Raw genomic sequence first — 70158 nt, 5'->3', positions numbered from 1 at the left:
GAATTATTATCATGAACTCAATATCTTATTCGTGTGTTTTTAGGAATGCGGCTCCTGGTTGATAATGTTGGTTTGTCAGTCCACCACTTTGGTCCAGACTGAAACATCTTAACAATCAATGGTTGGATTGCCATGACGTTTCAGTCGATCTCTGAATTGTAGTAACTTTGGTGGTTAAAATATCAGTTTGTCCAGTGTTTTGGTTTATGATCAAATACCTGCAAAACTAATGACCTTGTCCTCAGCTATACTTTTTTGTTTAGTGCAAATCAGGATATCTAGGTTCTACAGTGTTAGTAAATTCCTGTAGCACCTATGGCCATTTGTTCCTTCGGAAGTCATAAATCTTTAAAAACAGGTCACAAAGATAAAGATTTCCAAGTCCAGGTTTACTGAGGGTACTGCTAAAACTATAACTTTATTACTGAAGTAAAGGATAAATAGTTCTTCAACCACAGAGGACAGGGGGATTTTCTGAAATAATGAGGTTAAAGCAAAATGAATAAGACCTACCCTGTATTTGCCCAGAACCTCTTTGGTGAAACCATATCTGGAGAAAACAAAATAAGCAGGTTAGTTTATTCATCAGCTGTAGGTTGAATATAAACAGAATGCTATGTGTATAAAGTTGTATGAAGCAATACTCGGGTTAGGGTGAGGACACTTAATCCAAAATCAAACCCTCACTATACAAAACTATTATTGCAAAAGCAACAGGCAGAATAAATATGATTAAGAATATGAAAGCAAACTGAGAGTCATGTCCTCTGTACCTCATGTTAACAATGTGGTCCTCGTGGTTCCCTCTGTTCAGGTGCACGTCATTGGGGTAGACCAGCAGGAACCCAAACAGGATGAGCAGGATCTCCAAGGAGTTCTTGCCCCGATCCACAAAGTCTCCGTTGAAGACATACGGTTTCTCGGAGGACGGCAAACCATTCTGGACGGATCAAGTTCGAGGTCTTTATAAATGTGAACATCGCACACTGACAACGTGGTGATTTGCATGCTGTGAATACCTTGTAGAATATCAACAGCAGGTCCTCAAGGTGCCCGTGCAAGTCTCCTGGGGAGGAATGATAAAGTGTTGATGATCAAAAGAATGTATGAGAAAATACAGGGGCAAAGTGTGTCCGTGGAAGGTCTGCTGCTCTGTACCGCATATGGTAATCTCCTTTGTGTGGCAGGTGGAGACATGATTGATGTTGGTAAGAATTCTCAGAAGCCTCCAGGTCTCTCCGAGAAGCTGCAGAACATAGCGAGCATGGAGCAGCTACTGGGGGGGAAAGAATCAAGTATGAATAAACAGTGCCACAGAGAGGGGCAGATACGTTTCTGTTTCTGGTTTCAAAGCTGCCACGAGTGAGCTTTCTGTGCCCGTGTGCCTACTTGTTTGTGCTTGAAGGCCTCCACCAGCTTCGACACCCCACAGAAGGTCATGGGGAAGGTCAGGTGGGGGCCGTCGTAGCTGTCGGGCACCTCGACGCTCTCGCAGCAGAAATACCTCTCCCACTCTGCGTGGTGGCAGATTTCATTCTCGCGAAATATGTGCGATATGAGGTTTCCTGCGTTGAAAAAAGCCCGAGAGGGGAGAGAGAGGGCAGGTGGGTTCAGTTGCGGCGAGGGAAAGCCACTTTACGGTCCTGAGCAGCGGAGGGCTGACTGTCAGTAATCTGATGAAATGTCATTGAATTAGAACAGGAGCTGAGATCTTCATTGTCTTACTCTCACTGCTGGCTGGGGTGAAGTGGTGCATCAGGAAGCCAAAGAAATTGTAGAGCTGCAGGAGGAGATGAGAGAAAATGAAACAATGAAAACAAATTTCAGGGGTCAAAAGCTTCACGGACAGCAGCTGTGTGAGGCTGTGTACTTAAGGCTAAATGATCAAATTAGGGTCAGGGTTAGGATGTAATTAGCATGTAAAAATGTGCTATTGTGCATGTCCCGGAGGAAACTTTTCTTTTTCTTTTTCTCATGACAAATAAATCATCTTTTTATTTGCAGATTCTTAACCCTGATCTGTTTCTCCTATTTAAGCCAGTTTATTAGTAGATGAATTTAAAAACTTGACATGCTGGTGCTTTCAGATAAAGAGTCAGGTGATCACCGAAGTGATTTATCCACCATGGACTCTGAATATCTGCAGAGTTTCATGGCAGTCTGTCAAACATTTCACCATGACCCACACCTGTCAGCTTTATGCTTGTGCTAGATGGAAGGTTAAGGGATCACCACACACATTATCATCAATCCTCTGGAGACCATGAATGAATCATGGCACTCCATCCAGTAGTTGTACAGATATTTTGCAAAGTGGTGAACGGACATCATTTTCCATCCACTTTCATCCACCATGACGCTAGCATGGTTCAAATGAAAGCTAGTGGAAAGGTCACATTAAGGATCAGTTCATATTTCTTATGTGCAAACCTTAATCTGGTCCTGCTCTCCTGCGTATTCAATGGATTGGAAGATGTTCCACGTGCACCTGCGTCTCACCTCCAGCCGGGCCACGTACTGACGGTACCAGCGCTGGATCAACAGAGCCGCCCTGATTGCTGGGAAAGAGAAGAGGAGAGTCAACACTGCTCTTCCTCTGTCATGTTGCAATGCTTTAATTTACTGTGTCAGACTCACCAGTGGCAGCTTCGCAGAGCGTAGTCAAATGAATAGAGATTGCAGATGTTATATGAGTTAACTCAAATAATGCATTAGGTTTAAACACAGGTGTAAAGACATGTTGGAATAAAACTGATGTTTACCTGGAACTGAGATGGTCACTGAAAAAGGTAACGACAGACGATTATTTCAATGTTCAGGACATTTCAATGTAAACCTTGTTTGACTATTCAACAAAATGTTTGTGGATAAAGGGAGCACCTCTGTCACATTTCTTCAGCCGTAGTTCCGATTTTCCCATGCCACATCCCATGACCCTTTGCTGTTTTCACTGTCAGAGACAAAGATACTTTTATGGGAGATATCTGACCTTGAGTTTTGCAACCTGTGAATAATGCAGTAATGGAACAGTGGAACCAATTTTTCCGTCATTTTGTCAATTTCATTTCAGATTTTGATGTTGTTAAGAATGTCTATTTTGAATAATTATAATAAATCTAATTGTTATTACTTATAATTACTGGATTTGTTTTCTTACAGCATCATTGCATAAGTATGAATAGAAGAACATCCTTACCTGCCCTCGCTACATTTTTTCCATCCCTTCCTCAGACACCTTGTTTATTTTCTCCTGCAGATTTTCCAGCCACACATCATCTCTGGGACTTTTCCGCTTCCCACAGACAGCCGCACGTGTCCCAGTGTCTGTAAATCTATTGCATGTCCCGTCCCTGCAGCCACACACTCACAAAAGTCACAAACACACGCGCACACTGGTGAAAATGCGCTGCTGGGAGAAGTGTCTCGGACAAACCCCGTGATCACTTCAAACAAAACAAGATGCAAAGTGGATTAGGATTAAAACCTTACTACGCCTGGCATCTACGCTGAATAAACAGATGAGCGCTCTGATAAAGGGCAGCAGCTGCTTTGAAAGCAGGTTGTGTTGGCCTGTGTCATCAATGTGAATAATATGACAGCTGCTACTGCCAATCTACTTTCCCTATCTCCATGACCAGTAAACACTGGTTAGACTGATCCTTCTATTCCCAATAAATCCATTCATATAGGTAACAGAATACATTTTATTTGAAAACATATCACGTGCAATCATTGTTTATTTCACTCGTCCATTCTGAACACAGCAGAATATCTAGCTTCAGATGCTTCAGCTGCAGATGCTGATGGCCGTGTTCTGGTTCTGCTTGACCTTGATGGTTAACTGTGAGTTTTTGAGGGTTGTTGACACGTCTAAACAGATGGTGGGCATAAGTGTCTGTCCACAAAAACAGCCGGGGGAACAAGTGGATCAGTGATGATGCTCAGAAAGAAGAAGGGAAGCAGTTGACCACAAAAACTAAGAGAATTCATAGAAACGAATGCAGATAAGTTTAAGGTTCACCAAGCTTGAATTGACAAAGTCTCACTGTTCACCTTTTTAACAATACATGGCTGATACATATGGGAACAAACACATCAGGAACTAGAGCACAGACATTCGCCAAGGTCCAGGAGTCCTCTCATGAAACCACATTTAAATTCAATAGATCCACATTTCTATTTCGGATCTGCACCGAATTGCACACACTCATAAATATTCCCTAAACGCGCCTGGTTTTTCTCATCAAGATCCACTAATAATTTTGTGAGAAACCAAGGAAAATGTCAAAACTGTTTTTTAAAAAATCCCCGATCCACCCCCTGATTCAGATCTGCACCAAAGGTTAATGGGTTCTTCCCTAACGCATACAACATCCTTTCACCCATTTTTGTGGCAATGTCCTGTAGTTTTTGTACAACCTTGCTAACTATAATATTTCAATATCATGTGAAATATCCAATATTACTACTCCTTTTATCGTCACTACCTAACTGCCACTTTTGCTTAGTTTCACTGTCTCATGTAACTTGTTCATTTTATTCTCGTATCTATTCTTATTTCTTTAGGCACTGGATCTGCATTACTCTGTATACACTATGTTTTTATTTCATTTAAAATACACTTTATATTCTTATTTTTATTTTTCACTTATATTTTCCGAATTAAAACTTTTTTTGTTTTACTCACTCTTCTCTATTATATTATATATTGTTGATACTGTCATGTTGGAGCAGAACAGATGAACACACTATAGTGAAAACCTCACTAGGATTATTTTATATTTAATTTCTGCCAATAGATCCCTTTCACCTAAATCTTACACACTGAACCTTTAACTAGTAGATGAACAAACAAACATATTCAGACAAAACTTCCTGGAGGGTGTCGAAATAAGATATTCATGGAAATAACTAATAATTAACTAATCCCTGATGCAATATTGAACTCTGTTGAAAGCAGTCTATGAAATGTCATAGAGCCTTTTTACAAAATGACATGAACAATCTGCAATATAGGGTAAACTAACACTACATTACTTCATCAAAACATTATGCCCTTCACAAAGTTTTTATTACAGGACATTTTAGCTATAGGTTTTATTTGCATCTTTGGTTTAATTTAGTTAGATAATTCTAACTCTGCTTTTCATTCACCCGGTTCCTGTCTGTTAGTGTCGTTTCATTCATTTATTAATTTGTGCGTAATTATTTATTCCACAATAAATAACTTTTATTGTAACTTAAAACATCAGGTTTTATGTTTCTTCCCTTTACTCCCCATGAGCTGATTTGTACCAGTATTATATTGAATTACATTGTAGTAGCTGTTCCTGTTATTTTGTCCCCCTGCTGCACTAATAAAATTCATATCTGGTTGTTCTGAAATGCATTTCAAAATGTATCTCTATAGCAAAATGTTCTGTTGTTGTGCTCTGTCCTGCTACATTAAACCCAGCTTTATTTATTTTTTAATAAATCCATATTAGATTGAACATCCATGAAAAGTAGCAATCTTCCAAAAACACCCTGTGAATCTCTCCGGTTGTGTGCCATCTCTGTAGTCTGCATCGTGCATCCTCCACAGTCCTTCAACTGTGCATAAAGGCTCTTTGTGATCCCGCCATGCAGGAGCAGCTGCCGTGTGCTTTGACTCCCCCAGTGTCACCACACCGAGGAAGTCGTGGGAGAGCTGTGGTACTCAAGGCCTGAGCTCGTTCATGTGTGTGTTCATAAACAATATGGCTGAGGATACTGTATATTGTTATAAGAGTCGACAAAACCCATAAAAAAAAGGTTTATAAAGATTTATAATACATTTCTAGTATCTTTCTGAGGCATTTCTCTTGTATTATTCTTTCACATAAAGAAGTGTAAATTGTGGGGGGTAAATAGGCTACGTGAAATAATTCCAAGGGACACACGTGAGGGGGGTCCCCAGCATATGTTTCTATCTTTGCAGGGGTCCTTGACCTCTGCACTAAAACATCTGGACACATTCGTTTTTAGGAAATATACACAAATATAAATAATAAATATATTTGTTGAGGACTATTTTAAGTTGTGGATGACTACACATTGGGTGCATTGGTGACTATTTAGCAGCAGGACAGTACATTAAAAATAACTACAGTGCCCATGTTCTTCATAATGAAAGAACATGCTGAGTAAATAAGTATATTAATTAATTAAGTACTGTCAAGTGAGCAGTAAAATGATTGGTTGGTTAGTTGGTTTGTTGATTTAATTAGCAAAAAAAAAATCACAATAAATGTGTTGCACTGTTTTTAGAGAACTAAAATGCAAATCTTGGTAAAAGGGACTCGAGGGAGCATTTGTTCCAGCACAGAGAAGCTGAGCTGATTAAAGAGCTGTGGTGGAGAGGCTCACAATGTTGTTCAGACCTGTCAGACATCTTGGGCAAGATCTCGACACGTATTTGTGATACGATGCCCAGATTCTTTTACTGAGGTCACAAAGTGCTTTTGGGTTATGAAAGATTTGACTGTGGAAAAAGAAATCAGTTCTTTGTTTATGGAAAAATCCAAATGCAACAATCCAAACCTCCAAACGTCAACCTTTCCCAGCTTTATTAGATTCTGATAATGTTAATACTGTAGAGCTGGTTGAGATGGAGCCAGTTTAAACTCCTTCATATGCAGTCAGGTAGTTTAATCCTGTGGTCTGTGGGTGGGTAAGGGGTTGCGAGGTAAATACGAGCATGTGACAGATGAACAAGTTCTGCTACCTAAATGTGTATTCATTGTTTGGTCTTCAGACTATTCAGACTGTTCATTTGTTGATTGATGATTAAATAAGATCATATGAGCGGTTTAGAGGAGGTATGTCTCCTCTATAGGATTGCTTACAACAGACATCTGAAACAAGACGAGGGGCCTGCAACCAGACACTGTTGTTAAATACAGTCCATGTTTGAAACCAGTAAGATTGGCAACCAAATATATGCATTTGATGCAATATTAATCTGGAAAATAATTAGTGACTATGACTATCAGATAAATGTAGTGGGGTTAATAGCACAAAATTAGCTCAATTCAACTGAGATGTAGATATTTAGAACATTCTTGTTTTCTTATTTAAGCTTTACATAAAAAGTTTGTTGGTTGGCTGTTGGTTGGTTGGGTGGTTGGTTGGCTGTTGGTTAGCTGTTGGTTTGTTTGGTGGCTGGTTGGTTGGTTGGTTGGTTTGCTGTTGGTTGGCTGTTGGTTGGTTGGATGGATGGTTGGTTAGTTGTTGGTTTGTTGGTTTGTTTGTTGGTTGGTTGGTTGGTTGGTTGGCTGTTGGTTAGCTGTTGGTTTGTTTGGTGGTTGGTTGGGTGGTTGGTTGGTTGGTTGTGGGTTGGTTGGCTGTTGGTTGGCTATTCATTGATTGGTTGGTTGTTGCTAGCGAGATTATGCAAATAAACTTGGTGGAGGGACAGGGCATATAGGCCTGGAAAGAATCCTCTAAATTTGAATACTGATCTGGTCCGAGGAGTGGAGCCAAGACTTGTTTTAGTTTTTTTACTACTACTATTCTTTAGCTATTTTGAATGACAAATAAATAATTGAGGTTATCAGACCACTTCCTTTTTTTCTTTTATCTGTCTAATATAAGAACTAGAGGATTGTTCCGTCTTGGCGGAAGCATGCACCCTAACATCAGGGTATGATAGAGAGAGAGCTTGGACAATAAAGTGAAGACACTGCCTGGATGTGCTACAAAAGACAACTTTGCAAGTCTTGTATCAGCTCAAACCAAGCATTCCTTTGGCACTGTTAGCTATCATAGCTGAATATCCAGTGCAGCATTCAAACTGCGTATTATGGGCTGCAAGGAAAAGTTTCCGTCTAACCCATTTTTAGGCCTCTCTGAGGAGAAGAGAGAGCAACTCAGGACTTGAAGTAATCATTCCTCGCATTTCTCATGGTCCACACTGGCTCACATAACTGTCAATGCTGCCAGGCCTTTTTCTTTTTTCCCTCTGACTTTCACATATTAGAATCACCTGCAGCGGTCATTACTTTATGTTGTACATTTTTTTCGTCTGGGTCCCGTCCTTGAATAACAACTGTAGAGGAATAATATTGTTAATATATTTATCAAGGGAGATTTCTGCCTTTAATATCAGGCCAAAAAAAGGGAGTTGTGATAGACACTGATAACTGCCCATGTGCAGAAATGAATGGACAGCTTGTGTTTCATTGTTTTGAGACCTTCTCGTGGAAACGTGTAAAAATAGGCTGTCTTTGTTGACTTTGTGGGGTTCTCTGGATTTATTTCCCGTCTTTCAGCCAAGATTTCAGATGTGTTTGTGGCCTGTGCTCTCTCTAAATGTAGATTTGGGTCCATTTGAAGGGTCAGACATTGTTCAAACCCACACAGCTTTATTCAAAATTCAAAGATAACAAATATATCAGAATGACAAGACATCTAGAATTATCTTGTAGTGCAGCAGTTTAGCATATTTAGCATGTTTCGGTTTGGAACACATACTGCTTTAATGCAGAGCATTTAAGTCAAGTCACATATAATATATTATAGGCTCTATTATACTGATATTGATAAATTAGATGATTTTAACAACCTTAAAGCCTCAGTGCAGAAAGTAAATCAGAATGGTAAAACTGTATGTTACAAGGAATATGGTAAACCATATTTGAAATGTCCTCATGTGGTTTGCCATATATCTTCTTTTTTTTCTTCTCACCCCTCATCGCTGAGTGTATTAACGTCTCTTTCTCTCCTGGGTCGTCCTCCTCTTCTCTTTCACACAGAACAGGGGGACAAGAAGACAACAATGTTAAGTATCTCAAGGCCAAGCTGGGCTACAGGAAGATAAAAACCCAGGTTCCCAGGCCTTGACAAACAATACGTTGCGCAGCATCCTCATCTCGTCACTCCTATCTCCAGCCTCCGACCAGACGGACAGAACCAACAGCAAGCGGCCTCTTTTGCCTGACTCGAAAAGCTGTTCCACCCAGCTCGTCCGCCATGTCCTTTGCGTTCACCATCTCGATAATGCTTCTGGGCTCTTCGGCCGTGATTGCGTTTGTCTTGCAGCCATCCAATGAAGAACCTGCAACCTCTGCCATCTCTGCCATCAGGTCAATATCACATTTGTTTACACACACGCCTGTATGCAATGATTTATTGTATATTGTCGGGCTTTTTATTTTGTGCGGGGAACATTGAAAACATTCTTACTCAATATGATCCCCAAAAAAAGTATGAAACATTTTGTCAGGTCAGAGAAGTCATTTCAAACAGCTGCAGTGCTCTAGACTTGCCTATCAGATGACATTGATCTGTGCTGATGCATGTATGATGAGGCGTTCACATGCATTCTGTAAAATACAATATTCTTTGTGTAATTCAGGGCCGCCATGACCGTCCGGTTGTCTGAGGACAAAGTTAAATCTATGTGTTTCTGTGTAATCTATTTTAATACTATTTATATATTTAATATTTAATATTTAAATGTGATGTTCAGTTGCCATGGCGAGTCATTGGAGTCCATCAGGAAGAGTATCCTTAGGGCTCTCAACCTGGAGGCCGAGCCTCGGCTTCCTGCTGGCGGGCTGCACGCTATCAGAGAGCAATGGCAGCGCGCCATTTCTCACAGAGCCAAAGTTGCTGCAGGTGAGTGGAATCATGCATTCATGATGGCCACAAACAACATCGCACTTTTCCAACTTGAGCCTCATCCCTTGTGGCATTTTTTGATGTTGTTGCAGCTGCAGCAGCCCCTGACTCACATGATGGAGAAAACAGTCTGAGGTGCTGCTCCGTGGCCTCTGAGATCTTCATGAAAGGTACGAATTCAATGTGTGTGGATGTTTGAGTGTCGTAACTGACATATAACTTAAATATGAAAAATATAATAATAATAATGTCAATTCTTGTGTTTGGTATAGAGCTGGGCTGGGACAACTGGGTGATCCATCCCTCCAGCCTCACCATTGTTCAGTGTGCACTCTGCAACCCTGAGATGAACACCGTGCAATGTCCATCATCCCACACCAATGGCCAGGAGGCCAACTCACAGGTATATTTCTCTCAGGTGTTAAAATAGTGAAATAAAACTGCAAACCCTGGTGTGTATAAGAAGTAAACATATATTGTAAACATTGAAGTATATATATATCAATTCACATGTAATACACTTAATTATTCTCTTTTAAAGTTAAAATAAATGTCTATTATTTCATTAATTGTCTTCAAAAAACTGAACTTTGCCTCAGTTCAGTCTATTTGGACAGTTTCTTCACTCTAAATATCAAACCGTGTCACAATGCCTGACTCCTCCTCCTCTCTTTGTTTGTTCTGCAGGTCCAGGTGCCATGTTGTCAGCCCAGCTCCCAGGAAATGGTGCCCATCGTCTATGTGGACGAGTCCAGCACTGTCGTCATTTCCTCTGTGCAGCTGACCCGCAGCTGCGGCTGTGGACCCGGAGCCAACAAAGCGTAAAGTTGGTTTCCTGTGACATCTGTTAGCCACTTGGCACGTAAACAAAAAATACAGACATTTAGAAGTAGATAATACCTCTAGGTGCAGGCCTATCTTCACTTATGTTGCTTTTTCAACTCTGAGCGTGGGAACCTAAGTTTTGCATTCCTGTTTCTCTGCTGTAGCCAGAAAAAAAGAGATACAAGGGGGTAGGACAGATTTGTCGAGTCACTCGACCACAAAACTGATTTACAATTATATGCTCTTTTAATAGTGGTGGTGAGAGAAGGGGATTATTGAGCTCGATCACACATGACTGTTCTCAAATTACAATTTATTTCATGTGATACTGTTTTTAATAAAGAGTTACCAGTTCGATTTTGCAGGTTAATAAAAAAGAGAATTTCTGCAGATGAATCCAAGTATTCCTCTTGCAACAAGTTATAAAAAAGTGATGTGAAATGCAGCTGACACCAGTTTATCTTTTAAACAGGTCATGAGTCCACAGCTTTATTTATAACTAACAGTAATCTAGTGTCCCCTCCAAAAATCTGAGATGGTCCGAAGCCAATCCTCCCTCTGATCTGTTTTCATCTCATGGAAAACAGTTCCATTTCATCCCGACAGGCCAAATTGCATCATATTAAAAACAGACTTAAAAGCGATAAATGAAATACAGGCTCGTAATTTTGATGCTTCAAATCAAACTCCCTGCACCTAAAAGTCTGTGTAAATGAATAACATCTGTTTTGTACTTTTCCACAAACTTCCATTTGCCATGTTCCATCTTCATGTTTCTCCAAGCAGAATTTTTTTTTAAAAAAGGACAATGCTGCCCCCCTCCAAAAACAACTGTGACAATTAAACAATTATTATTAGTTATATGAAATATACATTTTTTGCAACAAAACAAAGTTGCTTTGTATCATGTTGTGGGCAAAGAAAAATCTGAATTTAATCATTATAATTTCAACCAAGTGTAAACATTTCTATATTTCACATTGTATTGCATTGTATTCACATTGTAGTGATCTGTAATTTTGGCAAGAACAAAAAGTCAATAATTATTAATCATAAAGTTTTTGTCCTGGCACACAAAAGTGTAATTTAAATTAAATGGTGCTTAAATTGTGATTAAAAATAATAATACAAAAAAATTAAAGGTTTATAAAAATTTAAATCCTGGCACCCAAAAGTGGAATTCAAATTAAATGGGGTTTGTGATTTAAATGAATTAGAATTTTTTTTATTGAGGTTTATTACTCTTGGTGTCAGTGCTATTATTTCTTCAGTTAACTCATGTATTAATCCAAAGCATATTTTCCAATGTATACAATTTTATATACATTTTTTAACAGCTCACTTCTCATGATATTTTATAGTTCTCAGTTGTTTGCTTGTATTCTCCCACTCACTTCACCAAGTTACCTCACCATTCACTTTTCAAGTATTGTTTGTATTTTTTAGGAGTGGGCTGTTACGTCACCTGAAATTAATCAATAGACTTAGATCGCATGAAAAATGATTTATTGTGCATATACCGCTGATTTAGCATCTTAATCATTTGTACAAAGTCAGTGATTTCTCTCTGGCATTTTTTGAATAAAGATAATTGACATCAACAGACTGTTTTTGCTTGGTTTTCACTTTTATTTTATATTTTTGTGAAATCATTTCCTTGTGACAGTAATTTGGGATTTCATGACTGGCTGATGGTTACATGCCAAGTCCAGAGGGAGGGAAATAGAAAATGTTGGCACTGAAAACCAGGCGTTGTTCAGGGGAAGAGAAACATGTTGCGCACTTTTGACAAGCCTTCAATATATTCAGTTGCTGTGTGTGCGTTTGCACTCTGAGCTTTTATAAATCTCCCCCTGGCTGCAGTGGAGACTTAACTAATGATTCTCAAGTCGTGCAAGCAAGAAATTGATCCCAGATTACGGAAAAACAACAGATCTACGAGAGGACAACAGGATTTGGACCTGCAGCTCAGCATTGCCAGCACACAAAATGTCAAAATATCTCATTGTGTGGATGTGTGTCGGTGTACTGTCCACGCTTCTGCCAGCTTTGGGGGCCATCGAATGTTCAGAGAAGGAAACACAGCTGAGACTGAGACCCAGAGTGGGGCCACAGCTGACCAACTGCTTATTGGAGTGCACCCGGATGACATACTACAAAAAACTGCAACTTCAGGACAATAACAACATACGGCTTGAAGACTCCACAGAAGGTAAGCAGCCTTGGAGACATTGTCATTGAGGGTTGGCTGCAAAATAAAATCTTTTGAGAAGAGCTTGTTCTAAAAATAACCAGCGCTCTGTGTTGAGACTATCAAGTTCATTTTCCTATGTGAGCGACTGACATTGGCCTGTGTTTTGTTAGTCTGTATATGTAACGATCTGCTGTGTGAAGGCCTTCATATATCATCTCTTCCCAGGGGACCTCGGGGAATACTGCTGGTCTAAGGAGCTCAAGTGTACCCTTGGGGAGAGCTTTCTGCGTGCCTATGTGGTGTTGCCCGTGGATATATCTGCTGCTGGACACGAGCAGCTGGAAGTTAAAGCCACTGCCCCCGTTGTCACCAAACTGCACCTACACGCCAGCCCCACCACAGTCGCAGAGAGCTGCGGCCTGCGTTACGATGTCACAGAGCACTTCAGCACAGGGGAGTCAGAGACGTCGTTCTGCGTCAAGCTCGGCACCCAGGAAGAACGCCTGGGGGACAGCGTTCTCAAATGTCCTCCCTATCTGGTCACCTTCTGGCAGAGAAGTCCAAACCAGTCCAACCAACAAGGTGATGGATAAAACATCAGCAATGGAATAAGTTCTCAGAACTTTTACCTTAGAAAAAAAGCACTACTGCATTAAATTGTTACTTAAGTACACATATGTAAGTACACGTATGTAAGTACGATCTAGAACCCAAAAGTAAGTCTTTTTTGATTATTCTTATTAATGAATTAAGGTTTAAGCAGCATTTTACAGTTGTAGTTTGTTGAGGTTAAGTTGATTTATAATAATTGGATATAAGGTTGCAACTAATAATGATAGTCATTATGTATTAATCTCCTTGTTTTTTTCCTAATTGATTAATTGTCTTTTCCAAGTTAGAAAACAACACAAATACCACAATACCATTTTCCAAATCAAAAAGTAATTCTAAACATTATTAAACATAAAAGCAGCAAATTCTCACATCTGCAAAAATTTTTACATAATGTTACTTATTTAACCTATAATAAAGCATCGTATTTCATAAAAAGCCATGCTTATATGCAAAACTCTACATTTGTTAAATATCTATAGTTATTAGATACAATCAAAACAAAACATTCCTTATCAATATAATAATATAAAGTATTATTAAGACAAAATACAGTATTTAAGCACAAATACTTTCAATTTGTACTTGAGCACAGTACTTGGGTAAAAGAGATTATAGTTACATTCCACAGCTGTTAAGTACAAGGTTAACTGAATACTGGCTGGCGGTGGGGTTGATTCAACATGGCATATATAAGCTATTAACTTAATAAGAACTGCATCTAAATATGTTAAAGTTCTACTTATATTATAACCACGACAAACAACACACACAGTTATTGGTAAATCGATGCAGGATCAGAATGTAATTTATTGAAATGCTACTAAGATATTGATTGTGGGCCCTTTTGAGGTTTGTTTTTTATATAGGTTCAATTTGAACTTTTCCTCTTTACATTGTTCTGTGTGACGGATTTTTGTTGACAAAGGATGCTTTTTTTATATTTACTTTATGTACGTGATGCAGTAATATTCATCATTTTGCATTTTTTTAAATTTTATTGTCAACATTAAGTTTCTTTGGATGTGGTTCTCTGATGTTTTGGACGCGCAGCAAATGATATTTTTGTCTTTCAGTTTCCTTTATGTGATGTTTAAAGAATGTTCTCGTTGTGAAAGTCCTTTTTTCCGATTCCTATTACAATTAACTGCAAAACAGATACTTTTGGACAAATTGTGTTGGAATCTTCTGAGATATATAGTATTATTATATTTGAAATACTACTAGTACAAACTATCTGTGTGTATCCTGTATGTGTTTGTCTGATTACTGTTCAAGTAAGTCTCCATCATCCTGCCACTGATCATGTGGACAAAATGGAAGCATGAAACAAGAACGCATGGAGTACCACCTACTGGCTTTTATGTAAAATAACAGAAATACAGAAATATTGTGCTCGACACTCTCCGACCACTGGATGGCAAACTAGTCATAGGGCAATATTGTGTGTGTGTGTGTGTGTGTGTGTGCAACCAGTATTGTGTATCAAACACTAGAAGGGTCCAGTTTTCTTAAGTTTTTATGCAGTGGATAATCACAACTTATGATGTCGTCATTAAAGCCAAATTTGTTAAGGAACTAATTTTATTTCCAATATAACTTTATCTCCAGGATATGAGCAAAACCTTAATAAGAATAAAAACCAGGATATGAATGTGCATGTAAAAATACTCCCTTTTACATATATTTGACTCTATAACAACTTTTAAACAGTCACAGAAATCATGTCTTATATAATCGTACACTTTCAGGCGAGTACACTTACATTGGCACATGTCTATAATATAACAGTATCATATTCAGCTGTCCGGAGACTCGGCTCAGGTCTAAATGAAGGAAGATGGTGTTGGTATGTTCTGTTGGCACACGCTCAGGAGCTGTGTAACATAACCACTCATGGTGAGTGTCCAGTAACTGACCCTTCTCCACAGCCTGAGCTGCAAGAACAGCTACACGAGGACATGCAAGCTAAGTGATTTTTTTAACCCCAGGTCAAACTATTTTCTAAAGTTGTATTGTTGAAAAGCTTTAAATGATTTCTAGGTTGTCTGCTGCAGGCCAAGAGTAGAGCAGGTCATCAGGACTGGTACCACAGCGTTACGGTGCGTCAGGAAATGTGAGGCCTGCCTCGATATGTTTGGTCAGGAGAGTGAATCCCTGCTGGTTTCATCAGACCTGTGAATATGTGTGACACTGCACTGACAACCTGTACAAATGTTGGGACACATGTTTTGTAAATGCTAAATTAAAGCATTTTTGTGACCAAGTTTTTGTTCGTTTTTCACTCATTTTGGAGGTAACAATTCATATAATGGTGTCATAAAATACATACATAGTTCATCTATTCACTTGGGCCATCCCATAAACCTTATGTGCAATGCTTTCGATTCACATATTGACATGGACAAAATAACCCAAAATTAATAAATAAGCAGATCATTTAAATGATTCATATACACATATACTCAGGATATGACCCAGAATAAATTAAAGCATTGATATTTGTTTTATTATATTTGGTGTCATTATTTAAATCAAAATCACCTTGGTTACATATTTCTTGATACAGTCAAATTTAAATATGATTCCAGTTTTACATGGCACATGAGCTGAGAAAAAATATTGACATATTGAATTCATATCCATTATGATAATATCACAGCAGGTGGTGCATCTACCATTTACACTGGAGGCCAACTGGGAGCCAACTTTTTTTTAAAGCATACCATGCATGACAGATATTCTCATATTAAAGCTATTTTTTTAGTTTTTAGTAGTTATACTTTCCCCCCCATTGGATTAAAATTATTTTCTCAAGCACTTGTGTAAACAATAAGAAAATACATTGGTTTTACCTGAAGGTCAAAGTGTCTGGTATCAGAATCAACTACTAACTTAAAATATGCTTTGAATTAAGTTCAGTCTCAATCAGCGGAAAATTTGATTGCTTTTTTGCAATTATATATATATATATTATACAGCCAGACCTATACAGATTTTTGGAGGCAGATGCTGATGCCGATATTAGGAGTGGGTAGCATTTTTTAGAAACTGATATATCAGTCCATATGTATATATATATATATATATATTTTTTTGCCAATCATTCTTAAGAGGAAATGTGATTGAGACTTGCTATTTAACAGTTTAACTACAAACTTAACTTCAAACAAAAAAGAAAACACAAATACAAACAAACATATAGAACTTGAAATGAGAACAGAAATATGGTATTGTTACATAAAGTATAAATCTAAATGCACATTTTTCCTGCATTGTTTATCTGTTAAATAAAACTTAAAACATAAACACTAATATCAATATATCTGTGAGGACTCATATCAGCTGATCGGCCAATTGATATGTTGATTTTATATCAATCTATATATGGATACTTTTATAGCTTTTTAGGCTCATTGTCTATTGGCAGTGTGTGTGTGTAAGGACCTGAATGAACAATAGCAGAAATTTACTAAACAAGTAAAACACAAATACAACCAAACGTACTTGAAATAAGAGAATAAATATTTTTTTTGTTTTTGTAAATAAAACATAAAGATAAATGCACAGTTTCCTACATTTTCTCTGTATAATACAAGTTTTAATATTAGTGCATATCTGCAAACAGGGCCACTGATATCAATATGTCTGTGAAGGCTCATACTGGTCAATATTAGTAGGCTATATATACATACTATAAATATACTTTCTTAGGCTGGTTGCAGTAAGAACCTGAATGATCCACACCAGGAATTAAGTAAAAAAGAAATCTGCCACTCTATCACATTTTCTTTCAAGGTTTGTATCATTTTTATTTTTGTGATGTTCAGACTGAGACAGTGATGGGTTGAGACTGAGACAGACACTGAGACACTGATGGGGACAGACTGAGAAAGTGATGGGGACAGACTGAGACAGTGATGTGTTTAAACCATAGACTAAAGGTTTGAAACTGAGACAGTGATGGGTTCAGGGACAGACCGAGACAGTGATGGGTTCAGGGACAGACCGAGACAGTGATGGGTTTGAACCATAGACTATAGGTTCAGACTGAGACAGTGATGGGCACAGACGGGGACAGACTGAACCAGTGCTGGTTGAATGAGGACTGCTGTCACCTCAGGTAAACATACAGTATGTAATGACTGTACCATGTCTGGCACGCAGGGGTCATGGTGGAAACTCTGGCCAAACTGTGGCAGTAAAGCAGAAACTGTGAATAATAAAGATCTTAACGGGAGGATTCGTCGAGCTCATAACACATTTAAAGGGTTTGTGGTGAAATGAGCGCTTCGGGGGGGTCTGGTGACATGTGTGTGCAGCATTGAGTGTATAAATCCCAGCCTGGTCCCCGGGTGGCTGAATAGAGTAGAACAATCCAGCAGCAGCAGCGGCAGCAGCGACAGGATCGACCCGGACACAGCTTCGCTGTTAGCAGACAACTCTCGCACCCTGGCGGCCTGACAGTCGCTTTAAATGGACGGAGCCTCCCCAGCGCTGGACGATGTGAGCGGCTGAGAGCAGCGGCTCGGTGAGGACTGTCACAAACACATGACAGCCAACTTCAGCTGCGGGGAGAGGCGCGCCATGGCATCCCAGCCGAGGTAGGCACACACACACAGCGGCGGCTGCTAGCTGCTAGCTGCGGGACGTTAGCCTCCCCAGCCCAGACTGGTAGTAATTAGCCAGGGAGCGTTAGCCGCACGCACACATACACACACACACACGCGCGCACACACACACACACAGCGAGTGTAGCTGGGCTTGACACCGCGTCAAAAGTGGAGTTTTATGTAGTTCGAAAGTCAGTCAAAGTGTGAGGAGTTGTTATTGTGCTTTAGCTCGTTCGTCAGTCCGGGCGAGGAGCTGGAATCTGCTGTGATTTACACCAGCTGCTCTGTTTACACCGCACGATCTAAGCAAATTCACGGTTAAAGTTCACGTCACGGATCCTTACACGCTAGTCTCCCCCCTCACCCCCCCACCGTGTTGGACTAACTTAGATTCAGTTGGAAAACAGCGGAGCTCAGGGTTGAACACGGTGGTTAGTGACGGATAGTTTCATTTAACAACGATCTAAGCACGATCTGGTCAAAATACCAAGACAGCAACATGGGACGATATCGATAATAATCACGATGTCGCGGTGTCATGTTACAGTGTTGACTTTAAAGAGACTCAAGCTTTGAAACTCTTCTTCATGAGCAGAGAACGATGAACTGCAAATCATTTTCAAATCAGCCAAGTGTTCTACCTCCTCACTGTGCTTACACAATGCATTCATATATCCATATTTACTGAACCTTTTGATATATTGCGATTGATTACTATTCAAGATTCAAGTCTATTGTTGTTGATATTGTTTGGAGTGAAACAGTGACCGCCCACTTTTAAAAACAGTTCTGCTTCCAGAAGTAAATTTCCCATGCATTTTCTCCCTTGACGTTTCAGAAAATCCGTAAAATATTGATTTACAATTGAATTTCAACACTTATTGACATTGTTCGATCGCCACTCCAGAACGCCTCTGGTTCCCGCATTAAATTCCTTCTCATTTTTTTCCATCGACATGTCAGAATATCTTGCAGAAATTGATTATTTCTTCTGATAAAAGTTGAATTACGACAATTATTTCCCACTTTTAGGATGGCTCTGATTCCAGAATAAATTTTCCCTAACCTTTCAGTTTCTCCTCTGACATTACAGAAAATCCTTATGAAAATAAATTTTTGACATTGACTAAAATGAAAGTATAATGATTATTTGAAATGTTTGAAAGAGACGAGCAAAGACTGCCCACTTTTACAACAGCTCTGGTTCCGACAGTAAATTTCACATCCCTAACCCTAACGCTGCTCCCCTGAAATTTCAGAAAATCCTTTAATATGGATAATGCCAATAATATATGACCGCAGTGACCGCCCACTTTTTGAACAGCTCTGGCTCTATAAGTATATTTCTAATTCTTTTTCTCCATTTATGCTTCAGAAAATCCTTATGAAAACTCATAATTGCTCTTCAATAAAATATCAAAAATTATTGCTATTGTTTGATAGAGTGTAACAGTCACTTTTAGAAGCCCAGAAGGAAATTTCCCATTTATTTTCTCCTGACGTTTTAGTTTGGGTTTGACTGTTTCAGTTTAACTGTGTCTTGCATGTGCTTTATTCTGGTCGTTATTTCACCTTTTATTCTACAATCAATCAGCTTTTGGTGTTTTCTGTAATAGGCAAACTGGTATCCTCTGGGTTCTGTCATTCACCATGGCAGTCAGGGTATCTGCAGGTAGTTCCCTCAATAAGGCCTTAGATGGTATGGAAAAATCATACATTTCATGCAGCTGTTTTGAATTTTTTCGCTGTCCTACACAGAAACTTTATTCATGTTTTTTTGTATCTGCTTGAAGACAGTCTAAATAAAAAAGTAGGTTTGCTGTGATGGTGGATTATACAGCTGGAGGTGGTTTAATCCTGTTATGTGGAGTTTCAGTCAGTGCCATCAGATGTGCAGCAGACATTGTTGCTATTGCTAGCCACAGTAGCTGGGAAGCTCCATAAAATCATAATCATTTAATGAATTAATTGTAGGCCTTTATTGACCCTACTGGTTTTCTGAGCATGGGAAATATAATATATTACATTTTATGCAGCAAAACTCAAACTCTTGATTCAATTAAAATGGTTATTAATTCAGCAAATGATAACTTGTTTTAAAGGAATATGATTTTTCTGCTGATCCTTACAGTGGTACGGGGTAAGCTTTGTGCTCTCTTGTTAAAATACTTTTTTTTGCAGATTAAATTATTATAGGTTGCTCATTGTCAAGATTTAATCTTGCATGCTAATTCTGGACAGTTTTTATACCGAGCTAATAAAAAACTCAAACATATATACCCTCAGGCGCAGTTTCTAATATATATCCAATATATATAGACATACTGCTTATGCAATGTGTAAGCACAGTGAGGAGGCATAGCACATCTGTCTCATATTTTAAAAATGTTTTGCTGTAGAGTTTAAAAGAAGAGTTTCCCTCAGCTTCCCTCAGGAGCAAAAACTCTGTCTTTTTAACTTATTGGGATAATAATTATCAAGATTGACTGGTATGGACATTTTTATTGGAATATTTGGCCATATCGCCCAGTCCCATCATCAGCACTGACAGTCGTCAACAAAACCTATGTTTGTTTTTATGACTAGACAGTGTCTGTAATACAGACCCGGTACTTCCCCCCTGGGTCTGTGTGACTTGGCAATGCCACTTTGTGATGTCCTTGTAGTTGGTCCAGTCTCTCTGCTACTATAATGAGTGAGTGCTCATCTGTTTGGCTCAGTCTCAAATCTGCATTGCCAGACTTGTTGCCATGGAAGCGTCCCACTGGGAGGGTGATCAACACTTTATTTTTGGCAGGAAAATCACAACATTTCGAACTGTAGATTCAAGTGTTCAGTTCACTTCAGCATATTTAAAGCATTAAACAGGGGGCTGGCGGCTGTTCCACAGTATAATTTACAAAGAGTAAACTATTTCTTTTTACCTTTGGCATCCTATCAAGAACAGTATTCGTTATTATCCATTTGATGCATGTACTGTATGGGCAGCGTGCCATCTTTGGGGACTAGAGAGAACAGATGTGTATGTTGTGGTGAATCCTCATGGCATCTGTGAGTCTAATTACACTTGTCTAGATATGATGGGCACTGTCTGCTCTCCCCTTAGACGCCGCTGCCATGCCCCTCAGGTAGATAAGTCTGTGATAAAGACGCCATTTATTTGCAGTCTCTAAATGTTATGGTGTCATCAGACGAAAAGTCCTTATTCTGAGGTTTATAAGTGTTTGAAGTCGTTATACAAAATCTAAAATCCAGATGTAAGGAACAGGCGGTTTTCCCATCAGCCACAGAGAGTAAGAGCATGTCATTCATGTTTGTGTGATGGTTGGATTTCCATTCTAAAATGTAATGTATCCCCACCTCTGGCATTTAAAAGGATAATTGTATTTATTTAGTGTCATAGTGGAAATGATGTTCTCACAAATGCTTCTTTCAGTGTATACAACGAAGAAAGGCACCTTCTTCGTCTCCGAGCATGGAAACTGAGGAACCAAGAAGCCAGCCAAGCCAAAGAACTCAACCCTGAGAATGTGCCTCTCTTTGGGGAACCATACAAGGTAAAAGGAACTGATGTTGTAACAGTTCAATACCACAACAGTACTGTGTGCATTTCTACTACAATGTGTGAGGAACAGTTAAACGCTGCCGCAGCCTCATGATTGTTGGTCCAGTACGTTAAACATATGTACTGCCCAGTGATAAATGATCAGGTAGAATGCAGTAAATATGCTAAAGGTTTACTTCAAAAATTGTTATTAATGGAGAAACAATGAGAAACAAAATGGAAAATGTATGGTTTGGTTTCAGAGGTCAGTCAAAGAGAAGGATATTTGCTGCATGTAATCAAATTCATATTTTACTAGCAAATGGGAAATTAATGATAGTTAAAAATTAAATGTTATGTAATGTTATGCCCTTCACTGCTCTACCCCTGAGTATTGGCCAAATCTAGAGTTTTTGCAAAAAGAATATCAACTTTAAAGTTAGAATAGATGGATATTTTTACTTGCAGAGGAGGTGGCTGGATTTTTTCCCCCAATCTTGAGTTATGACTATACTCTTCTTCTAGAGCTGCAGATGAACTCACTAGTCTACATAAAGAGCAGCAAAACCCAGGGCCAAAAAAAAGAGAGCAGCAAATCAGTAGCTGACTGCAGGTGCACAATAATATTTGAAGGAGTCTCAGATGAGCTTATCAATGTTTTTTTCAACTTCCTCCATTCAATCATCTGGACTTAGGCAGTCGGACACAATCTGTATAGAGATATGTTAGTAAGAAAAAATCCACATGAAACTGTAAAAGTGAAGGGAACAACAAATTTATTTTTGAAAAATAAAGAGAACATTTTGGTCTCATACCAAGAACCACACGGTTGTTAAATGATAACATTTAAATCTTTGCGTTGAAAATCTTTTCCTGTAACAAGTATCAGTTGAGAATATAAGAAAGTGCAGTCAGACAGGGAAACAGTTTTCAGAGACTTCAGAAACACTGACGAAGAAATTCAGAGAAAACATCAATGAGGACTTTATGCTTGCTGTCATGTGAAAATGTACTCTTATCACCAGGGTGTTCCACTGATTTCTTACAACCAAGGGCTAAATATGTTGTAATCATGTTTTAAAAAATCAACTTTTTCTGAACTGAGATACGTTGTTCATGTTTACCACAGCTTAATGTTTGTCCCCTCTCATTGTAGACAAACAAAGGGGACGAGCTTTCCAATCGGATCCAGAGGATGCTGGGCAGTTACGAAGATGTGAACAATCCATGTCCCCTCACCATCGAGCCTTCATCCATTCCTAGTTATGTAACCGTCTCGCAGTCAGATCAGGGTCAGACAAACACCGATAAATCAACCAAAGGTCCATTCCACAACCAAATCCATTACATGTCAACCTTAAACCAGAAATGCCCCTCTAGTAGCAGTTACTCCTCCCAGCCTATGACGATGTCCGCATCGTCTTCTCCACACGGACATGGACATTCATCCACTGTCTTAAAGACTTCCTCGAACCACAGTCATCCTGGAAACTCGGGGCATCAACAGAAGAAGAGTGAAGTCTTCTCAGATGTCAGGGTACATGTCAGCCTTCCCCAGGAAATGTCTGCTTTGTCTCCTGATGTTAAGCCGCAAGCGTTCCTACATTCCAGTAACGACAACAACACTGACACTGACACTAAGGATACCTTCGATAGACATCAGCATCAGGAGTTCTCAGATCACCCATCTGAGTCCACCAGCACCATGGACTTTACCACGCTGAACATTAAGCTGTCCCCTAAAGATGTAGCTCTGACTCAAGCCACCAAAACAAACGCACTACCCTCCCAGACCTTCCCCCCACTCCTGTCGTGTAAGCAGCCCAGCGTAGTCATGACCCAGAAGCCAACAGCCTATGTGCGGCCCATGGATGGTCAGGACCAGGTGCTCAGTGATTCGCCTGAGCTGAAACCTTCGCCAGAGCCATATGCACCATTGTTAATCAGCAAGTCCAACCCGGGGAAAATAATGATACTGCCACAGTTCTTGGAGGTGAGTGTATTATCCTAGATCTAATAACTGTGACATGATATCTTATTGTTTAAAATGTAATATTGGTTGTAAAACAGGGCATCAGTTGTTATGATGAGAAGATCAACAGCACAGTTAAATCTGTACGGTAAATATAAAGCTACAATCTATAGGCAGTTAGCTTAGCTTGGCATAGCTTGGAAATGGAGCAAAGTGTGTTTATTAATTAGTTTTAGGAAAATGGTAGGTGGATATATTTGAACAGACCCAGGTTTTTCTGATGCCTCCTGTTTCCAGTCTTAAAGATTAGCTAAGCTATCCAGCTGCTGGCTGTAACTTCATGTTTAGTACACAAACATGAGCAAGCCATTCAATGGAATTTTCCAAAGTGTTGAAATGTCCCTTTTAATAAAATAGCAAGAGGTTCATAATGAAAACCAAAGCCTATCTCTGAACTAGTGGAGACTTTAAAACTCCAATTGTGTTCCTTTTTAAAGGTGGCTTAAACTGTATAACAACTACAATGGCAGTCAGTGGAGCGCATACTGTACCTCCGCCAAGGGTAAACAGTCACCTTAAATTCAATCATGCTGCACCCAATTTCACACACTGAAAGAAATCAGTTCCCTAAATATGCCATATTTTTTTCCCCATCAAGTGGGAATTATTCCCTGTGAAAATGTTGAAAAACTCCACAACTTGCAATGTCTTTCATACCTACACATATGTACATATACATAATGTTGAACCCTCCTGCTGAGGTCGTAGGTTTGGTTGCAACCCGGCCCTGCTATGCACACTATTGTGACAATAAAGGTAAAGTGCCCAAAAAACATTTAAACATAAATTACAAATTGAGTAAAATGTACACAACCAAAGTTACAGCTAGCTTAGCTAGATTTGAATGGGATCTTTGAATAATATTTCTTTAATTTAGTTATAATCTGAAAGTTTAGTTTAACTGTGGCTTATACTTCAACTACACAATTCAGTATAAAGTAAAGACCTGTAGTAGAGTATGTAGGATTTACTGCACTCCATAATATGTGAATGATTCCTGCTATTTGAAGAAAGTGGTTTCACTTTTGAATGACTAAACTTACTTGTTCAATAATGGATGCTGTGACGTACTGCACATGATTGTGATGTTTCTTGAAGCACTTGTGTGGTGCTTCCAGGAACTGTGGGGGAGGTGGTTTAACAAGGATAGTCCTCCTGATAACTTCTCTGCACTCATGTCTGGGCTTTGAATATACTGTGCATTAGTCTACGGCGTTTTGTGTCTGCTGATTTCAGGATGGTCTCTGAAGTCTCCTCGTAGTTTGGCTGTTTCTGCTTGACTGTTCAGGCGTTTAAAAAAGGCCTTGGACTCTATTGTTTTGGAGTATTTGGCTGAACTCCAGTTCAACTCTATTCATCCCTTCCCTGTCACACGTAAACACACACACACACACACACACACAGCCCTTGCACCTGCAGCTCTCTGCACCTCCCCCTTAACCCTCCTGCAGCAGCAGAGCAGTGTTGAATGTGCTGCTGTTTTCAAGGCTGGGACTAATCCAGTGCAGGATAGTTGAGCAGTGACTCATTCCCCTTTTTGCTCACCAAGCCTCCTGAGTTCACATCTGGACTCTGTCGTGCAGTTTCTGTCTGAGGATGAGTTCGGGCAACAATACATAACAGGGAGAAGTAATGTGTTTAGCAGTTGTGCTTTTTACCAAACTGGATCAATGTAGCTGTCATGGGTCAGAGAGCAGACTTCCTTGTTCAAACAGTGTCGAGACAATGTCAATCAGGCATCTAGTTTACAGTCAGACTGGTGTGACCAGTGAAAATGTGTGATAGTGATACTGAGCAGATTATGTTTGCAGAAGCATGAAAATAATCACATTCCTGCATGGTTCTGGAGTGCATAAGACATTTTGTGAAGCAGATCAACAAAACAGAAAAAAAAAATTCCCTTCTTGATACCTGGATTTTGCATATCATCAAATACCGACTTCAGAGCAGATACCAGTGCAATATAAAAAAAAAACTTTAACAGTTGTATATATTTACCCTGTAGGGAAGAGATGAATGCTATTGTTGTTGAATGGCCTGACTAAGGTTAAACCCTTTGAACAACAAATACAAGGAGAGAGTGAATGCCATAGAACTTATTTTATCATCCAGATTGACAATAATAACTGAAAATGAACACAAATGAATTAATCTAAGAATGTACAACAATTGCTTCCTTTTAAATAGCTTGAAACTGAACTCTTGCATGCGGCACACATCTCTGTTTAACTTCCAGTGTGAACTATTGCCAAACTGCTGACAATTGTTGTTAGTTTTGGCTAACGCTACCAGAAACCATTTCTTTGCTGCTCTGAAGACAGTAGTTGCCAGTGGTAGTAGAGTGCTGCTGCTGTGATGGCGCGGTGGAGAAGAAGTGATTTCCAGGAAAAGAACATTGCAGTTTTATCCGGGTGAAACTAATAGTATCAGATTGGTACATAGATTTGAGTACTCAAGATGCATGACCCTGCATTTTTGGGTGGTATTGGGGGGGCATTTCGGAATCTGAATATGTCTAATCAATGCATCGTTCCCAGCAAATATATATTATCCACCATGCATTTTTCAGCATGTAGTCTCATTTCTTACTCACTCAGGTGCATAGCATGGCATAAGTGGTGAGCAACCTGCCATTTATGTTTTTTTGTGTGCATACATGACCTTAGCTGCCTCTGATACCTTCACCCCTGGGATCAGCAGAACAATAAATGAGCTTTGTCACCAACTTGCATAACTGCTCTGGGGGCCCGTTCACTCTGACCTTATCTCAAACATTGTCCATTCAGAAGGAAAAACCGAAAGAGAGATCTGAAAACAAACTGAAACGCAGGCTGTTGACTCATTCACTCAGTGTTTACGTGACGTTGGGGTTGGCCTACGCTGCTGCCTGATTCAGGATATTGCGACACTGTTTGAGGCTGTAGTTGGTAGAGATGTAGTGTACGACTGCTTTATGTTGACAGATGTGTCTGTTTGTTCACTCCATTCTATTAAGTTATGTCGATTATTTTTCTCTTCTCTGGACTGTCAGTGCTTTTAGGCCTGTAGCACAAAGACGAAAGTGGACATTTTTGAAATTTGCCAGATAGAATATGTTCACAACACCTTACACTAATCTGTGGTTTTACTATGCTGTATGTACTGTAATTTCCCTACAGATTACATTCAGAGATTATCCGCCATGAATCAGATTGTAAAATAAATGACAGCCTCTTGTAATGCAAGTGAGGAATCTGAGATTGTGAAAGGAATATTTTATGTCTGTTTGGTTTGTTTTACTGTTTTATTCCCATATTAAATCATCATTTTATAATTGCATGTAGGTTTTTCATGGTGATTTCAGAAACTCATATTTCTTCCGTTCCTTTCTACAGACAAGGACAAATGAAGCTCAGTGTGTTGAGGACATCTTGAGGGTAGGTTCATCTGTTTACATTTTAATTCATGACTCACTGCTGTCATAAAACTGTAATTATGGTAACAGCCTATTTATATCTCACATTTTAGTTCAAAACACAACAAATAAAGCCCACAAATATGCATGATAACTGACTCACTTACTGTGTATGCCACCCAACCAAGTTCCATTCACACACGTGCTAGAAAAGCTGCTAAATGCTATGCACATGCAACTTTTACTAATGCAAAAATGATCAGAGAAGGTTATAAATCCCATTCCAAATAACATATCAAATGATATTAACATCAAACTGAAATTGACAGTAAAGCCATACATGTAAGACAAAACAAAAAACTATATGTAGCACTCACTGATATAGAAAGGAGAAAAATGGAGTGAATTAAGTATCAAATTTATCAAGTTTATTTTTTCATCAATTGAATAGTTTTAGTTTGTTAAAATGTCATTAAATTATTGAATTAAGATGTGTTATGAATTAATTCGCTTTGGAATAAATTCATTTTAACAACTATGTTTTTAGTTGCTCAATAGCTGCTGATAAACTTTTCTGTAGCTCTCTTCTGTCTCCTTTGGCTGCTTTACAATATTATCTTTATCAGTGCAGTTCTTTGTTTTTATGTTTTTTTTTTTTTATAAAGTGTGAAGAGAGCCCATCTGCATGAATTAATGTTGGTTATATAAAGACTAACATCTGTTTTGTAGTTGGACTGTGCTTGTAGGCTCCTAACACATATGACACTCTTTTTATTTAACAGGAAATGACCCACTCGTGGCCTCCTCTTCTGACAGATATACCCACAACAAGCATAGACAAACCCTCCAAATCCCTGTTCTCAGCCAAGGTAAGTTCAAAAAGGTTGAGAGTAATTGAAATCTATCTTGCCCTGCATCATTATCTTACCAGTTGAAACACAGAAATAAATCCCAAGTGTAATGGCACATTAAAATGTTCAGATTTGTTCAGATGTAGCTTATCTTAGTTTTCAATAAAGTAAATGCTAACCAGATCAATATGATTATATCTCTTTGACTTCTTCAAGTCAAATATTTCTGTGTGTTTCTGCCAATCAATATATGTTTTTTTGGTGTCGTGGAGGAACACACTGACAGTTGTCTGGAGGCTTTGGTGCCAGAACCAATGAGCTGGAAACACTGCAGATGTGCAGTGGCCTTCCTCCCAATCAGAAAATATACATACACAACAAATGGACACATGTACTTTGTGGCTACATTTTTGTTACACTTGCTGTGGTTTCGTTTACATATTTGCAACTCTACACCCAGAAGTCAAAATTTAAACTTTGTCTTAAAATATGAGTTAAAATAAATTTAAAAGATATCTTTAACATACAGATTATCACATTGTTTGATGGACACCATCATGCACAAGGAATAAACAGTTTTGATTTATGACCTTGTGGAGTTTTTTTTCTCACCACCCTTGGCTCAGAGTTTTCCTCACTGCACTACTGCTAAAATTGGTCTTAAAGTATTGAATTAGAATCTTTATTCTCGTTCAACAAAGGTCGGTTATTGACTAAGTTATTAGTTCTGTGTAAATGTAGATCCAAGGGTACAAACTTAAATGAAACAAATCTATGACTTATATTAAAGATTGTTTTTTTTTCTGTCCAAACAGGAAGCAGTGCACGTCTCTTCATGCCTGGGACAAAGTGAGTAATGAGGGAAGTGAGCAAAGTAGAATTCAGAGAACAAGGATACAAAATTTAAATCATCAATCCAACATCGAATAGGAACCAAGGATTGACTCTTTTATGTCTGTAGATGTTTTTAGAAGACAGATTGATTAGTCATCATATCACTTTCTCTTCTCGACCTTTAATATTCATGGTGTTAAAGCAGTGTCTCTGTTCTACGTAACTTGCTTCTTCAAAGCAATGTTTCTATGGTAACTTGTACTGCCAGATTGCCCTATTCTGTGAACTGACCACAAAATGCCAGAGGAGAGAAACAGCCCTACAATTTTATCTCAAATTAACCTCATCTCAGGGAAGGAGACTGGCATGTCGCAGAGAGGAGGGGTGAACTTTCTTCAAATCTCTCACTTCTTTCTTTTTAAGACTCTTCTGTTTTTGTTTGACTTTTATTGTTTTAATCCATCTCTTACTGTACCTACTTCAGCTCATTCATTTCTCTCTCATGTTAGCTTAATGCTTCATTGACTTTAAGGGCTTCTTCTGAAAAATGAGTCAGAACTTCTGTTTACATTCTTCCAGCTGTTTAAGTACATGCCAGAAAATCCTGTGTTAACAACGGGGTGATTTTATTTTAGCGACATAAACCGCCCAGAAAAATAGAGCAAAACAAAAGCTCATGTTTTGTTCATTCAGTGACCACAATAAGTGTTAATTTTACACTGCAAGATATGAGTTCAAAAGCCAAACTCTGGTAGTCGGAGTTATGATACACTTACACTTCGTGGTAAAATTCAACTGTCAACCAGCGTTACAACAGCATATTTTATCATTAGAGTAGTCAGCATTACTTCAAGTCACCTTCACTAAAAGATGATGTTTTCATCCCTGTCCGTTTGATTGGTTGTAAACAGGATTACAAAAAAACATCTGAATGGATTTCCACTTGGTGGAAGGATGGGGTATGAGTCAGGAAAGAACTATTACATTTTATTGTAGATCTGGTTCAGGGGGCGGATCCAGGATTAGTTTTTTTTCACTTTCTCTCAACATGGTGAGATAGGGTGTTTTTCAACATTTTCACTGGTTTCCCAGGCAATAATTCATAGATCCTAATGAAAACAAAACATATCCAGCCTATTTAGGGAACTGATATCTATGAGTTATATCTATTTGCTTTAAGGGGCATTCTAGTTCAGGACTGAATATTAGTAAGCGGCAGGTTAGTCAGTTAAGTATTTGTGGGGAAAAAAAGCTCAGATGCAATGTGTGATCCACATTAGTGTTTACTGACATGTACTCATGTTGTCTCATTTTGTTTGTTTGCTTTTCTCTCCAGAAAGTTGTCTCTCTCCTCCTCCTCCTACTCCTCCTACTCCTCCTCCTCCTCCTCTTTCTCCTCCTACAGATCCACTGCAGCTCAACCAGCAGAGCGCCTTATCGTAAGTGACTTAGCTCCTCTATAGGACATTTTGTTTGATGTCATTTTAAAACACTACAGAAGACAAGCAACTAAACTTTCAGTCCCAACCACTGAAAGTAACTGAACTTAAAAGAGACTGTTATATACTTGTAGCTTCCATGCAGTTTAATAAAGCTATAAAGACATGTATATAAAAAAAAACTGTCTGTTTTTAACCAGCCTCAAAGCTGCGGCACATTCCAGCGGGGTAGAGTCAGCCAGCTCTAGCGACTCAGAGAGCAGCTCAAGATCAGAGTCGGACAGTGAAAGCACCACAGGAGAGCCCCCACTGAGCAGCACAGTTAAAACTGAGGTAATTTGCTGTTGGTCCCTTTTTGTACATCTGCATTAAAGGTTGAACGTGCATTCTCAGAACTATTTCCTTTTGCTCTTCGTCGTGTGTCTTTTTGTAGCCTGAAGCTCCAGCGGTGAGCCATGGTGACTGGCAGTTGGGGAACTGGATCAGGTCCAACCAACAGAGCTCGAGCACCGACTGTCAAGGTGGTACCCATGTCTCTGAGAGCCCCTCTCACAAACGGCTGTTGCCCACTCAAAGCTCCAAGCACTCCAGCGTAGAAGTGGTCGACCCCACCAGGGATTCTAAGCCTCAGCTTCCTACTCACCAAAATGAGCTTGGTGACAACCATGCAAAACTCCAGCAGTGCAGAGAAAGCCATCAGGACAACCATCACCAGCAGAGTAGCAAAAAATGCCCTCCTGCTGATTTCAGGAGACCGTCATGCAAGACGCACTCCTTGAAGCCAGCGAAGGAGGGCGGCCAGGATCCCAGTGAAGCAGCTGTCAGTGTTAAGTGTGAGGACGTCGTAGCCACAAGAGACAAAGACCTGTGTTTCACAGACAGGCCCAAGGTAAAGACGAAAACAAGACACTGCAAGAAAAGCAAGGATGGGGACTCTAAACATGACAGTAAAAGGACTTCTAAACACATGTCTCTTGACAAGCGGAAGGTCGGATCCGAGCCTCAAGTCAAGGTGGTTCTGAAAAGTCTTTGTCCATCTTGTGGGGTGAAATATCCCAACCCTTGCTCCTGCCCCACACAGACTCCTGCTCAGCCTGAAGAGCCGTCTCCCGACCAACCAGTAAAAATCCCCTGTAGCAAACCCAAGGCAGAGACTATCTGCCAGAAGGGAAACAAGAGACCTCCAAAAACATCCCAAAAACACTCAGAGAAGAGAGCGCAAACAGCCAATGGTTCTCAGGACCTCCACAGGCCTCCTAGATCCCTACTGGTGAGGATCGATCTAAGTCTGCTCTCAAGGGTCCCCCAGACATCCGGCAACGAGCAGAAGATACCCAGCAACGCAAAGAGATCAGCGCTGGTTGTCGAGCCAGACGGAGGGGGCGGTGATGTCTCTATAACACACAAACCCAGCAAAAGCAGCAAAAAAAGCACAACTTCAAATGTGAGAAAGGTCCAGGGCTGAGCATGCGTTTACATAATCAAAGTTCTGTTTTTATTATAATGTGTGATTTGCTTTCTTCTAGGTTGAGGGAGACAATAAAAATCTACCCAGGAAGAAAAGGCGGCTGGAAAACAAGAATACCTCTTCAGCTCATGCTTCTATCAAAATGGAGTAGGTCCCCTCAAACAGAAACATCCTATGTTTTTCTGCCACATGATGCTAAAATGATGGCGTCTATGTTTGAGTCAGTTCAGTCTGATCACACAGGCTCTCTGATCTTTTTTTTGCAGAAGCTCCAGCAATCCAGCGGCGGATCGGGAGACAAAGAAGGCCAAGAAGAAGCCTGTGTTGACAACACTCAAAGACTCGGCTAAAGACTCAAAGTTACACAAGCGCTGCTCTGCGGAGACTCTGGAGTCCAGTAAGGAGGCCGCAAAGAGCAAGGACTCCGGCAAGCACAAGAAGAGGAGTGAAAAACACACAGAGCGCCTCCACTCTGAAAAGGTAACTGTCAACACATGAGCACCTGCTGTAAGCATTAAATTAGTCTATTGCGTTTTAGTGATTGTTTCCAGTGAAGAAGTTTATTAATTAATTTTTCCACGACCGAACGTTTCCAGCTAAAGCCTCCAAAGTTCTGCCCCACGGTCCCATCGTCTTCACAGTCCAACCAGGCAGTTTTGATCAATAGGCCCTTGCTCAGGTTTGAGGACAGGTGAGATTTCCTTTATGTAGATCTGTTAGAACTTTAGTGAACTTTTTTTTCCAATTTTAATGTCTTATAAAATCTTGCGGCCCCTGACCCTAAATTGCTGTACTTTCAGTTTATTCAGATCCTTATCTGGTTGTGTCTGTTTTATTAAAGAAAATTCTCCAAACAGAAACGTCTGACATTGTAACCACAGATTTATAAAGGACAGAGCTGGTTTTAGCTATGAACCAAAACTTTGAACATGATTCTGATGGTAGTTGTTACTGACTATGAAATGGGAATATGGTAGGACAGCTCTCTTCTATCATCTTTCTTCGAAGGCCTTGGCTGTAACTAACTCTCTTCAATACAACCCAACTCATCGGAGAACTATAGAGTCAATATGCAGTTTAAAGACAATTGTGATTTTGTCTTTATTAATTTATTATTTTTATCATTATTTTTTATCAAATTTGTGCCACAGGTCTAATTCTCATTTATATATGCTTGTTGTTGCGTTGTCCCTCATTTCGTACTGGTTCTTTCTCCTGCAGGCCGTATCCAGTGAAGCAATCCATAAAGGAGGCAAAACGACTGAAGCACATAGCAGACGCAGAGGTGGGGTTCTGTTTTTGTTCAGAATTTATTTTTCAAACTCTAGTGAAATATTAACAGGCCTTCAAATAACCAGTAAACACTGCATTTGTTTGTTGCTCCTTCTCTACAGTCAGATAAGCTCAGTAAAGCTTTCAACTACCTGGATGCTGTCATGTACTTTGTTGAAAGTGGCATTGCTATGGAAAAAGATCCACAGATTTCAATGTCTTCCTACACCATGTTTGAAGAGACAGTCGATCTCCTCAAGTAAGAACCAACTTCCATTATTACCTTTTAATTATGAGTTTGAATCTTTGCAGAACCATAGAGGCTCCTCCACCTTCTCGTGGACACATTCATTAAAATGCTCTTTTTAATTTCAGCTGAATTTGAAGCTCTAATATGAATGTTTTTGCTCCATAACTGATTTTGATTCGTGCATTTTTCCCTCTCACAGGTTTATCCTGAAACTTAAAAACACAGTGGACCCCTCTGCCCCGCCCTCAGAAAAGGACTTTTTAGTTTTATGGTAAGGCTCTTGAGGGCTGTATACATTTACATTGACTAATTTCAGAGAGGGTTTGATTGAACTATAGTATGTGGTACAGTTGAATATATAACAGTACATTGAAACATTTCTGAAACATGATTAAAAAAAACAGCAAATTGTTGTATGTGCTACTTACATCTGATAGTTAGTAGGTGCCAGTGTAGCGCTTATTTAGATGGACAGTGTAAAAAATATATATATTCATCTTTTTCAATATTTATGACAATAACTGCTCATCTCATTGATACATGAGTTTGGTACATTGGCTTTACAACATAAAATTAGCTTTACTTCCCTAATATCTGTTGATATCAAATTACCACAAAATGCTGCACAGACAGGAAATCCCAACGTTTTAATAAGAAAGCAAATTACATTTTTGTCCAGGTGGATTTATCCTCACAGTTGAATATGTTTTCTCTTTGGACACTTCTGTGTGAAGTGTAGATATTGAAAATATTTTTGTTACTAATCTACATGGTTTGGATTGTCACCATGACCTTTAAAGGACAAGCTGGCTGGATGCATGCATGGATGGATGGATAAACAAATCATGATTATAACTTAATACGGGCTCCATGCAGCTAATAGACAGTGTCCTATACTATGTTTTCTGTTTACTGTAATGACTTATGTGAATCATTAATCATTATTGAATGACATTTCATTGTTTCTTGTAGTTTGAAGTGCCAGTCTCTCCTGCAGATGGCCATGTTTCGCCACAAATACAAAACTGCACTCAAGTATTCAAAGACACTGACTGATCACTTCACTGTGAGTATTAACACGTGACCACACTTCCTAAATGACAGGATTATTTAGAAAATACTTGGTTAACAGATGTCTTAATTATGTAGTTGTAATGAAGTAGAACAGTAGCAGTTATACACGTTGTCAATCCAGGAGTTACAGTTTGTATTTTGTTTAGCCATTTATATTTCTCTTTCAGAATTCAGCTCAGGCAACACATGATCCTCCTGTCTTCCCAGCAAAGTAAGTCGTGTATTTTCCTTGTTGCATTCACCTCCATTAAGTAAAAAGTCGACAGCTGACGTCTTTTCTTTAATACTCCCCTCTGTGGTCGCACCTGTCTCCCTCTTTTAGTGCTGCAGACACCCCGTCCCCGATGCCTGACATGCCGTCTCCTGCCAGCACATCCACAAGCTCAGGTCCCGGCTCCAACCACAGTGGCAGCGGGTCGACAGCGGGCCCCGTCAGTGGCATGGTGGCGGTTCCCCAGGCTATAGAACAAGTAGCATTCACCTACGTCAAAATCACCTCGTTATTCGTAAGCGCTCATGACCTCTGGGAGCAGGCGGAGGTGCAGGCAAATAAAGGCAGCGGTAAGGATGGATGGAGAAGAGACGGTGTTACATGCCATGTGTTACTGGGGTGTGAATACATCTGTTCTTATTCGTAAAGATACATAATTTTGTCAGTCAGGATGTTTCACCCTGTTTTTTTTATAGCGTCAAGTAATTAATTAAAACCAAATTTACCCAAAGACTGAGCACTTGAACAAACATCACCTTGATGAGAACTAATTCAAACAACAGAAACCATCTTTTAGAAAAATGTATTTAGACTTTTTAGTTTGGTCCCCTGTACAATCCACTAACATGGGTGAGGTGGATTTACGACCTATGCTGCTGCCAGCCACCAGGGGGCAACATAACTGGGCTTTATTCTTTCAGAGAGGAGTTAAAAACACTGTTAGTCAGTGTTGTATTACTCCTCAGAGGAATGAGCTGCTGTTTCACTCATGTTTTGAATGTGTGTTGTAGGTTTGCTGACGGCGCTGGACACGGTTATGGGCCCGCTGAGTCTAACTTCAACTCTGAACACTATGGTCCGATATACACGACAGGGCATCTACTGGCTGAGGCTGGACAGCCAAAAGGTAAAGTGACCAACAGCCTGCTCCCCCTGCTGGACACCTGCAACCCCCCCCCTGCCTCCACTTCACTTCAGTGTGCTTCACCGTGATCCCCACCTGAACTGTCCCTCAGGCGTCTTTTTCCTTTACTTCACAAGGACGTCTCTTTACAAACACATGGATGTCATCTCATGTTTGTTTTTAAGGCTGGTTTTGGAAGTTTTTTCCCAGCAAGGAATACACAACACTGACCATTGCACTCGTAATTTATTCTTTTCTCTCATGTTCACTTTTGGAGTCTCTTTATTTCTCTCTGTGATCTACACATTTCATGTCTCGGAAGGTTTGACGTTCCTCCATGTTCCTCTGTCAGCTGATGTCATAGAAATGTCAGGGCTTCATTCAAGAGTGACCTTAACTAGATCTGGACTGAAATGATCAGATTAACTAAAAGTGCCATTTGGTGGTGGTGGTGGAAGCACTGTAACTGATCTGAAATATTCCTATCATCACATTTGACAACCTGAATAATACGAAAAACTATAGGCACTTAGATCATTGTTCATTGTTTTGATTCATCACTTCGCAGTTTCGGCAACAAATTTAGTTTTATTTCTCTTAAAAAGAGATTTAAGTTTCCCTGTTCCAGTCTGAAAGATTGTTTGATTTTGGTCACAGGGAGTCTGTAGTTTTTATAGTCAACATTTCTTTCTCCCACACATCTGGATCCTTGTGTATGAGACTCATGAGAAACCCAGTGTGCATGTCACTTTTCTTTAAGTCAAATTTCATGAAGTTGGTTGCAAAAGCACCAAAGTGTAACTTTAAATCAGCATTAAGTTTATTCATTTCAGCTCGTTCCTTGTTTGCGTCAAATTGTCAATATTTTCAATGCCGTCACATTTCTTGTGCAATAATAATAAGTGCATTAATAACCATGAACTAAAAAAAGTGCCATACTGGTGATGAGACATAAGATGAAATGCATTCACTGCATGTAGGTTGGATTATGTGCAGATTAATGAGACAAAGATCAATCTGGACACAGTCGAATCAAACAGAGCAGGGAAGCCTCCTTTTTAATTTAGGTCATTTGAGTAACCATTGTTGTTTTAGGTCTGACCTCTTTGCTCCTGAATGAAATGTGTTAACCTCGTGTCTCTCGTGCGTGTCGGAGCGACTGATGGTAGGAAACCTCTGAGACGTGAGAGACCGGCGACCCGTGTTGCAGATGCTCTTTCTGGCTGTTGCACTGTCGGTTGGTAATGACTGAGGGTGACTTATTTGTCCATCCAAAGCTGACTTGATTTTATTCTCATCATCTTGTTACAGAATTTGCACTTGTGCCCTTTTTTTCAAAGTTAGACAAGCATAGAAGAAAAGTCTCCATCTTAAAGGACAGGTTCCTTTTTTGTGTGTTTTGTCCTAAAAACGATTTTCACATCTTTCCTCCTGTCCACACTGTCTGTGAAGAGATCCATTCTAAAGGGGAAGATAAACTCCAAAGTTAATCCTAAGCTATTATGAGGCTTGAGCAGCCGGAGTCCAACAAACCAGGGAGGGCATTTTGTAAAGTTAGACCTCATAGACCAGAAATAAAGATGGTCGTCTCCACTTTCTCCCATTTACAGGAATGAGAGGCTTCGCATAGAGATCAACTTTGGTGAACTTTGACCTACGATATACACTTTGCATTCACGAATGTGTGACTGTGCCATAGGAAGGATTCTCTCCTCAGTCAGTATGAACAGAGGAGATTACAGCAACCAATAACTCACTTCAGTTTACACATGGGCATGTTGGTATTGTTTAAATATAGAATTCAAAAACTTTGAACCTGGCCTTTAAGCACAGATGTGTCTTACAACAACTCAACTTTCCAGAAGCCCAAAAAAACGGAATCATTTGACATCCCTGACTTTCCGTACGTACAGTTGTGGATTTAATGGTTTTAATTGGCTGCGTTTATCATGGACGACCACAATCATATAACTGATAAGAAACTACATTTGTGTTCCCTTGTTTGTTTTTGCACTAGTAGGCTGCTTCCCTACATGTTTCCTACACTAAAGTTGAGAAGAAAAAATGGCCAACTGTAGCTTATTTAAAAAAATATATATAAAAAAAAAGAAACACTTTTGTGAGTATTTGTAATTAATTTCATTTGTACAGAAAAACCCCACGTTCCCCGAGACCGGCAGGACTGTGTTAGTCTTTACTCTCTGTTTGTTGTATCTTGATTCTAAGCAATAAAGTATGAGTTTCTTTAGCTCAAAGTTTGAATCAGTGGATGTCATGCTGTAGTTATCGTCGGGTCTCATTGATTCACTGGGGGGGTTTAAAAATAATCAGTATGAAATCAATTATTCGAGAAAGGAAACATTGGTTTAGCTTAGCGCATTCAAATATCGCATTTCTTGAAATTAGCCTCCTGAGGTTGGGAGATTTAGTTGCCTGTTGACTCAGTTCATGTGCGTCCATGTAATTATTGGCTAAAAAGGGCTGAACAAGGACCACAAAGTGTTCCTAGATTTATTTTTCCTCATATTCACGATTATTTTTACCATATGCCACGGAAGGAGGGATTATGTTTACATACATATGATGACATATTGTCTTGATCTTTACACTGCACAAGAAGTGAAAACGCAAAACCCTGGCATTCGACATTCATGACTAGTGCAATCTGTTTTTTTGTTTTTTTTTATGTTCCTGGGTCTTGTCTTTCCAACCTGTGTCTTTGTTTTCATCACCGGGTGTCGGTGCTTCATTTCTGAATTTCTCTGAAAACAAGTTTACACTTCTTGTCCAAATAATCATTTACTGGAAAAAATGATCACGTAGGTTTTTGAAGGATGCTTTTTTTCCTTTTTTGTGAAATATGTAAAGAATTTGTGTTGCAGTGTACACAGATGAATTAAACACTGGAAATGAACTCATTGTTTACTTTTCTTTTACTCAAAGAACACAAGAATGACACAATTTCATATTTGGTGGTGAAAGACGTCAAACTAAGAGAATTACATGTACGGAAATTTCTGAATGAGTCTGGACATGTGTTGCAATAATTCCTGTAAACATTCAAAAGTTTTCTAGTTTAATTAGGATACCTGTGTATATACAATAGCATTTAATCTTATGAAACTACATTATTACTGATTTGTTTAAAAAAATTCAATTCACTGTACAAAACGTGGTTGGTGGTTTATGTGTCGGACTCTCCTGGGAAGTTGGGGTTGTTGAAAGCAGGCTGCAAAAAACAAGAACGACAAATTTGAGCATATCATTCTCAACACTTGAACCAATCCTTCCTGGCTGATCAATAACTCACCACATCAATGACGGTGGCTTTTCGTGTTGGCAGGCTCATGACGCTTAGCTTGTAGCCGCGCACCCTGAAGAGGTAGAACAGCCCTCCAGCTATCAAGATGAGCAACACCAAGGCTGCGATGACGGCACCAGCTATCACGCCTCCGTCTGTACAGAGACACAGATATCAGATACCAGACAAGTTACATGATCACCAAAGTCGTACGATTTATCCTCAAGGGACCATGAGGGTAACATTTTAGGGCAATGTATCCCAAGAGAGACATTTTAGTCTGGATCAAAGAAGCAAGCAACGGAGCAACATTGCGATCCATCAGCTTGGTTAAGACTCGAGTAATCAAAGCAGGCCAAAAGAAAAACGCACACATGATAAGGAAGTTGGATTCAGCACTTTTTCACACTTACTGTTGACACCTGGACCATCGGTGGGGAAAATAGGATTCCCGCCATCATCTGTTGTGTAGTCTGAAAGAGAGTGTTACAAGAAGCTGTTAGTTTGTCATCAAATCCCTTTTCTTTAACATTTTCTGTTTCCTTTCCTCAGAGCTTTGAAAACAGAAATAAACCCATAACCTTTTATATTTCATTAGAATATATAGATGCACGTTTTCCTTTTCATCCTTACACTGGCGGTGGCGACACGCAAACCCTCTCTTCTGCAGGCAGTTGTTGTCGTTCCAGCGCCCGTCGCCATACATCTCCACGCAGTTCTCCTCGGCCACGTCCCCGGGGTGAAAGGCCATGTTGGGTTCACTGGGAGCCCAGTTCAGGAAGCCCAGAGACGTCTTGTCTGTCCAGCCCCAGCCGACTGGAAAAAAACAAACACGCAAAGGTTCAGGCATGTCATTTGTCATTTATCATCCAGTTATCGTCCATGTCGGAAAGACGTAGACGTATCGTCGTTCCACGGCTGCACTCACAGTTGCGGTCCCTGGTGAGTCCGATCCAGATGTTGTGATGTTTGGTGTAGTTGAGGTTCCTGATGAACTCCACCTCCGCTCGGCTGTGGATGGACGCCAGCTCTGCCTTGACTTCCTGGCAGTAGTGTCGGGAGTCCGGCCAGGAGAAGCCCTTCTGCTGGTTGTACACAAAGTAACAGTAGCGGCCATAGGGGATCCAGAACGGCAGGCACTTCCCATCACCAGGGGCGGGGGTTGGTGGCGGGGTCTCTGATGAAGTCACGTTTATGAAACAGTTTTTATCAACAGTTCAAGCTTTAGACTGTGAATAAAGCTTTGGAGCACTGTTACAGAACCAGCTGGGACGGAGAGGGAGGAAGAAGCGAAGGTGTGAGTTGTACCTGAGGAGATCTTGCAGATGTAGGGCTTGGCCTGGTCACACTTGGTGTCGTTCCAGGTCCCGTGGAACACGCGTGACGCGTGCATACTCACGCAGCCCTCGTCCTTAATGTTGCTGGGCTCTCCTGGTCCCCACTGAGTGAAGAACACGGGCCAGCCGTCTGTCCACGAATACGAGCTCTCATCCTGCATCACAAGACAATGGGAGCTTTATTTCCCCCTGTGAAGTCGTTTCATAGTGAAACTTGATGGTATAACTTTGTGTATAACTAAGATAAGATAAATGCATTACTTTAACTTGTAATTTGTATATTGTTTTATGACGGTTGTTTGTTTAGAACTGAGATTAGTTGAGTTTTTTAATAAATAAAAATTGGAGGATATTTTTTAGCATTGACTGACATTTTCAACGTTTTCAGGGGCTATAATTAGTTTTTAGTCTGTAGGTACTTCAGTCTGACTACTGTGTATTTCCACCTGGCGCCTGAGTCCGATCCAGGCGTCGGCTCTGCCCTGCAGCACCACTCCTGCGACGAAGGCCTGGTCGTAGCTCATGTCGATGCTCGCCAGGTTCCCTCCCTGTTGCTTGCAGGCTTTCTGGGCCGCGTCCCAGGTCGCAGGCTCCTCCACCAGCTTGTAGCAGTTCTGATACCAGGAGACGTAGCCACCCGGGCAGGGGCTCTGGGTTGGGGGTGGAGGCGCGATGCTGCTGGCTGACGTGGAGCGAGATGGACAAATAGCTTTAGTTCGGGCCTGAACAGGGATGATTCAGCTGCATCAGTGATTTCATGTTATTTTAGGTGGATGAATGACGACTGGGGTTGTTTACTGACATTTCTTCCTGTAGCAGATGAAGCTGTGATCCTTGTGACAGGCGTCGTCGTTCCACTTGCCCGTCACCAGGGGGCCGTGACTCATTGCCACACAGTGTTCCTGTTCAGAGAGTTAAAAGCTGAATGTAATCTAATTTGAACCTGCTTTGCTCCACTTATCATAGAAATAAACCATGTTATTAAAGTATCCTCACCGTTCCTCCTGCATTGTTGGGCTCCTTGTCATTCCAGTTGGTGTAGAGCACTGGGCTGACCCCGTCGCTCCAGGCGTACTGGTTCTCTGCCAAGAGATCGGACAGGCCGATCCACGTGGGGAGCTCCAGGTCCCTCAGGTAGCTGGACACAAAGTCTGCAGGAGACGATTAAACTATTCAAACACTCTGAGCTGGACTCATTCATTCCTTCAGACAGTAGTTCTCTGCTGTGCTCACCATTCTCATACTGGTCATCAATAACCGCCAGCTCTCCGCCTTGTTCTTTGCACCAGCTCCGAGCGGAGGACCAGTTGGCTTTAAGGTCATTTTTCTTCCCTTTGAACATGAAGCACTTGTCCTTGAAACGCATCCAACCTGCGGAGAGGGAGGGAGGAAAGTAGATGGGCAACATATTTAAAGGTACTTCCAGCTAACAACACTTACATCTTGACTCCTGTACACATACATTGTGTATGTGAGATAAATAACAGGTAGAGAAATGATTTACATCTGCTCATCACTGCGAGGTTGGCAATAAAGAGAAAAGCTTCATTTACAGTCTATATAATTTTATTTACAAAAAATATACATAAAAAATCCAACATCATCCCGTCGTTGTTCCTGATTATTGATTCGAATGATTGATTATCAGATTTTCATATTTTGTCTCAGTAGCAGCTGGGAACTGTAGCTTTTAGCAAACACTAATCAAACAGGAGTAAATTGTGTGTCTATTGGGATCTGTTTTCTGCAGCGGATTAATAAGTGACAGAGTGACGCTCTATGGCTGCATCAGGCCTTGGTGAATCAGACAATACCTGTTAGTAAGTGGATTCATTCAGCTTTGGTCTTTTCATGGTATTTACTGACAATAAGAATAGAATATATCAAGTATTCAGATCTATACATATAACCTGTGTGTTTTATGTGTTCTATTTAAGATGTGTATGTTACCTTCAGGGCAGTGGCCCTCCCAGGACTGTGTGGGTGGAGGAGGGGTGTGGTCGTCTCCGGGGAGCTTCTTGCAGACGTAACCTGCTGCGGCCCGACCACAGTTGGCATCGTTCCATCCACCTCGACAAACCAGAGCTCAGTGTAAATATCGGGCGGGGGGGCGGGGCACGATTTTCGGATTATTTAGAAATTTCAGTACCTTGATGTCTGTTCATATGAACACACTGCTCCTCCCCGTTGGCGTTGTTGGGCTCACCCGAGGCCCAGTGAGTGTACGTCACAGGGGAGTGGTCCATCCAGCTGTGAGGATAAAACACACACATCTTGGCATTGATCTTTTGCATCAACAACACAAAAATATACATAGTTTCTGGAGCAGATCTTGCTTTGCGGCATATACTCATACAGTTTGAATTAAAAACCCTCCCTAGTGGAAATTAATGTTAATAACAAAGGACTCTCTGGACTTTAACGTGACACAGTTCATCCAAATATCTGAATATAGATTTTAGAGTGTGAGTCTAAATTACTATTTTCATTATTCACTGTCGAGCAGCTACAGAATGTCTCTAACGTCACACCTTCACCACAGTCCACACGTTCAAATCTGAGCTGTATGATGCAGCAAACAACTAGAATTGCCCTCAGTAGAGCACAAACTGCTGCTAAGGCCCGAGAATCCATTCAAATTAACACAAGCCTTATAGCTAAGGCCACATCATAGTAGCAAATAGAGCTAGAAACCTGTAACAACCACAATCCTCTAACTGGGAAAACACAGAGCGGCTGAAAAAACCTTTCTCCTCAAAGAAAAACTTCCTATCCCACGATGTCAAAGTAAAAGGGAAAGAATTCCTGGAGCCGCACCAACGTTTAATGGGTTCTTCCCTGACCCACACCACATCCTTCCACTAAGTTCTGTGGTAATCCTGCTCACTAACAGACAAAGAACTGCAGATGAAAATAAAACCTCCTTGACGGAGCTAAAAATGTGGATTTTATCATTCCCTTTAATTTGACCCAAACTGAATTCCGACCACTTGTACATACAGGTACTGTCCATTCGCGATGCCGATCATCCTCATTCCGATCCAGGCTGCAGTGACTCGCCCTGTCCCCACCTGGAAAACAAACATGCAACATATTCAACATATTCTACTGTGCTTTTGCTCTGTAGAAGTTGTAAAATAAACAAAATGGATACCATGGTGTTGACGTAGGCCTGTTCATCTTTGCTGTGGATGGAGACGAGTGAGGCTTTCTCAGCGTAGCAGCGCATGATGGCCGTGTGGAAGTCCACCACGTCTGTGTCGTTGTAGTAATAACAGATGTCGTTGTTCTTCCTCCAGCCAACGTTGGTTCCGCAGTCGGGAGCTGAGGGTTGGAGCATGAGAACACAAGAGAAATAAAGTGTATTAGAATTATATTATAAAATAGATCTGGCCTTAGAATAACAGAAACAAGACTTTGAGGGAAGAGTTTACCCGGGAGTGGAGGGGGGGGCACAGGGGGCAGGATGGGGGTCCTTCCCTTAGTGATCGTGCATATCCAGTCCTGGTGAGCGTCACAGTTGAGGTCGTTCCACCAGGAGAACGTCCCATTGGGGCTGCTCACCATCTCCACACAGTCCTCGCGGTCCTCGTGGTTGTTGGGTTCCCCGGGGCCCCAGTTGGTGTGGGACAGGGGTGAGCCGTCACTCCAAGAATGACCTAGAAACACCCGGATAATCAGCAGGGTTTTTTTTTTACGTGTTTTCATTATTTGGATCCCAATAAGCTTCCACCGGGGGTTCATTCTATACAACACACGTCCTACCCACCTCCCTCTGTGGGGTTGTGCTTGAGGCCGATCCACTTGCTGCTGCCCTTGCTGTACAGAGACAGGAACTCCTCCTCCTCCTGGTTGTGGATGCTGACCAGATCAGCTCCTCTGGACACGCAGTCCTCGTGTGCGGCTCCCCAGCTCTTCTTCAGGGACCAGTCCACATTGTGGAAGAGCTGTAAGCCAATAAATCAGTTATTATAAACTAATCTCTGACCTCGTGGGCCCTGAAGAGATTTGTGTTTTTGTAGGTGTTTCATTTTCTGCTTTATTTACCCTGTAACAGTTCCTGAAGTGAGGCAGGGCCGTCCAGCCCTGAGCACAGCCCTGTGCGGGAGGAGGAGTCGGGGGTCTGGTGGGTGGGGTGATGTCCGGCCTGGGTCTCTCACAGATGAAGGCGAACTTCTCAGAGCACTGCTTGTCATCCCAGAAACCACCAATCTGACCTGTTGTCATAGCGACACAGGTCCCATCCCCGCTATCTACAGATGGGGGGGAAAAAAGGGAAATCAGGGTTTTTCACTGTGTTCACATTGTCCTGTTCTGGTTGGTGCTTGCTGTGTACCTGGCTGGTTTCTGTCCCAGTGAGTGAAGGAGAGAGGGGAGCCGTTGTCCCAGATGTAGTCCACCCCTCCAGATGTGCCTCCGCGAGCACGCAGGCCCAGCCACCACATCCCCGTCTTTCCCGACAACGCCACGGTAAAATGCGCCTGCTCATAACTACAAGGGAAGAGGAAATTTGTCAGTGTGATACAAAACAAAATCCAAAGTTGATTCATCATTCGTATCAAGTGAATCGATCAGACTGACACAGCTTAAAGATCTTCACAAAAAAATAGATAAAGAATAAATATTGTGAAAAGGAATTAAAGAGTTAATAAAGGACAAGAGGTGCAGGGAATGAATGCCCCCCCCCCCCTCCCTTAAATAGAGGAAACATGGAAAAGCAACAGCTTTCAAGACAAAAGTTGCAGAATACAGGTGGTGTGAAAGACATGTCTCCTGTTTGAATATGTGCTTTTCAGACTTACATGTCTCCGATGTGCAGCAGGAAGCCGTCCTGCTCTGTGCAGAAGACCTTAGCATCAGACCAGCTCTGGGGGGTCTCCTCCATCCAGTAGCAGGAGTAGCCGTAAGCATCCCACCCCTGATATACGTATTAGAGTCATGAGCTTATTACAGCCCCCCCCCCCCTCAACCCGTACACACAACACGCACCACAGCACTGAATAAGTATTGTGTAAATCAGTTTATGTTTAAAAGGCAAATATAAAACATGTGGTACCTGAGGACATCCGTATTGGGTGGGTTTCACAGAGGGCAGTGGGTAATGGTCTTTGGGGGTTTTGCATATGTACGTGTTGAGCTCTGAACAGGAGGCGTCGCTCCATCGTCCAGTCTGGAACAGAGAGAAAATAAAGAACTTGACGTTCACTGCAAAGAATAAATAATGTGGCTGAATTCTATCTGTAGTGTAACTCTCTCTCTCTCTCTCTCTCTCTCTCTCTCTCTCTCTCTCTCTCTCTCGCTCTCTCTCTCTCTCTCTCTCGCTCTCGCCTCACCTGGTGTAACATCTCAACACAGTATTCGCTGAAGCCGTCGTGGTTGTTGGGTTCCCCTGGAGCCCAGTAGGTGAAGGTGACCATGTGCATGTCAGACCAGGTGAACATGCCCGTAAAGAACAGGTCGTTCAGACCGGTCCACACATCATTGGTAGCTATGAAGGAAGAAATGGTAAATTAACTGAGCACTTTTCTCATCTTATCTACAAAGCGCTTTACGTTACAGGCACATTGCTGTTAGGGGCAATTTGAGGTTCAGTGTGTTGACCAAAGACACTTGAGCATGCAGACTGGAGAAGAAGGGGGTCGAAGACCTAACCCTTTTGTTACAGCCATATTTTTTGTAAAGACAGACATGCCTTTTGTGTAAATAGATTTTTTTATTTGTTGATTTGAACTGCTATATTTATTCATTTTAATTACTGTTTGGCCAGGCGTTGGTTGGGACTATATGGTAAACACCCCGAGGTTCAGGTTCAGGATCAGGTTTAGTTAGGCTGTGCTTTCATGGCAATTTCAACAACTCTCGCCTTCAATCTGTAATTGTATATTTTTTCTTCGATACTTTCAGATATTTTGGAATCATTTTTGCTTCATGCTTCCAACTCTTTCTTGATTCATAAATAATTCAAGTTGAAACAGGCCTTGAAAACTTCACTTCTACCTCCTTTCAACAGTCTCACATTCTATAACATCATCTTCACATTAAACCAGCTTTCTTCTGGGGTTTTTCTCCGTACCCATGTACATGTAACTCTCCAGCCAGGTCTGCTCAGTCATGGAGAGGATGGAGACGAGTTCAGCTCCCAGACTCCTGCAGGTGTCGCGGGCATCCTGCCACGTCTTTCTGTCTTCAAAAGGTTTGTAGCAGAAGTCTCCGAACTCATACCAGTCAGGCCCAGAGCACCTGAGCTCTGAAGAGGACAGAAGAGAAGGGGAAAATATACTTCCAAAAGAAACGTAGATAAATAGGGCCTGTTTAGAGGAAATACAACAATTCAAAGGTTTTATAAATGCATGGAAACTCACCCCCATCTGCAAATATGTACGATACAGCATAGTCTCCATCGAATCTGGAGAAAGTAAACTCATTAATGAAACCTCACTGGTCTGTTGCAATAAATGACAAGAAAATGAATTAAGGATTAAAGCTTAAGTTTGAGCCACGTACTGTCTGGAGGTGATGCCGTTCCTGGTGGAGCCGGGGTACAGGCCCTGTCCCGCAGCTTTCAACACAGTGCAGTCTCCACCAATTTCGTTTAGTATCACTCCGGCGTGGATCGCTGCTGCACAGGTGTTTGAGTCCTGTTGCATAGAATTATGTGTTGGATTTAAACAAGTGAGGACTGTGCGGCACAGATTAAACGGTCAGAAAGTCACCTACCCCACGATACACAGAAGTGCCATAGACTCTGTAATTTGCCTTGGCACAGCCTGCCGGACAGTGGACACTGACAGAGACATTGAGATTTTATAATCAATAGAAATATCACTTAAATATCAGTATAACACAAACAGATTCGAAATGTCACATCAGTACATGTGTATAAATATTATTTCAGGTTTCACTTACGTCATTCGATCATTGGCAAGGTTGAAGTTGGGCTTGTTGGCGCATGCAATCGCATCTGTTGGACCACAACAGATGTCTTTCAGTGTTAATATGTGACAGCACAGGACAGTATCACGTATCGTTTTCACAATTTTGCTTGTAACAACAAGTGTAGTTTTTTTTCTCACAGTCTGGGGTGCATCCCAGGACATCAAATCGAAGGCCCGCCTGCCCGCTAAAGTCCAGCGGGAGGATACGGACGTACTGAGCTGCCAAAGGTGAACCCAGTAGCTGAGTGTCGGGGGTGTTTCTGTCTGTTGAACCTGGGAGAAACTAGAAACCGAGGAAATCAGGAATCACCCCCTGTTTTCCTCCTTCACTGTTAAAGCAACACTATGTAACTTTTACTGAGCAACAGCGCCCTCTGCAGCCACATATGGTGAATTGGCTCTGTGTCAGAGTGATCAAGTGGTTTTCAATCCTATCGACATGTTGAGCGAGCCGTGACTGTGATGGTGGATAAAAGCCACGATCCCCAGCTTCCTGGCTGAGTTAATGCAGATTGTTAATGACTTCTGAGCGGGTTTAACTGATCTGCAGTTCAGCATCACTCTTGAATTTTGCTTTGGCTTGATTCTGACTATTTATTAGTCAGTTCTTCCCTTCTCACATGAGATCGTACCCACTCAACAAAGTTACATGAAGCTAAAAAAGAGGTTCAGGGTGAGGAGTGGGAATGAAAGTGGCACCATTCTCTCTATTCCAAGTCAGTGAAGCATCAGACTCATTTTGAAGCTGTTATCTGAAGATAAAAAAAGCTGTTGGTGTTGCTTGAAAAAGGACGGACCTCAGCCCCTGGCAATACTCAAGACGGCGTTAATCTCTGTTTACTCACTCGCCCGTCGCCTGTGTAATCAGTCCAGGTTGCTCCGTCCATACTGTGCTGGATCTTGAATTTAGTGAGCCAGTGTTCATTGTGAGGACAACCCTGGATCACTATCCCTGTCACTTTCCTGGTCTGGCCCAGGTCCACCTGGATCCAGCTGGAAGTTGCTGGAGACATTAGAGTTAGTGTTAGATTGACGTGATGACACCAGTTGGTCACATTTTATGACTTAAGCTGAACTTCGACAGAAATAAAGAAGGTATTTGGTGCCAAAAAGCAAAACAGTACTTCATATGTGCTGGTACGTACGGTTTCCTGAAGGCATCCAGCAGGAGTTCCCATTCAAACGGGCTTTGTTGGGAGTGAAAGCCCCAATGGAGGAGGAAGCAGAGAGCTGGGAGTCTGTGATGTTTCCATCCTCGACACCCAGGCCGTGGAGACACGCTGAGGGCAGCCAGATCACAACACATTAGAGGATCTGACCGATGAAGGACATCTCTATAGGACAAGAACACGAAGAGGGGGTCTACCTTTTTGTTCACAGCTGTAGACGATCTCCATATATTTGGAAACGGCAGGGCAGGGGTCCTCCTCCGTGTGGGCGTACACGAAGCAGAAGGGTCGGTTGTCACACGACTTCCTTACCATCGGGAGGACACCTTCCACTGTGCAGCTTTCTGCACGGACAGACGGGATCATTTGGTGAAGCAAACAACAACAGAGGTGATTTATTATGATTTACATGAGTTACCAGTCAAAAGGCAATGACACACACTGACAGCTGGCATTTTAATTATCTCTTTAAACCTTTTGTGATGTTAGCAACTAATGACTAATAGTTCTGTTGTTCGACTGCTCACCCTTGTTCTTCAGACTCTTCACACGCCCCCTTTTCCCACAACAGATCCAATTCAAAGTCCTTTTTATTTTCCATTCAAAGTCAAAATCCCACCATGACCAGGCCCCCTTCTTCCTCACTGACATGTTCCACCACCACACTCCCTCCCTAAGCCTCCGCTCCTCTGAGGGCAACGTCCTCTCACCTCCACCCAGCAGTGAGCACCAGAGCCTTTTCTGCCCCCTCCCTCTGGAACTCTCTCCCCAAACAAATCAGATACTGCACTTAACTTTGCAAGCCATGTTGATTATGATGTGTATCCTTTATTATAATGTGTGATTGTGATGTGTATTTTATATTTATAGTTATTCGCTTTTATCTGCTCTCTTTAATCCTATGTAAAGTTCCTTTGACCATTGTTAAAAGTGCTACAGCACCTGTTGATCCACCCAGATGTGGACAGATGTCATCACTCTTCCGTCCGTAGAAGGCCGACTGGATGTCGATGACACTTTCATGTGGACAGTGGAGGACGGCGGAGGAGTCCTGGCACACCAGCGCTGTCATGAAACCTGTAGCAGGAAGAAGTTACAAAATCAAGTGAACTGCGAACCGAATATAACTGATCGTAACACATATAATAGTAATAACAGTGAGGTATCATTACCATCGTGGGGTGGAGGAGGCTCGGGCAGGTTTCCTGACAGGAGAAACATCAGTATGGTTTTAACAACATTTATCAATACTCTGTTTATTGTCTTAGTTTTCAATTTGCACCAGCAGCAACATTTCGAGCCACACATCTTACCTCTCCGCTTGCAGATGTATCCTCTGTTGTTCTCACAGTTGTCATCATTCCAGTAGCCGTTGTTAATAATTATAGAAAGGCAGTCTTCCCCATAGTAGTCGTCTGGGTTACCTGTGAAGGAAGACAAGAAGGAGGAAGAGAATCTAGTGTTGGTCTTCCTCACACCCCTCTCTCCAACTCCAACTCTTTTCAATCCCCCTTTCTCGTCTAAAAACTGAGAATAAATCGTACAACCTGATGATATTTATGAGTGTGTGTAATTTGATCCACATAAATATCTGTATTTGGTTAAGTTGAATGTGGTTTAATAAGGGGGCTGTGGTGGAGGTATGTGCTCTACTGACCTTCTAGTGTCTGAATGAACTATCACAGATATTACGTGAGATATATTTGGGTTTTATATGAACCTGCGTTCCAGCGAATGTATCTGAAAGGAGAGCCGTCACTCCACTCCCAGCCGCCCTCAGTGATGGAGTCATGGCCGCCCATCCACAGTGAGATCCCTGTGGGACTCGTCTGGATCACCCCTGGGAGGAAACAACCGAAATATGAATTAAATGCAATCACTCAATCAATCAACTATCTATCTATCTATCTATCTATCTATCTATCTATCTATCTATCTATCTATCTATCTATCTATCTATCTATCTATCTATGCTATCTGTGATTTGATTTCCTGAAGAAACGATGACATTATAATAGGCTGTCATATCGAATGTTCTGTATTTCGACCCTCACCCACCTGATAAATATAATTAGACATAACTGGACAGACACAATAAGTGTAAATATGTAATATGCACTATGTCAATATATTAAAACAGGCTGAATTCAGAAAATAATAATAATTGGAATAGAGAAGTGAGGAAGCCGTACCCTGTATGAAGGCTTGCTCATAGGGGTCAGTGATACTGATGAGGTCTCCTCCCTGGTTGACGCAGTCGGCTCGAGCCTCGGCCCACTTCCTCATTGACAGGTAGTTGAACAGGTAGCAGTAGTCGTTAAAAGGGTCGGACATCCAGGAACCACACTTATCATTCCATCCTGCAACAAATAAAGCAGACAGCTTTCAACGCACACATCCCGATTAACACACACATTTGATCTGACTCTGATAAAGGCTGATGTGTTATGATCAGTGTAGTATAAAGGTAACCTGGTCCAGATGTTGGGGGCTGGGGAGGAGGTCCTTGTCCCTTGGCTATGAAGAGACAAGACAAAGATTAACTCCAAACTAGGATATGGATGCAACAAGAGGCTTATGGATAAAGCATTACGGGAGAAAATGAGAGTATCAGACCTTTTTTGCAGATATATTCCTTGGTGGCAGAGCAAATATCATCATTTAGTTTCCCAGCTTCAGCGTGAGTCATGCCTCTGAGGTGCACACAGTCCTCGCTATCCTCCCCGTTATCGGGCTGGTTGGCTCCCCAAAGAAGGAAGTCCTGAGATCCAGAGAAAAAAACAAAAAAAATGCTTTATCACAAGCAGCATCAGTCTTTGCGAGGCCTTTTTGCACACAGACAATTGGAGGAAAGAACAGGATCTCCCCAGGAATCCAAAGATTTTTCAAATAGTTGTGACCATGGGGATGTTTAGACACTTTTGCGTTGTGTTACAAAATGAATTAGGGATTCATTTTTCAAAACAGCAAATATTACTTCTGTCTTCATCACTCACTGTAGGAGTTCCATCGGTGTACACAAACTGGTTTTCAACACTGATGTCATTCAAACCCACCCAGGCCTCCGCTGGCATGTGAGCTGCAACAGGAGAAAAGAACAAGAACAGCCAGTTCATTTAAAGGAACAATATTTAGCTTCTTCAGTTTTTCTCTCCTCTACATGGCCTAAAGTCTGTGGATGAATGGACCATATTCTCTCTTTGTCGATCTCACCCGTCAGGAAGCTCAGTTCTTCCTGTGAGTGGAAGCTGGCCAGGTGACCCTGCTCTCTGCTACAGTGGGCCTCAGCGTCGTGCCAGTTCTTCACCCTCTCAGTCTCGAAATGATAGCAGAAGTCCCCGTACAGCAAGTGTCCAGGATCACAGTGGGAATCTGAAGCAATCATATTAAAAGGTTATTGACAAACCTTTAACTAGACAGTATTTTAAAAATTGTTAGTTCGTCCGACTAACCAGGAGTTGAAGTTGGTTTCGGATTCTGTCCGCCGGTCATCTCACAGATGTAACCCAGGCTCTTGAAGCAGTTTGTTGTTTCCCATTTGCCGTCATAGTTTCCTGGAAGAGAACTTGGACTCAGCTGATGTCGATGTCAGAAGACGCGTCGGTGTCAGTTTAGAGCTGGAAGAGTCTGTGTCCTACCTGTGAAGATCTGTCCACAGTCCCAGACACCTGCAGTGTTTCTGGGCCAGCCGGGACCATAGTTAGAAAACGTAACTGCGGATTTATCCACCCATCTGAAATCTCCATCCTGGTCTTTATCTGGTAACATCACAAACCAAAGGGGGAAAAGACATTGAAGGGGTGTGTTCACACATCACATTTACTGCGAAGATAACAATGCATCTTTTTTTATTGTTTCATGGTGAGCATTAAAACATTTAGTGTGCAGAGAACCTGATAAACCGATCCAGATGTCAGGGATGTCCACTTGGTGGAAGTCTGGAAGTTTCCCGTTTATGTAGAACTGTTCTTCTTGACTGCACACGAGGAACAGGACAAACATTTAACAGCAACTCACTGTGTGATTCAGAGATTACAACCATGAAGATTGTGTCTTAAAGTAAAACTGAAGAGTGTATACATTTCAGTACAATGATACATAGACACTTTTGCTTTAAATACACCTTCATTGGGGGATCTCACCATGGCCTTGTCTAACTTTTTCCTTTGCGTTTGGTCTCATCCACACGCCAACAGCGATGTAAGTAAAAGAGCATTTTCAAATCTCTACAACTGGTTGAGGAGATAAGTTCACATTGTTCTTCTCAGGTATTTGATGAATCAATTCCTTTATTGCCCCCTACTGGCCTGGCATGCTTGGTTTGTGCGTTTGCAGTCAGTTTTGTGTTCCCATCTGGATGGAGATATTTTGTAAAACAAGGATCGTGTAGCTGTAGATTTTTATTTATTTATTTATTCTTTATGTCCATTAAAAAAAAAAATTGTAAGTAACTAGTTCGTAAACTTTGAGGAAAATGTAGGGGCTAAAGATCCACACAGTTCCGTGAGGATCAGTTGGAGACCAAAGTAGAGCGAAAAGTAGAATATTAAAACTGTTTTCCATTGTGTTCTTCCCTACCTGTCTATAATCAGCAGGTGAGCCCCCATATCCGAGCACTTGGTGAGGGCGTCGTGCCAGGTGGTCAAGAGGTTGATGTTACTGATCAGCCAATAACAAGAGCCGGCGAAGCTCGACCAGCCATCGGGGCAGATGGCTGGAGGAGGAACAACAGGAAAAAGGTTATTTTACTTTTTATCGTACAACTGGAACTCGACAAGTCTTATCTGTGTAGCTGTAAAACAAGCCAGCTTACTGTTCAGGGGTCGTTTACACATGTACGGACGCTCGTATCTGCACACATGTGACCGCCACTTCCCAAAGTCATCCGACGCATCTTTGATTATTGCAGCACACGAGCCCGACTGTGTGTCACTGTCAGAGAACAGACCTGTTTAAAGCATGACTGCACAAATGGATGGATGAACGGAAACGACAGGTGTATGTTATATGTCACATCTTACACTGTAGGTTCACCGTCGGCCCAGTTTGTGTACGGCAGTGCGTTAGCGTCAGTCCAGGTGAACTGGCTGTTCCCCACTTCAACTTGACAGGAAATCTTGTTGCATTTCTGAAGAAACAAAGCTAATCTTCACACTGATGCATTTTCATTTTCAATGCAACGATACAGAAGAAATGAGGGAGAAGAGAAAGTGAGGTTCTTCTCTGGTTTCCTCTCACCAGTGTGGAAAACCCAATCCAGAGGTCAAACCGTGACGGGTCCAGTGTCCCTGTGACGTACTGCTCTTCTGCTGCAGAGGTGATGGACAGCAGGTCCCCTCCGTCCTGCACGCAGTCGTGTCTGGCTGCCGACCAGCTCTTCCTCGTGTCGGCCTTTAGCTTGTAGCAGTTGGAACCGTACGGCCTCCACCCGTTGGCCAGGTCACACTGTGGCCCAGGATTGGCTGCGGAGGGAGAACCAAAATATAGTGTGATTAATCCTGTCAGCATTTCCTTTGGCGGGTTCAGTCAAAATCTAATTCAGCTTTTAAAAAGTGGTTTCATGTTTAAATGATTGAACATTTCAGACCTGCAACATAAGGTGAAGTTCAAAAAACAATCAATTTGTCCTGATGGTTCCAAACAGGAAGTGTTTCAATCTTTTCCTGGCTTATCTTTTTTGTTTTGTGATTTCATAATAATGCAGAAAACCTAAACACAAGATATATTTGGGAGAGTTTAAATGTACCCTATGGTATACTTTAATCAATCAATTATAAAAAATGAAGGTTATTATATTTGCCACAAGCTCAAATTAGGTTCAAAAAGTGTTTTTTGTATAGTGTAGTAAAGTTAAAGTTTTTAGTTTACCGTCAGCCTGCATGAGATTCAAGTTTGTACACGTGTAGAAGAGATTTGTATTTGAATAACGTACATACATGAGTACAAAGTGTTTTGTTTTTACTAAAACTTTAGACTATGAATTTAATCTGTGAACAAATGATATCAGCAGTGAGAGTACACAACGACAAAGAGGGAAAAACAAGTGCTTGGTCTAGTTAGTTTTTGAAATTTTATTGAAGAATTGCAACATATATCATTAAATGGCATTTTTATTGCATGAGCTGGAGAAATAATAAACTTAAATAGATTAAAAGTGTAAGAAATACAAGTCTAAATCACTATGGAAACTAGTGGGCGGACTTACGGTTGAGGTGCTTGCAGATGTATTTCCTCGCCACACTGCAGTCTTCATCGTTCCATTGTCCAAAGCCGGATCCGACCACTTGACCACAGTCCTCATCGTTCCAGTTGTCCGGCTGGCCATCCCTCCAGTATCTGAAACAGCAGAGAGGAAACCAAACATTAAAATCTATGAGTTTCATGTGATATGAGAATGTTAAGAGTGTTACTTACGATAGATACTCAATGAAAGGACTCCCATCGCTCCACTCCCAGACGCCCTCTGAGACTCGGTCATTCAGGCCAAACCAGTAGATGTCTGTGCTGATTTGTGTTCTCACCCACAGCTAGAGAAAACACACTCGACAATACATCAACCCAGTGTGTGAAATAACAACATGTGGGGTGTGCGTGTGTGTGTGTGTGTGTGTGTGTGTGTGTGTGTGTGTGTGTGTGTGTGTGTGTGTGTGTGTGTGTGTGTGTGTGTCTCACCCTCTCATGAATGTCCTGAATGCTCATCAAGTTGCTGTTCTGCTCCAGACAAAATGCATTGGCGTCCAACCAGGACTTTGTGTCGCTTGAGAAGAAGTAACATTTGCTCTCATACTCCCTCCAGCCTGGCTGACACTGACCACGGGCTGAAAATACAACATAAGCATGTTTTTGTTATTTGTTTTTATTACAAAAGAATTTAAAGTAAAAAAGATGACAGCAACACAGCAAAGTAATAATGTAAAGCAACACATATTAAAAAATATATACGAGTAAAGTCGGAAATTAGATGACAAATGTGAATTATGTTGAAGAAGAAACGATTTCTGTGTTTTATAAATGTCAACAGCAGCTTTCTGAGTAGAAGATTATTTTGCCAAACAAACCAAACAAATTGCCTTCGTTGTGATGTCTTGAGTTTATATTTCTGTCCATGTGTTTGTTTGCTAATCAATGTTGAATAAAATATTAAAAAATGAATTTTGATGTTAATCCAGGGGGGGTGGGGACAATAAAGGCAAACAAAAAACGATTCAAAAATACCACCCTCCTCACTGGCACGTTATTAAAGCCAAGTCTAAAGCTGTGTGTTATGTAGGTCACATCTATAGTGTCTGTTAATATAATAATAATATTCGTGCTTTTAAAAACCAACCACTAGTAGTAAATGCAGACATGGGGTATTTTAATCAAAGAAAATCTGTTGTTTGAGAAGAGAACAACTTTCAGCCAGGAAGAACAGCAGGATGAAAGTAATCTGATTACTTCCAGTGGCTGATCAGTAAAAGAAGAAGAAGCTGCTGATGTGTTATTTTTCAAGCTGGTGAATGATTTGAACGCACGTCAATCATAAATGTCCCATGACAGATCCACAGTCCAGCCGTGTCAGTCAGACCTCAGCACCACGCACAAATATTTGGGTAATGTTTGACTTTAACATATAGAGTCACATGTTTAGCACAAGAGAAGCTGCTCTGGTCGCCTTCGTCTCCACCTGCAACGATGAAGACCTGATACAAAATAAAGTTTGATTTGTTTGTGTTTAAACTATTTTACAATCTAATGACAGTTAAAATATTTCTGTAAAATCATACAGTAAATCACTCTCTCTTTTTTTATGATATTTGTCAACAAATAGAAAAAGCACAATAAACCAGTGCCTTGAGATAGTTTCTTCAAGTTTAAAGATGTGATCACTGACATTTTAGAAATATCTTTAGAGATCTTTGGTAATAAAAATTTGTCATCTCTATTTTCTGATGAATGTAAAATGATTTATTTTCTTTCAAATTTCACTGGAAATTACGGAAGCGTATTGCGTTCACTTGAGAAAAAAAAAGTTCTGTTTTCCAGATAATTCGGCCCTGATAGAATGTGTATTTTGTTTTATTCTTTTTATTCTTTTCAATTTTAATACTTTTATCAAGTACATTATCCTGGTGAAAAATAAACATCAAATGTCTTGTTTTTAAATTGTTTTGTTATTTAAAAATTGTGCAAACACAAACATCATATAGCTTCGGGACTGTACAAACATTATTTGTTTTGATCGACTTGATTTATTAGTCAAATCAAGATTGTTGAATATTTTTTTAACCGAATCTTAGTTTTATAAATTGTTAACAGATCAAATAGACAACTTCCACTTGCTGTGAAGGTGCAGCCACATACAGAGGACACACATTAATAACCTTTGGGCAGGACTTTCTTTTACAGAGTAAAAAAAAAAAAAAGGCTCTAATTTTCTGAGATAATTATCTCAGAAAAACAGAGCTTTTTTTTTTTTAAGTGAATGCAATACGCTTCCGTAGAAATGACTGGTTTTTCTAGTTTTTTTTATTTCTATCCATCTTTTAATAATTACCTTTATGTCAAAATTAACTTTTCCTGTGATAAACACAATCCCCTTTACATCACATGTCTGTAGGTCAAGTTTCTTTACTTGATTTAACACAAAACACAAGTTCTTCAGTTCATGTGCTCTCCAGCTACGCCACATAAAAGCACATGATGGATTCAATCGGAATTCCAAGTGGTTATATTTGGTTGATTGTCTCTTTAGGTTGTGAATCCCAACTGTGGTTGATGTTACCGCGCAGGACCAGCACGACAGAAACTTAAAAACAAAGAGACTCACCACAAACAAGAAGAGCAGCGAAGCTGAGCAGCTGCAGAAGTCGTCTTTGTCCTTCGTCCATTTGCACTGGTTCTATATTCACCTCTCAAGGTGTGTTTCTACACATCCTAATAGAGTTAATGTGTTTTTTCTCCAAACTGCCCCTGAGCCAGTCATCAGACCTCTGAGCATCTTCTCTTTGGTTTGTCTCTTTTCAGCATCTGACCAGGGTCCAAAGACTGAGAGCAGTAAAACACAGATGACAAACATTTTGACCTCTTGACTCATATCCTACAACCTGCTGCCGTTTGTCACCAAATAAAAAACATCAGTGCCTGAAAACAAAGTTGTTATTTTGATTCCACCGTATGAAAAATTGAGGATAAAACATTTGACAGTTAGCTTACCAATAATTATAATAATAACTTAATGTTCATATTTTAAGAACAATATGGCTAATTTGACCCTTTTTCATTGAAATTAGTGATTATTTTCTTTCACGTTACTCATGGCTGAATACATTTCAAAGCACTTTAAATTTGCATGTGTCTTAAGAGTATAAATAAAACTTCTATATAAATAAAATGTCATTTCTTATGTTAACTAAATCACAACTGTTGAAAATGAGTTGTGTGGTAAAGGCCAGAGAAGTGATAAGACACATGACATGATGAAAATACAATGGTATGTAAACAGTATGAGAAACCGTGTGGAGCTGTAAATCCCATCTGATACAGTGAAACCACAAAGTCCAGACGTTTATAACAACCACAAGTCAACTGTCAATAAAGTTTATACTATGGAGCCTCTGCCTTAAACTGTTACTTTTTAACTCAGTTTAATAGGATGTTAGAAAACCATTATCATAAACTTGAAATCAAATTCTCATTTATTCCATTTTTTTATATTGGTTGTGTTGCTCAGCCGACATATCACTTTGAATTGAGCTTTTAAAATGTCTAATGGTGGAAAAGGTAGAATATTACGAATTGTCACAAGGAGAAAGAAAGGACGCCTCAAGGTGATGGACGAACAACTCACACACACTGTGTTTTAAGGGTGAATTTTCAGGGAGAGATAACCACCGAGGAGTGGATTAATTTAAGATAGTAGATTATTTTACCTTCTTTATCTTTGCATTTTTTTCTCTCGTGACATTTGGTGCAGATCTGTATAATGCTCCAGATTTTGTGAATCAAAATAAGTATTTCTCGAGGGATGGTCTTTAGCCAGTTACTGTATTCTGACCTGTGCATGGCCTGTGTGTTTGACCTCAATATATGTACATGCACCTTTAGTTTCATAAAGCTGCACGAACTCGGCCGGCGAAGGCTTTTCAGTTTGAACTCAGTCCTGACTGGAAGGAAAACTGTTACTGTGACAGGGGAAAAAAGAGGAATCCCACCAATAAACTTTACACATATCTTTATTGTACCAATTTATTCCAATACCATGTGAATAAAAAGCACAAGAGGGAAGCAGCCAAAAGGAGGAAGAACAACACAAAGTACAGTAAAATTTACAAAAGACTCGGTCTCATTTGCGAACAAGGTTGGCAACATCAGTTGTGGAGTAAAAAGTATTGATAGTATTAATAATGATAGGACACAAATTGTGCAATTATATCTATACCTCTAGTATAAACCGTATATAGAATTTTTGTTTTATAGTCATCACTCAGCCTATCCTGAAAAAAACAAGTGTTGCTAGAAATTATGACGTTTTTCATTTAAATGACAGAAACAGGCGTGAGTGAAAAATAAGCATCTTCAAACTCAAAACATGAATAACATGAAATTCTCCATTTAGGACAAAAATATACTCAGACTCCGTAATCTATTCTAGGAAAATAGTGCACAGCAATGGATTAGATAGTGTCATAAAGAATAATACCAAAGATACACCCATTTTATAATACAAAAATGTCCATATATTAAAATATAACAGAACCGTCTGCAGAGACAAACCTCAGCTGAATCTCAAACACATGTGAAAACTCTGACTAGGATTACTGACAGTCCAGCTATCGTCGAACGCAAATCTTAAATTTGAAATCTGCCGTCACTTTGAATACATTTCTACACAATAATGTAAACTGAAAAAGAAGTGGGGACATGCACCGTATTGCTCTGATCGGTCCTTCACTCTCGGCTTTTTAGCTGTCAAACGTTTCTCACACCTGAGGTAAAAGCGGCTGACGCATATTTGTTTGTGTTTGGCACTTGCATCAGTTAAATTCCCCCGGACCTTCTGCCCAAGTGACTGACTTGTCCCAGTCAGCCCATAATGATTGTTCAAACACATTTACAGTCATGTCCCAGCTGCTGTGATCCAGCTTAAAGCAGCTGGAACTGCAGATAGAAACAGTACTTAAGAGTCAAATTCACCGTAAAGAAAAGAACGCAGGAATCTTGGAAATCTATTTGACTACTTTATCCTACTTGACATTGATTGCTGATGTAAGTGTTACAATTTCGCACGCTGCACTGCAAACAAGGTGTTGGATCCAGTATGAATGTGCCTAAATTCTTTCTCTGAGAATAAAGAAACCACAAAGCAGAGCCAAAGAGAAATCCAGAGATAGTCTGAGGCAGTAAACATCGGAAATCTTTTCATACTGGCCCACTACATAGCCCATTATCTATTATGTGCACGGTTAAGGAACCTAGTAGTCCTGAATCCCAGCTCACCTCTCCCTCTCGAAAGGTTAGTCGTAAATATGAGGCTCAGCTTCTATTTTCCCTTTTTTTTTTTAAAGTCAAAAGTATGTCGAGAAAGTAAAACAAAAGAAAGTACAGTACAAAATACTACATCACTGATTGCAAATAACACCAGCACAGGTCGAGAACAATGTCTTGAATGTGTCAGAGAAGATTTGTCAGGCGTGAAATCTCTCTCATATTCCTCCGTCAGAGTGCAAACTGAACATCGGCCTTCACCAGTCTGAGGCCGGTGCTCAGAGAGTGTTGACATGAATAAACGTCGCAGGGCGAAATCGCTCTGTGTGCTTTTTGTGCTGTGTTGCCTGTGCAGTGATCAGAGCTGATGGCGACCGGGCAAGTCGGTCGCCTGGTACTGAGCGGAGCGGAGTGGAGGTCACATGCAGTTGACCACGTTGCTGGAGCCCTGGCCGACGTCCCTGATCTTGCTGACGTGAGATGAGCAGACGGCCACGCCGGCTCCGGCCCGGCAGTGAGACACTGAGCCCACCAGCTCCCATCTGAACGGCACACACACACAGATTTAAAACAACACTCCAAGAAGAAAACATATTAACCATCTTAACTCTTATAACTCTTATTTAAATGAAAGCATTGTAATTATTCAAGTATGTATAATGTTTGAACTAATATTATATTTACACCAGTTTTAATGCTCAGATAACCTCATTGTGATTCTATTGGATAAAAACACTGAAATATTTTCTTATCAAATTACTTCATGTGTTTTGTACTGATGGGTTTTCACCAGAAAAAGGTTCTTACTATTAAAAGGAGCTATTTAATTATCACACAATGAAGTTTGATACGTGAAGAACACATCACATCACATGTCCTGATCCATCGCCTCCTCACCTGTTCATTCGAGGCTCAAACGCCTCCACTGTGTTCAAGTAGATGTTCCCATTGTGGCCCCCGACTGCGAACACTCGCCCCATGACGGTGGCGACCCCAACCCCACCGCGAGGGGTTGTCAGCTCAGACACGTACTCCCAGCGGTGCATTCGAGGGTCAAATCTCTCCACGGAGCTCAGGGGGGAGTTGTCATCAAAACCACCTTCAGAAAGGGACGAGACATTGAAATAGCGTTTATCTTTCTGTAAAAAGGTAGAGGGTGTTCAAGCAGGAAAATGACAGGTATCATGATACTTCACAGAAAATAATAAGGATACATGTAACCAGAAAAACATCATGCTCTGGTAATTTTTTTTGGAAAAGTGTGAGTTGGATTATGTTGAGTCATTCACAAGGCAAAAGGTCACAACAGACGTTTGAATGACTCGTCAGATTCAAGTGGAACAATAAAAAGATCTCATCCTTAAACTTTGTGAATAAGTTACCAGAAACTTTTGTCTTCCCCACGTTTGTGTGGTGCACTTAGGCATATGACACAGGTGTAAAAAAAAACAAACACCAGTAATACCAGCAGGATGATCAAATGAGGACAAATGACATCTTAGAGCTTCTGTATACGGCTCCAACAAATGTAATCTCTCCACTAAAGTGATCAAATCTGAGGAGAAGGTAATTACTGGTGTTTGGTATCTAGACTGACAAACCTCCTTCTGCTTAGTGAATGTATTTCCCTCACCCACGACATAGAGGCAGCCATTCAGTTTGCTGACTCCATTCCCAGCCCGCCGCTGGCCCATCTCGCTGACCTCTGTCCATTTGTTGAGGTGAGGGTTAAAGCGCTCCACGCTGGACAGTGACGCCACGCCGTCGTTGCCTCCCACCGCGTACACAAAACTCTGGCATGAAGAGGATACAGAGCACTGTGTTGATACTGGGCTAAACATCAGTCATCATTTATCGTCTTTCCTCTTCGGTCTTACCCCCAACGCCACAGATCCCACCCCTCCTCTCGGTGTGTTCATCGGGGCCACGGCGCTCCAGCAGTCACTCTCGATGTCGTAACGCTCCACGTCGTTGAAGCAGGAGTTGTCGTCCAGGCCTCCGATGGCGTAGATGGGACCACCGAGGGCTGCCAGGGCGATACCCCTCCTGAGAAACATACATCCTTTTTACCCAGCACTCTCAGTTATTGGAAAAGTGTGTGGTAAATGGTAAATTGGAGGAAATGCAGGTTAGCTATCAATTATTTGTATTATCAAGTATTTCAGAATTTCCCTGAGGTGGAAAAGGAGGAAAACATTTTAAATTAACAGGAAATAATGAAATGAAATCCTGCTCAACACAGGAGAGTTAACAGCTGCCATAGAGCCAGCAGTATGAATCATTTCCAGGCTTTCAGTATAATCATTACATTACACATTTCAAATGACTTGGTCCAGCTTAGTGGATGTAGCCCCCAGATAATCCGAACGGCTCTGGCCATTTTTGGCAAGCTCCCCAGCCGCTCTGCTTCGATTTCAAGATGTGTAAGAATTCCTTCTCTCGGGCACGGTGCTGCTCAAAATGAGAGATTACATAGGAAGCTGAGGGCTGTTGTTAGAAAGCTTGGTTTTTCTAATACACACTCAAATCTGAGAGTGTTGTTCTCACATCCATTCAGTCTGGAATGCTTTGGGAAAATCTAAATTCACAGTCATTATATTGCAGCATCATGTACCTCTTAGTGTTCATCGAAGCTTTCATCATCCATTTGTTGGTGAGGGGGTCGAACATCTCCATGTTGCCTAAGTGCTCGTTACCATCATGGCCTCCAACAGCATAGACCTTGCCTACGAGAGTAAATCAACAGATATGAAGATGAGACTTTATGATCGTGTGAACAGATCAGCGATAACAAATAATAACTAAAAAGTAAAATATTAGTGTAAAATAACAATAAGAACAACAAAAACAATAATAATAATAAATATATAATATATAAATATATATATATATATAAAACACTCTCTTACCTCCGACAGATATGACACCCACGTGACGTCGTCTGCTGTTCATTTCTGGGCCGAAGAACCAGCTGTTCTTTGTGATGGAGTAGCACTCGATGCTGCGAAATGGATCCCCTGAGCCCCCCCGGCCACCCACACAGAACAAAACCCCTAAATGAAAGGTAAAAAAAGAGAAAACGTTACACTTTATGTTCACAGAACAGCAGAGGTAAAAATATTTAAAAAAATATAGAGGCTAAAAAAGTTTTTAAAAATTCCACAAGGAACAGTGCTGTGGTGATAAATTTGGATAGAAAGCCAAAGAAATAAAATAAGGAACTCGTGGAAAGATTTAAGATTAGTGTGGCTTATGAATAGCAAAGCAATTGGGCTCTACTAAACTTACTTAAACTAATATGTGCTTTTTCCACATCATAAGTGCCTTTGTATATTTCACTTTATGCTTTAATTATAAAAAATGAGAGTAAACCTTTTAAAACTCAAACATCCAGACATACAGTGTCATGAAGATAGTTGTGTTTTCTTTTAGAGGAACAAAAAAGTGCTGAATGTTGCTACAAATACCATAAAATCTGCAGTTACATATTCAGAGACACAACCCAACCATAAAAGTACCTGCAGTGTGTTTCCGGGGTACGGTGTGGATCGAATATTCAAAGTCAGGCACCACCTTGTTGCTGAGGTGGAGGTGGTAGTTCCTGGCTTCGTCCATCAGGTCACGACAACTCAAGTTACCTTTGATCATCTCGTCCTTCGCCACAGTTCCAGTCAGGAACTCGACAGGCAGCAGGGGGAGGCGCACCTGACGGGACCATCATATAATGTACTGTGATTGTAAAAAAGGTTACATAAAAGCTACACAAGGTTTATGCAACACTTATTTCATGCACAGTTCTGTAGCTTAACGTTCAGTTAATGAGTAAAACGGTTTATAACAGGATGTGTTTCCAAAGACAAATCCAGAACATGCAGAGAGACAACATTGATAAATTAACATTCAGCCCAACCAAACCATATCCTCCTGTTCCAAGTGATGCCGCCTCTAACCTGAGACATGATCTGGTCCAGCCAGGCCTCGTGGTGCTGTGGGTTTGCTCTCAGCCATTTCACTGCGGCGTTATACACCTGTGTCTCTGAGTGGATATTGAGCTCACTCGAGGACAATAATGTGCGCAAGTGCTGGGGAGACACACATGTGAAGTCCTCACACTCCACTACCTCGATGAAATGCTCGCAGGCGTAGCGGTCGGCCATGTCCATCAGGTCCACACGATTGTGGCTCTCGGCAAAAGTCCGAACTGCCAGGCAGTTGGTGGGGTGGAAGTGGGCCTTCATGTACTCACAGCAAGCTCTCGCCACCAACTCCACCTAACAGAGTCAGGCAGTAATGGAAATCCCTCCGTGTGTAAATGTTGTTATATGGAAAGACTCTTGTAACATTTGAAAGTGCTGAATGAAATGTCCGGAGATCACTATACATCCATAGGACATATTTACATGGAAACCAATACTCCGATATTAACCCGATTAAGACAATAGTCTGAATGAGACACTGTCATGTAAACAGCTTTTTTTGATCATCTTTATCCAAATAAGGTCATACTCAGAAAGCAATAAAATAATTAGGAGTATTCAGACCTTAGTCACATTATGTAGATATTGCATTACAACGTCCATATGGAGCATTCTGAGACATGTAGTACGGCAGTTACCAAATGCATGACGACGCATGCCCTGGGTTCAAGTGTAAACAAGTAGTAGGACATAATGTTGACATGAGTCATTATCAGACTCTGTTCTGTAACATGTAAACAGAAATATGGATAGAATATTCTAAAAGCACCTCAAGTAAACATCATCAAAATAGATCTTATTCAGGTCAATGGTCGGACTAATGCTGTCCATGTTAACATAGTCACTGACAGAGCAGAACTCAGAAATAAGGAGACCACTAAGCTCACACTGCTTGTTGATTGATTACGTGTGTGTGTGTTTACCTGTAGGATGCAGGCAGCATAAAGCAGTGGCTGGACATTGTCCACTGTTAACGTGAGCTTGGAGGAGTAGGCGAAATGCACCAGGTCCTGGATGGCATCGCCATCAAAGTCCTTGATCTCTATCAGATTCTGTTTGGCCTCAGACATCTCTGACAGGAACATGGCCCTGCAAGAAGAAATATCCACTTAGACTAGGACAAGGTGAAATACAGGATCAAATCATCTTTAAGAGACTGCTCCACTGACGGCCACTCGATAAATATGGAGGTCTACACGGTACATATAATTTCACCCACACTAAAAGTTTGTTCAGACTTTACTTGAATGCTGTAGCGATCATTGCATTTTAGTTGAAATCGAATGTGGTTGTACTGCTATTACAGTGTGGTGTGTTTTATATATGATCTGATGTATGTTTTCTTCCAGATGTAAACATACACGAGAGAATACATGCCATGTTTCCATCAAGGCCTCTTTATGTAGATAAGCTAAACAGAAAAGTCTTAGATTTTTTTTCCTGACACTGGAACCTTACATTAAGGCTCGAGAGTTTACAGACAGATCTTTGTTGCATTAATTTCAGTGTGTTGAATCAGAGCTGAAAGCATATCCAGCATGTGATGTGTGGTATTAAGAACAGGTTCCATTAAATCATTATGGAAAATCAGAGTCCACAAGGAAGAAAAAACTAGTTTCTTACAGTCTTTGCTGCACTGAAGATTCATAATTAAGGTTTCAATGTAAAAATAAAGGGGGAAAATTGAACATACCGGAAGTAAGGGATGACACAAGCCAGCACCAGCTTGTGACATGGTATCAACCTGCTGCCAACCTGGAAAATAGACACAAACAAACAGATTTTGCAGCTATTTAGAGATAGTGGACAAGATTAGATGCTTTATAAAATGATAAAATATCAGCTGTGACAAAAAAAGAAGACAAACTTAGTCACTTGGGTCCACACAGGGTGACTCACCTTCAGCGTGACGTCGCAGAGCTCCCCCACTTCATAGAAGTGCCTGAGGGAGTTATGGAAGTCCTTCCAAGCCTCGTGAGCCTCGAAGACAAAGGAGCCATCGGGCTCACAGTTTGCTTTCGGTGCCTTGTTTACTGGCCGCTTCTCCTTGGGCTTCAGTTGCTTGGCATGGTCTGGCACCACATCCCCTGGTGCCATAGCTGGCTACAGGAAACAATACCTACAAGAGAGATGAACCACTTATTAAATCGCATTGGAAACTCACGGGATTGTTATGCTCCTCTGTAGGAGATATTGTTTGCTGACTTTAAGTAGTGTAGCTTTATTAGGTTTTATTGAAACTGTGATGGAAATTCATCTTGAGATTTGAAATAATGAAATTCTCAGACTGGAGTTGCCTTTGAGTCTTTATAATAGTAAGCTCTGCAGAGGTTACACAACAAGCACGGGTGCTCAAAATGGAACTGGCCGCAAGTTCACAAAAGCCAGAACTTATACAAAGAGGCGTTTCATAAAACATAATATGAAAAAAGACATGAAAGACATGAGATCATCTGTGTCTGTCCGTCCGCTGTAGCAGTTGGAAGAAAAACATCACCAAATAAGGGCATGCACCCTGTTGATCAAGGTCATAGCAGTGAGACACCACCAAATAAGGGTTCCATCCTGTCAGGTAGACAGTATCACAGCAGTTAGACACCTGGTCAGGGGATTTCCACTACCTTAGACACTGGTCAGTTGAATTTTCCACTACAAAACAAATGGTTTGATTTAACTTAACCTTTATTTAATATGGTAATCTTGTGTTGAAAACAACACTAAATTGTTAAACATGTGCCCTAAAATATTTAGGATCTCACTCTGACAAATTGTAGTCACAACTAGTTTGTATAGGTGCTGTAGAAATACATTTTTATTATTCTATTAATAAATGTGAACCAAGATATTTTGATGTATATTTTGTCACTGGAACCAAAACAATTTGTCCTTAAAGGTTCTGACATTCATTTGGGTGTATTTTTTGTGTGAAAATGTAATTATTTTCTAGTTCCTTATATGATGGTAAATTTAAAATTGATGCGTTTTGATCCGTAAGTAAAAAAGAAAGAAAAAAAACTCATTAGAAGACTTATTTAAATCAAAAAAACTCTGATAGCCATCTTTTGATATTTTTCAATCTAGACAACCTAGAACCTAGAAGTAGTGCTTTTTACAATATAATTACATGGAGAGGTCGTTAACAACCGTATTCAATTATTGCCCATGGAAAAGTAGGCCAGATTTTAACTGCACCATGTGAGAATAACTCAGTCTCCAACGAGAAAAGACAACTCAGTGCAAACAACATTCTATCGGCTTAAATGGAGGAGACAAAAGGGGAACTGGTGTGAGGGGGTATCCCCTGCAAGCCGAGCAAGTTTGGTCAGTACCACCCCCACTTTCAGTGTCACTTCCTCTTTACTCATTTAGCAAAGACTTAAGCAAAAAGGGGGAAAACAACAACAAGCAAATCACTCCAAGATTAAGTAGCACACCGCTCAGAAAACACGGCAATCAAACCATAAAAACTCCTACCTATCGCTGAGTCTGATGAAAAATCTCCACAGAGAACAGATGAAGTGAGAGCGGACAGCCAGAGGCCGAAGCTCCACCCACACCTTACAGATGATGTACTGTCTCTCTCTTTGAAGCTATGCCTCTGAAAGTGAATAGACTCAGTGTGTCGCCCCCTCATCACTAGTCCCCTCAGCTTTGAGAGCTGAAAACATCCAGTCCCATCAAATGCACGGATTCCACTGCTGTTCGACTTTGTCAAGCCCGTTGACAGATTCCCTTCTCGAGACTGTTTAGCCTCTCAGCACATGAAGCGATTTGTAATATTCACTTTCTTCAAAATACAGACCCAGGATGAGTTGGAGCCCTTTTATAGATGCTAACATCCTCAGACAGGGATCTATTATTTATTACGAGTAAGTGGAGCGAGAGAGTCAATAATTTAAGAGGGATGTATTGCGCAACTGCTCGACTCTGCTGCGTGCAAATGGAAAAAACAATAACAAGCATCTCTTTGAATCCATGCAGCATCCTTCTGTGCATCTTTGTGTCCACCATATATAAAGAGGGATTCCCACTAGGCAACCAGCACGCCACGTTAGACAGAAAAAGGTACGCGGAGGACGAGTGCGCACTCACGAGAACCCACTGTTTTCCCGTCATATTACTTCTCCCACCTCCAAAAGCGACACAGCAACTGTACTGAATGCTGCCAGAGACCAGGCTTCCATGGTTTTGTCCTTTGGTCAGAGTTTTTGTGACAGTAGAGCAATTACCCAGCTAATGAGCTCGCTCCCTGCAAACTGAATTACTAGATTTTCCTAGATGGAGGGTGAGGCAGCTTGTAAAAAGGTGATAAATGTCCAGATGACTATTTGCAGGGTTACTGCAGGTTGCACAGCAGCATTTAAGAACTTGTTACGATCATAATGAATGAAACTTAAGACCTAGGTCAGGTCCGACAGATCTGAAGGAATATTAAGAGTCCCAGAATTACACTTCTCTATCATTGAGAGACTATTTGCTGGTTTAAAGTGGTGCATCTTAATAACTGGTGTATGCAAGCATTTAGATTTTTTTTACACTGTATACATTGAGCTATGTAAACACATATCTGATGGATTTCTTTTGACTGTATAGGTCTGATTTTATATTCTAGCTGATCAAGCCGGCCCTCACTGCTCCACCGTGTATCACACGTGTTATTATATCAGGTTATGAAGGTGTGTGATGGCTTTTGTTTGTAATAAAGTGGATTTTGATCAGCCATTACTGGACACTGGACGACCTGGGGGTGATTTAAGTAAATATTAAAGAAAGCAGCTTGAATACAAATACTGCACATGATCTGTTTACTGTGAGTGACAGCTCGCACCTTCAGAAGTCATTCAGAATAATTGGGCTCATCTTATTATTTTGGAGTGAAACCACCAACATGCTCTTACATGTATTACAGATAGGTTAGCATAGCATAACCACCAACAACAATCTGCAGCAACAAAACATGCAAACACACGTCAACATTTAATGCAGTACATGAGTGTGGTTGTGTTTGTGAGTCACTGGGTTGTTAACGTCCACCACATTCACAGCTAACGATGCTAAATGTGTCCCTTTGTGACACATGTAGCTAGCTAGACCTCAGAGTACACTGGTGCTTCGCCTGCTAGCTAAATGTAGCTAGCAGGCGGGCTAGCACGCGCGGCTCACGTCCACGATTTAACCACGAGTTTAGCGAAAGTACTGAACGTGCGACGCCACGAGCGACTGTAAAGCATCGAGGAACCTCGGTGTCTGGAGAAATGTGTTTAACTTAGATACCTCATGTCGCAGCTGAGAATTAAGATGCCGGCTTCTCTGAGTGGAATGTTTGTTGTGCTTCCAGGTGCTTCATGGGAAGTGTAGTTTTACAGCGTCACCTGAAGGACGCAAAGTTTTGAAATCCAGTTTTTACGATGCTCCTGGAAATATATGTTATGGACAGTGGTGTAATGTAATGATACTTAGACCTGTACTTGAGTACACATTGGAGGTACTTTTACTTTTAATTAATACTTCATTACAGAGTTGAATTCATACTTTTTTACTCCACTGCATTTATTTGACAGCTACAGTTACAAGTTCGTTTTCACATATTAATTATTTGTAGATCTTATTTAACATATGGAAGCATGTATAGAGCTTATAACATATGATGCATTTGTGACATTACATAATAGTAAAACAAACAACTAGAGATGAAATAGTTTATTGATTGTCAAACATTCCTTGGTTCCAGCTTCTCAAAAGTCACGATGAACTGTTTTAACTTAAGCTGAACAGTTTTGAGCTTTGACTGTTGTATTAGTCTGAAGTTGAATCAGCCATTCAGTTACTCAGCAGAGTGATGAGGAGATGAAACAGCAGATCATTTGATCCCAGTTACATTAAGAAGCTTAATATTTCTCTAATTAAACCCAAAATATCAAAAAACACTACTTCACTAATCGGTTAATAGAATTGTGAAGTTTCATGAAAGAATAAAAAAGGTTTTCTGACTGAATTCAAATGGACGGACATACTTTTCACTAAATTCCCCAATATTATAATCCAGGGGATAAAAGTAAAAATTGGAAGTGATCAGTTTTGACCTCAACTGAGTGAAACCGTTGCTTAGGCCTGCATGCAAACACATCAATAATAATAATAATAATAATCTAACTCATACAATTCGACTGCATTGAATGGTTTTACTATTGAAGTTGTCTGCATTTTCCAAATTGTTCTTACATCCTTCAGTAACATTTTCTGCACAGGGCTTTTTCTTTTCCTGTGGTATTAACCATTAAAAGATCTAAACACTTGGGTGATAAAGAGTTCAGGAAACCTACTCACTATACTACTGCTCACCAGACACAACAACACATCAACGTGGACCAAATTACTTACTTATATCAATTATGATTCAACTTCAGCTTCAATGTAATGAAACATCTTCACAAAGAGTATTTTTCTCATTAAAACCAAGTTATTGCACAGACACATAACAAAACCTTCACTCTGCTCAGTTGTAAAACACAGGCGTTCACTCTGTTTCTTTTGTCTTCCAACTCAATGAACAGATTTTAACAAATAACACTGACATTTTCAAAACAATATACACTTTACATAACGGCAAAGTGAGGACAAGTTAGACCGTCATAACACTTGTTATATAATTATATTGGCCAATAATGTTTCACCTACACATTAATGACACCTTCACAGACTGATTGAGCCGGATCTGAGCCGTTTACTGTTTATCGCTGCTGTGTGAGCATTTTTCTGATCCACCTTACAAACACTAATCAGAAATATTGAAATCAAGTCATTATTGTGAATG

At 40.7% G+C, this 70158-nt stretch overlaps 5 protein-coding genes across 8 annotated transcripts in view; 2 read left to right on the top strand and 3 right to left on the bottom strand.

The window, feature by feature from the left end:
• Positions 1-3516, bottom strand: part of LOC118098134 (serine/threonine-protein phosphatase with EF-hands 2-like) — a 7428-nt gene extending 3912 nt beyond the window's left edge. Inside the window, exons 1-11 of the mRNA XM_035141625.2 lie at positions 3197-3516; positions 2881-2950; positions 2763-2780; positions 2638-2646; positions 2431-2558; positions 1726-1780; positions 1390-1565; positions 1159-1273; positions 1020-1066; positions 774-940; positions 514-550 (exon numbers count right to left, since the gene is read on the bottom strand). Of these exons, the coding sequence (XP_034997516.2) occupies positions 514-550; positions 774-940; positions 1020-1066; positions 1159-1273; positions 1390-1565; positions 1726-1780; positions 2431-2558; positions 2638-2646; positions 2763-2780; positions 2881-2932 (804 nt within the window). The 5' untranslated portion in view covers positions 2933-2950; positions 3197-3516. The remainder of the gene's footprint in view (positions 1-513; positions 551-773; positions 941-1019; positions 1067-1158; positions 1274-1389; positions 1566-1725; positions 1781-2430; positions 2559-2637; positions 2647-2762; positions 2781-2880; positions 2951-3196) is intronic.
• A 5270-nt stretch (positions 3517-8786) lies between these two features.
• gsdf (gonadal somatic cell derived factor) lies at positions 8787-12068 on the top strand. Its single transcript, XM_035184690.2, has 5 exons — positions 8787-9104; positions 9491-9639; positions 9735-9812; positions 9915-10045; positions 10330-12068. Exons 1-5 carry the CDS (start codon positions 8992-8994, stop codon positions 10465-10467), a joined length of 609 nt encoding a protein of 202 aa, XP_035040581.1. The 5' UTR covers positions 8787-8991; the 3' UTR covers positions 10468-12068.
• Positions 12069-17327: 5259 nt separating this feature from the next.
• On the top strand, positions 17328-38073 carry aff1 (AF4/FMR2 family, member 1). The gene is made up of 19 exons (XM_035184254.2): positions 17328-17877; positions 21323-21443; positions 22587-23423; positions 26837-26878; positions 27639-27725; positions 28523-28556; positions 29878-29980; positions 30181-30313; positions 30414-31424; positions 31507-31595; positions 31715-31928; positions 32045-32139; positions 32670-32733; positions 32843-32979; positions 33170-33241; positions 33943-34036; positions 34212-34255; positions 34367-34605; positions 35047-38073. The coding sequence occupies exons 1-19, from the start codon at positions 17825-17827 to the stop codon at positions 35169-35171; spliced, it is 3594 nt and encodes a 1197-aa protein (XP_035040145.1). The 5' UTR covers positions 17328-17824; the 3' UTR covers positions 35172-38073.
• A 67-nt stretch (positions 38074-38140) lies between these two features.
• Positions 38141-56771, bottom strand: LOC118126051 (macrophage mannose receptor 1). Its single transcript, XM_047344546.1, has 51 exons — positions 56711-56771; positions 54574-54719; positions 54316-54428; positions 54107-54237; positions 53140-53363; positions 52923-53029; positions 52715-52833; positions 52480-52615; positions 51795-51877; positions 51540-51659; positions 51354-51455; positions 51115-51273; positions 50898-50980; positions 50518-50662; positions 50374-50418; positions 50094-50261; positions 49622-49741; positions 49215-49325; positions 49074-49106; positions 48844-48978; positions 48451-48457; positions 48099-48241; positions 47878-48012; positions 47578-47735; positions 46871-47015; positions 46704-46758; positions 46515-46581; positions 46302-46435; positions 46160-46203; positions 45871-46044; positions 45131-45285; positions 44854-44967; positions 44600-44715; positions 44134-44288; positions 43845-44050; positions 43567-43744; positions 43232-43456; positions 42952-43121; positions 42798-42868; positions 41947-42047; positions 41748-41867; positions 41031-41168; positions 40794-40948; positions 40600-40699; positions 40244-40479; positions 39769-39952; positions 39389-39637; positions 39094-39276; positions 38874-38933; positions 38470-38615; positions 38141-38388 (listed from the first exon to the last, which is right to left on the bottom strand). Exons 1-51 carry the CDS (start codon positions 56769-56771, stop codon positions 38344-38346), a joined length of 6510 nt encoding a protein of 2169 aa, XP_047200502.1. The 3' UTR covers positions 38141-38343.
• A 1328-nt stretch (positions 56772-58099) lies between these two features.
• On the bottom strand, positions 58100-68697 carry klhl8 (kelch-like family member 8). 4 transcript variants are annotated; one of them, XM_035141385.2, is made up of 12 exons: positions 68619-68697; positions 65244-65463; positions 65038-65099; positions 64268-64433; positions 63318-63638; positions 62886-63072; positions 62277-62420; positions 61982-62093; positions 61245-61413; positions 61001-61160; positions 60265-60466; positions 58100-59909 (listed from the first exon to the last, which is right to left on the bottom strand). In XM_035141385.2, exons 2-12 carry the CDS (start codon positions 65439-65441, stop codon positions 59786-59788), a joined length of 1845 nt encoding a protein of 614 aa, XP_034997276.1. In that variant the 5' UTR covers positions 65442-65463; positions 68619-68697; the 3' UTR covers positions 58100-59785. The 4 variants fall into 4 exon arrangements, with proteins under 4 accessions (XP_034997276.1, XP_034997277.1, XP_047200511.1 ...); XM_035141386.2 differs by lacking the exon at positions 68619-68697 and adding an exon at positions 66819-67174; XM_047344555.1 differs by lacking the exon at positions 68619-68697 and adding an exon at positions 66819-67169 and having other exon boundaries at positions 63489-63638.
• Positions 68698-70158: the final 1461 nt, after the last annotated feature.

Source organism: Hippoglossus stenolepis, chromosome 18 (genome assembly GCF_022539355.2).
Source record: "Hippoglossus stenolepis isolate QCI-W04-F060 chromosome 18, HSTE1.2, whole genome shotgun sequence".
In the NCBI taxonomy this organism is placed as follows: domain Eukaryota; kingdom Metazoa; phylum Chordata; class Actinopteri; order Pleuronectiformes; family Pleuronectidae; genus Hippoglossus; species Hippoglossus stenolepis.
The sequence above is the reverse complement of the archived record's forward strand: the minus strand, read 5'-3'. Positions and strand labels throughout refer to the sequence as shown.

Bases quoted from the DNA above. Each gene is read 5' to 3' on its own strand.
- gsdf (XM_035184690.2), top strand. From the start codon at position 8,992: ATGTCCTTTGCGTTCACCATCTCGATAATGCTTCTGGGCTCTTCGGCC. The intron at 9,640-9,734 runs GTGAGTGGAATC...ATGTTGTTGCAG, and splicing joins CAGAGCCAAAGTTGCTGCAG to CTGCAGCAGCCCCTGACTCA. The intron at 9,813-9,914 runs GTACGAATTCAA...TGTTTGGTATAG, and splicing joins CTCTGAGATCTTCATGAAAG to AGCTGGGCTGGGACAACTGG.
- aff1 (XM_035184254.2), top strand. From the start codon at position 17,825: ATGACAGCCAACTTCAGCTGCGGGGAGAGGCGCGCCATGGCATCCCAG. The intron at 17,878-21,322 runs GTAGGCACACAC...TGCTTCTTTCAG, and splicing joins GCCATGGCATCCCAGCCGAG to TGTATACAACGAAGAAAGGC. The intron at 32,140-32,669 runs GTGAGATTTCCT...TTTCTCCTGCAG, and splicing joins TTGCTCAGGTTTGAGGACAG to GCCGTATCCAGTGAAGCAAT.
- LOC118126051 (XM_047344546.1), bottom strand. From the start codon at position 56,771: ATGGACGAAGGACAAAGACGACTTCTGCAGCTGCTCAGCTTCGCTGCT. The intron at 48,979-49,073 runs GTAATGATACCT...TTCCTGCTACAG, and splicing joins GCCTCCTCCACCCCACGATG to GTTTCATGACAGCGCTGGTG. The intron at 44,051-44,133 runs GTACACAGCAAG...CCCCATCTGTAG, and splicing joins CTGGGACAGAAACCAGCCAG to ATAGCGGGGATGGGACCTGT.
- klhl8 (XM_035141385.2), bottom strand. From the start codon at position 65,441: ATGGCACCAGGGGATGTGGTGCCAGACCATGCCAAGCAACTGAAGCCC. The intron at 62,421-62,885 runs GTACTTTTATGG...CCTTTCATTTAG, and splicing joins ACCCCGGAAACACACTGCAG to GGGTTTTGTTCTGTGTGGGT. The intron at 59,910-60,264 runs GTGAGGAGGCGA...TGTGCCGTTCAG, and splicing joins TTTGAGCCTCGAATGAACAG to ATGGGAGCTGGTGGGCTCAG.